Raw genomic sequence first — 54,041 nt, 5'->3', positions numbered from 1 at the left:
AAAAAAAAAGAGTGTTCTACACTGAAGATCCCGAGAGAATAGACATATATATGTTAACTATCCTAATACCACTGATCAAATTGTTTATCCATAAACACGTATATGAGAATAATGTCCATCCATAAACACGTATATGAGAATACTGTCCATCCATAAACTCGTATCTGAGAATAATGTTCATCCATAAACACGTATCTGAGTATAATGTCCATCCATAAACACGTATCTGAGAATAGAATAATGTCCATCCATAAACACGTATCTGAGAATAATGTCCATCCATAAACACGTATCTGAGAATAGAATAATGTCCATCCATAAACACGTATCTGAGAATAATGTTCATCCATAAACACGTATCTGAGAATAATGTTCATCCATAAACACGTATCTGAGAATAGAATAATGTCCATCCATAAACACCTATCTGAGAAATAATGTCCATCCATAAACACGTATCTGAGAATAATGTTCATCCATAAACACGTATCTGAGAATACAATAATGTCCATCCATAAACACGTATCTGAGAATAATGTCCATCCATAAACACGTATCTGAGAATAGAATAATGTCCATCCATAAACACCTATCTGAGAAATAATGTCCATCCATAAACACGTATCTGAGAATAATGTTCATCCATAAACACGTATCTGAGAATAGAATAATGTCCATCCATAAACACGTATCTGAGAATAATGTCCATCCATAAACACGTATCTGAGAAATAATGTTCATCCATAAACACGTATCTGAGAAATAATGTTCATCCATAAACACGTATCTGAGAATAGAATAATGTCCATCCATAAACACGTATCTGAGAATAGAATAATGTTCATCCATAAACACGTATCTGAGAAATAATGTTCATCCATAAACACGTATCTGAGAAATAATGTTCATCCATAAACACGTATCTGAGAAGAATGTCTATTCAGAAAAACGTAATTTAGATCATTGTTTATCATACAAAAATAACATATATGAGAAAAATGTCTGCCAAACAAAACGCATCTGAGAACATTTTATATACTGCAAGAACGCCTTTGAGAACAAACCAAAATTCTAAAATTTTATAAAAATGTTCATCTTGAAAAAAATGGTATCCGGGAAAATGTTTATTCTTAAAAATATTTGAGAACCATTTTAATTCTGTGAAATATAACTGAGAAAATTAATCATCATATAAACATATCTGAGAACAAAGTCTATCCTGAAAACGTATATGAGAACAAAGTCTTTCCTGAGATTGCATACATGTGAGAACAAAGTCTATCCTGAAAACGAAAGTCTATTCTGAAAACGGTATCGGAGAACAAAGTCTATCATCAAAACCGTATCGGAGAACAACAGGCTTTCTTTTACTTTAGGGGTCCCATCCCATATAGATCCAGACTAAACTATCCATTATCCTAAACCTTACCATAACTCATAACCAAATAACCAATCCTAACACTAGCCCTCACCTTAAAACCTAACCCTAGCCCTAATTTTAAAATCTAACCCTAGCCTAGAACATCCCTTAACCTAACCGTAACCATAAATGAATCCTAACCCTATAAAGGAATAGGGACCCCTAAAGTAAAAGAAATCCGAACAACGTGAACGTATATCATGCGAAACATTTCTGAGAACAGTCTATCCTGAAAAACGTATCTGAGAACAATGTCTATCCTGAAAATACTGACATATTTGAGAACGATGTTTATCCTAATAAACGTACCAGCGGAATGCAATCTAGAAACTTTGTCATTATCGCTACACCTACATGAGAACGACCGATACGAAGGCGTAGCGAGAATGGCCGAGTAGTTATGACGTAGGGTAAATGTTTCAATAGAGTAATTTCCAAGTGCTCACACATAGGAGGGATTTACAAGAGAGGAAAACAGTACAAAATGAAATATGATAATATTGATAAATAGCGTGCAATATTTAGGCATGTAAAAATAAAAAGAGATTTATAAAACCATATTTATATGTCTGCAAATACAAAGGCAAGCATTTATTTGAATAAACTTTCTATTGTTTTATCGCAACACAAGTTTCACCTATTTACCTATTAAAATATGTGCGGATGGACAGACAAACGAACCAACGGTCACTATACACTTTACTGTAGCAGGGAATAAACAGCGTTGGAGAAAGACAGCCAGACAGAAGGATCACTAAACATTTATCATGTTTATGTAACAAGAAATCAACAGTGTTGGTTGACGGATGGACGGACGAACAAACATGCGGACGGACGGAAACAACGATCACATTACACTTTGCTGTGCAGGGAAATTACCTATATTATGATGTTTATTGTTATCATCATATTTCAAAACCTTTCAAAAACAAAAACTGTGTATTTCTAAATTGTGTACAGTAATATTATTTTAAAACATTTTGATATGCATTTAATAAATTTACATTTTCAAAAATATGTATTGAAAACGTTCGTATTTTAATACAAGTTACGGTTCAGTTGTTAGCATCTATAACAGTATTGTCAATTCGATATTGAAAAAATAAAGTGGTTTAAATTTAAATTCATATTAACTTCATGTTTGGAAATATGCCAAAGAGGAATAAGTAAAATACACGAATAACGATGAACAATTTATGGACAATTTCAATTGTATATGTGAAGTTCGGTAAGTTTGTAATTTAAGTTAATTTGGAAAGAAATATAACTGAAAAAATAAAATTCATCATAAAACGTTACGTGACGGTGTGTATTGATTTGAGTGTCAAATCATGTCTTGATCCATTTATCATTTCTTTTGTACACATGGATAAAAAAGAGGGAGAAGACACCACAGGGGCATTAAAAAACAGTAGGTCAATATAACGACTAAAAGACAGACAACAGCAAAAACACTATATCAAAAACTAAAGATAGAACACAGAGCGGTGACTCAGGTATTCAGAGAAAGTCATCAACACCTGCTCCTTAAGTGACCCCGTTTGGCGTTTCCAGAGCGCAAAAGGGGATAGGGGGTTTGCTTCCTTCGTCGATGTATGATTGTTAACTGCTCCATTCCTCGACGTATGATTGTTTACTGTTCCCTTTGTCAACGTTTGATTGTTTACTGTTCCCTTTGTCAACGAATGATTGTTTACTGTTCCTTTCGTCAACGTATGCTTGTTTACTGTTCCCTTCGTCAACGTTTGATTGTTTACTCTCACTTTATCGATGTTTGATTGTTTACTGCTTCCTTCGTTGACGTATGATTGTTTACTGCTCCCTTCATCGACGTTTGATTTTTTATGGCTCCAGTCATCGACGTATGATGTTTACTGCCCCATTCATCGCCGGTTGATTGTTTACTGCTCCATTCATCGATGTTTGATTGTTTACTGCTCTCTTCATTGACGTAATTTCGTTTACTGCTCCCTTCATCGACGTTCGATTGTTTACTGCTCAATTCATCAATGTATTTTATTTTCTGCTCTCTTCATCGACATTTTATTGTTTACTGCTCCATTTATCGACGTTCGATTGTTTACTGCTTCATTTATCGACGTATGATTGTTTACTGCTCCATTCATTGACGTATGATTGCTTACTGCTTCCTTCATGATCGTAACTATGATTATTTAATAGTGATCAATTCATCGACTTTTGATTGTTATTGCTCCATTTATCGTCGTTTGATTGTTTATGGCTTCCTTCAATGTCTTCATTGACGTGTGATTGTTAACTGCTCCATTCGTCGGCGTTTGATTGTTTATGGCCTTCTTCATCAACATGTGATTGTTAACTGCTCCATTCGTCGACGTTTGATTGTTTATGAAACATAACATCTTCAGGAACGACGGATTCTTTTCAGAATATGTCATGTATCATGAATAAGATATGTTAATGAGTTTACATCAGGTGTACTTGTTTTATTAAAGAAAACGAACAAAATCGAAGTTTAGCTGAGAAATTGATTGCGCTTTTCGCGACTTAGATATCAATCAGTCTACTTTAGTACGGATTTATGGTGAAACATTCATTAACCATCCAAAGCATCACCTCGCGCAATCGACTGCGAAAACTGAGGACAGAATGAACTCTTTCAGAACTCTTTTAGACTCGGGTCGATTTAGCGCATGACATATTGTATATACACACCATAGGTGTGTGTATACATAGGTGTATACATAGGTGTTTATATTGTATATACACACCTATTTTTTGTTTATTAACTACCGCAATGTTAACGTACTATATATTTTATTCTTTCTATGTCGATGGGTTGTTTCTTCATTGATGTATACATACCTAACATCTACTTTCATATTTACCTTCTTGATAACTAGGGCATAGGTCGAAGATCAAAGTTATCTTATAATGATAGCGTTGAAGAAAAGGCCAAATGAGACTCACATTCCGAATGGTTAATGCACTTTAGTATCGACGCCTTTATTTTTTTCATCTTAAACATATTGGTAGTATATACGAAATAACCCATTTACAACCACTATTGTAGGGTTGACAATCGGTGAATGTAGTGACGGCCTTGAAGGATGCATGAGGTAAGACTTTCTTTACTATGCTCATATTGACTTCGTCGTTGGTCTGGGGTTTATCAGTCTAAGCGCGTTCGAATATTGGAAGTATATGAGAAAGAAGTTAAGACATGGTATTTTCCATATCGGTCCGGTTATCTAAAAGATAAAAAACTTACGACTAGGATTGATCGCAAGTATACTGAATTGTTCATAACTTACAATCAAATTAGTCGTAAGTTTTTTTGTGAAACCGACTTCTGGCTTATTGACAATGTTAAATCCATTAAATGTCCACAAACTGATATTACCGCAATATTTGAGAATGAAAAACTAGAGATTCCTGCAATGTAAAAATAAAGAGGTGGAAGATACCATAGGGACAATTCAAAATCATTTATTAAAACCGACAATTATACTATGACGAAAAAAAACTGAAAAACAACGAACAGATTACAGTCCTACTATAGAAAACACAACTCTACGTAGAAAACTAAAGAAAGAACAACATGAACCTTACCAAAAACAGGGGCTGAGTTACGCGAACCCTACCAAAACAGGTGCTGAGTTACACGAACCCTACCAAAAACAGGGGCTGAGTTACACGAACAAGGGCTGAGTTATACGAACCCTACCCAAATCAGGGGCTGAGTTACACGAACCCTACCAAAAACAGGGGGTGAGTTACACGAACCCTTCCAAAAACAGGGATTGAGTTACATGAACCCTACCAAAAACAGGGACTGAGTAAAACGAACCCTACCAAAGCAGGGGCTGAGTTACACGAACAAGGGATGGGTTACACGAACCCTACCAAAACAAGGGCTGAGTTACACGAACCCTTCCAAAACAGGGGCTGAGTTACACGAACCTGGGCTGAGTTACACGAACCCTACCAAAAACAGGGACTGAGTTACACAAACCCTACATAAAACAGGGATTGAGTTACATGAACTCTACCAAAAAACAGGGACTGAGTTACACGAATCCTACCAAAAACAGGGACTGAGTTACACGAACTCTACAAAAACAGGGACTGAGTTACACGAACCCTACCACAGACAAGGATTAAGTTACACGAATCCTACCAAAAACAGGGATTGAGTTACATGAACCCTACAAAAAACAGGGACTGAGTAAAACGAACCCTTCCAAAACAGGGGCTGAGTTACACGAACAAGGGCTTGGATACACGAACCCTTCCAAAACAAGGGCTGAGTTACACGAACAAGGGCTGGGTTACACGAACCCTATCAAAACAAGGGACTGAGTTACACAAACCCTACCAAAACGGGATGAGTTACAGGAACCTGGGCTGTGTTACACGAACCCTTCCAAAAACAGGGACTGAGGTACACAAACCCTACCAAAACAGGGGTTGAGTTACACGAACCTGGGCTGAGTTACATGAACCCTACCAAAAACAGGGACTGAGTTACACGAACCCTACCAAAAACAGGGATTGAGTTACATGATCCCTACCAAAAACAGGGATTGAGTACAACGAACCCTACCAAAACAGGGGCTGAGTTACACGAACAAGGGCTGGGTTACATGAACCCTACCAAAACAAGGGATGACTTACACGAACCCTTCAAAAAACAGGGGCTGAGTTACACAAACCCTAACAAAATACAGGGCTGAGTTACACGAACCTGGGATGAATTACACGAACCCTACCAAAAACAGGGATTGAGTTACATAAACACTACCAAAAACAGGGACTGAGTTACACGAACCCTACCAAAAACAGGGATTGAGTTACACGAACCCTACCAAAAACAGGGACTGAGTTACACGAACTCTACAAAAACAGGGATTGAGTTACACGAACCCTTCCATAAAAACAGGGACTGAGTAACACGAACTCTACAAAAACAGGGAATGAGTTACACGAACCCTACCAAAACAGGGATTGAGTTACACGAATCCTACTAAAAACAGGGACTCAGTTACACGAACTCTACAAAAACAGGGACTGAGTTACACGAAGCCTAGCAAAAACAGGGATTTAGTTACACGAACCCTACCAAAAACAGGGACTGAGTTACACGAACCCTACCAAAAACAGGGACTGAGTTACACAAACCCTACCAAGAAAAGGGACTGAGTTACACGAACCCTACCAAAAACAGGGACTGAACCCTACCAAAAACAGGGACTGAGTTACACGAACCCTACCAAAACAGGGACTGAGTTACACGAACCCTACCAAAAACAGGGACTGAGTTAAGCAGATTCACATGTGGCAACCGTCGTGTTAGCTTCAATTTAAGTGATTAACAATTTCAAATTTTATAATTAAAGTTCTTTTATACTGGGGGTTCTTATAACAAAATACAAAAAAAAAACGATCACTCAGGAATTCCTTTTTTCGATATATGTAGCTCATGTGGTTTGAAACCAATATCAAATACAAATGAGTATAAATTTGATTCATCAGTGAACTCGTAAAAAAACCTTGAAAATTTAAGTGTAGGGCTGATTTGGGCAGATTTCCGCTTGTACCTAAGGGAACGACCATTTAACTTCAAGGAGGGGGGCTGGGGTTATGGTTTTTTCCTAAAAAAATATTCTGATTCCCACATTGTTGAAAAAAAATATTCTGTTCAAGCAGAGGACAAAAAAAAATATTCTAAATCCAGATTTTCCCCGTACCTTATAGTGTTAAATTTTGAACAAAATAATTTGATTGATAGCTTTGAAAAACTAAAAAAAAAATTTCTGAATCAAACAAAAAACCATAACCCCCCCTCCCCCCCTTGAAGTTAAATGGTTGCTCCCTTCCCTATCTAATTATATTATACTCTCAATAAGTCAACGCCCTCCTTAAATTCTTTGTATTGGCCCAAAACCTTCACTTTATGGGATTTTACTCTTGGTTTTCATATGCAAAAAATAAATATCTCAGAACAAAAGTATCTGTCTTGCCCAAAGTTTGAACTTAGAAAGTTGATAAAAAAAATTAAGAATGATTAAGTGACCACAGTTTATTAATAGAAAGGGGAGATATCATATCTTGAAATATTAAGAGAGAAGAAATTATGCAAACACAGTTATAAAATGAAAGACGAAATTCATTTCCTTTTATATTTTGAAATTACACTATTATTAAAAAAGTTCTTTTTAATGTTCTGTGTTTTATGTATTGTCACATTGTTTTGTTTAAGGATGTTCGCTACTCTTGTTTTTGATTTTTTTGCCAGATATTCGGAATCCTCTAGTTTAATCCATTAAAAATTTTGCCCACTAATCCCCACTTTTCTTTTCATAATTTTATTGCATATAGTTTAAAAAGCCATTTTTCAAATCACAAAAAAACCTTGTTATTTTTTCATAGTTTTTGAAAGAAAAAAAAATGCCAATGTTAAATGTATGAAAAGCCTATAGAGAATCATTTCCCGCCAAATTTTCAATTGCTTATAACTCAAAAAAAAGAACACGCACCTTTCATTTTATTCTGCTTTCTAAATTCCTTAATATATATACAATCAATTGATATCAGTATTTTGAAATAAACAGAGGCACGACAATTCTTTAGTTAGGTAATGCCAAATATGTAAACTTTAAAACAGGTGACAATGACTTATATTTCAGCACTATTTACAGTGTTGGTGGATTAGTCATTGGAATTTTAATTTTCCTCGCAATATTAGCAGCAATATGTTTTGGAGTCTGCGCAGTGTGTGGATGGTCATGTGGATGTTTGAAAACAACTGAAGCCCCTCGACAATTCCGGTCAGGAACAAATCGTGTCGCTGTCACTGACTCTTCTGACAGTAAGGAAATTAGTCGATGAAAATACTAACTACAAATTTTAGAAGACAGTTTTAACTTTTCAACTTCCTGTGATATCTAAAAAAAGAGGCAGAAGATACAAAATCAACCATAAAAATCATATGTCAAAGAAAAACCGATAATCCCATGACAAAAATAAAAACAAACGAAAACGACGAAAAAAACAATCGTCAGTTTACAAATTACCATATAGAAAAATAAAGATCGAGCAACAAAAACCATAAACAAAACTGTAGTCTGAAAATTTCCACTGGTATCGAAGGTTTTTCTTATAAATTATATGATAATATTTCCACAGCATGATACGGTAGTCTCTTTCTCATGATATCTCTCTCAAGCTTGAGAGCTTTCGGGATGGTCCTATTTCTCCTGAGATCGCTCTCAAGCTTGGGAGCTTTATGTATTGGTTCCTCTTTCTCCTAATATTGCTCTTAAGCTTGAGAGCTTTAGGTATTGGTTCCTCTTTCTCCTGATATCTCTCTCAAGCTTTAGGTATTGGTTCCTCTTTCTCCTGATATCTCTCTCAAGCTTTAGGTATTGGTTCCTCTTTCTCCTGATATCTCTCTCAAGCTTTAGGTATTGGTTCCTCTTTCTCCTGATATCTCTCTCAAGCTTTAGGTATTGGTTCCTCTTTCTCCTGATATCTCTCTCAAGCTTTAGAGCTTTAGGTATTGGTTCCTCTTCTCCTGATATCTCTCTCAAGCTTGAGAGCTTTAGGTATTGTTTCCTCTTTCTCCTGATATCTCTCTCAAGCTTTAGTTATTGGTTCTTCTTTCTCCTGATATCTCTCTCAAGCTTTAGGTATTGGTTCCTCTTTCTCCTGATATCTCTCTCAAGCTTGGGAGCTTTAGGTATTGGTTCCTCTTTCTCCTCCTATCTCTCTCAAGCTTTAGGTATTGATGTTGAAACAATATTTTACACTTTGACTTGGCACCTTTCTTTAAATCAGTTTTTGTCGCCAAGTCAAAGTGTAAAATATTGTTTCAACATCAATTTTTGGCAAAATCTTAAAAACTATACCTCTTTTGTCAGTTTTTTAATGTTGAAAACCTTTATAAGACCTCTGATGATGCAAAATTGTACAAAATTTAACAATTTCAAGCATGAAAATGTTAATCTTTATGTTTAATGTATACCAAAGACTTGATTAAAAAACTTGGTAATGGGGAATCAATTTCTTACAGCTGAATCAACTATACATTTAATATATGTCAAAATGTAACATGAAATCTTGATAAAAATAATGAATTGATATATTCGCAAGAAAAAATACAAAACATTCAATACTTAGGCTACTACATACTGTGCAATCCTTCAGAAGCAAGGGTTTAGCAAATAGAGTACAATTATAAGCCTTGTGTCAAAATGTCTAATTTTGGTTGCTAAGGACTGTAAACAATAAAATTGACATGTATTGTCATTCTTAAACACTTAATCCCCTCAGAAGTTGATTTAGAATCTAAATATCAATATATTTGTGGTATGAAAAGTCTTAAATTATACAATTCTGAGCTTGGTAAATATGCCATAAGGTAGCAATAAACAGTTAGGAAAAAATATTAAAATTTCCCCTCATAAATTTTACCATCCCCTTTTCATTGCCTTCTTGCAATATTAAGCTTACTGTTTGTGTCATATATGTGCATATGTATGTAATCAGAATCTTCCATAGATTTCATATCCAGTATATAAAATGGTAAAATATAATTTCTTTTTGGTGTATCCATGGCAACAATCTGCAATTTTTTGTTATAAAATATAGCAAAAAGGGGGGAAAAGATATCACATATTTCCCCAAAATTTGGCCAAAAGTAGAATTTCAATCACTTCAAGTAATACCTTTTCTGAAACTGTTTACATATATCTTTCAATTAATCCAATGAAAATCATATGTCTTTCGTCTCATTTTTTTGTAAAATTGCGTCAAAAACTTCGTGTAGAAAAAAAGTGTTTGTAAACATTACATTAATTTCTGGACCGATGACCGGTCTAGCTATGAAAATACGGAGAGTCAAACAGAAAATAGCCCATAAAACATGTAAAAAATAATCTTGATGTTATATAGATACAATGGATAAGCGTGGATTCTTGAAAAAGAAACCATGAGCCCGGAGGGCGAATGGTTTGTTTTTCATGAATCTACGCTTATCCATTGTATCTATAACTTAAACTATTGTGTTAATTTCTTTTCAAAATCAAAGCCTTTTCTTAATTAGAAGGTATTGTAAGTGAGTTTAAATAACCATGTTGTCGTGTCCAACGATGCATTGATAAATCTAAGATCACAATTAATTGGTTAACAAAATACAAATATAACACTTCTACCTTTAAAGATCTTTATATTACTAGGCATATGAATATTATCTGTCTATACAAAATAAGACATATTCGAAATTATTTCTAATAAAATTGAAAATGGAAATGGGGAACGTGTCAAAGAGACAACAACCCGATTAAAAAGCATATATAAAGTATATATAATAAGTATGTTATCGAAATTTTTTTTCTAGCAATCTAGGCACATCACGATTTTCTCGCATAGGAATTTGCGAAAAAACCTTGGTAAAATTATGTAGTAAAACAGATGAAATCATACTATATTTATAAAACAAAAATTGACAAATAGAATGTAATCATTTTTGTTTCAAACCTGTGAAATAGCCAATAATAATAAAATAAAAACCGGTAAAACTCGCTATTATTACAAAAATATCCGCTATAACTTGCAAAATTAGAAAAAAAACCAGGATAACTTAAGAATTGGAACAACAGAGGGAATACAGGGATTCGAACCTAAAACGACAAATCCCGATCTTTAACTCATTGATTTTAACCATGCTAACCTCGCGGCTACCAACTCCTACTATACGACTGCATATTCTGTCTATATAAAGGTACAAGCCCTGTGTGTCCGATTAACCGATGTTTATCAGATGTTCATTTAAATATATAAAATAAACATCTATAGTGTAACCCATTGGTAGCCGAGAGGTTTCGTCGGTGTGTTGATGTCAGTCAAACATAACAGATTTCAAGGAAGGGTTCGATTCCCAGTGAAGGCATATAAAAATTACAAAAATTAAAGGTAATTTTTAAATTAATTCCATTAGTGAATAGAAATCAGTAAATTAGCTAATTCAAACTTAATGAAATTAGGCACACAAAGGAAACAATTGAATATAATTTGGTGAGTCAATTTCAGCGGTAGATTTAGGATGCGTTGATTCTAGAAAAAGAATCCACTGTAAATGAATAGGCTGACGTCACCACAATGGTTTAAGTTCTTATAAACCACCTTTGAAGGCTAAATTAGTACTCAGCTGTCTAAAAATGAATTTTATTACACAATAACTTTCATATTTGAAAAATCCACCGGGGCCAAAATGCGAAACAAAACTCCTAACTGTGTATTGCTACCTTAATAGTAAATATTTTTTTCAAATTCTCCCTTTTAACTAATTTTCTGTGTTCTGCTAGCTAAAACAAGTAAAATGGCCTTTTATTTTTGAAAATTGGTTGAGTAATGAATATTTTATGAAGGTTAGCAGTTGACACTGAAACGCGACAAAAACTGATTTAAAGAAAGGTGCCAAGTCAAAGTGTAAAATATTGTTTCGACATCAATTTTTGGCAAAATCTTAAAAACTATACCTCTTTTGTCAGTTTTTTAATGTTGAAAATCTTTATAAGACCTCTGATGATGCAAAATTGTACAAAATTTAACAATTTCAAGCATGAAAATGTTAATCTTTATGTTTAATGTATACCAAAGACTTGATTAAAAAACTTGGTAATGGGGAATCAATTTCTTACAGCTGAATCAACTATACATTTAATATATGTCAAAATGTAACATGAAATCTTGATAAAAATAATGAATTGATATATTCGCAAGAAAAAATACAAAACATTCAATACTTAGGCTACTACATACTGTGCAATCCTTCAGAAGCAAGGGTTTAGCAAATAGAGTACAATTATAAGCCTTGTGTCAAAATGTCTAATTTTGGTTGCTAAGGACTGTAAACAATAAAATTGACATGTATTGTCATTCTTAAACACTTAATCCCCTCAGAAGTTGATTTAGAATCTAAATATCAATATATTTGTGGTATGAAAAGTCTTAAATTATACAATTCTGAGCTTGGTAAATATGCCATAAGGTAGCAATAAACAGTTAGGAAAAAATATTAAAATTTCCCCTCATAAATTTTACCATCCCCTTTTCATTGCCTTCTTGCAATATTAAGCTTACTGTTTGTGTCCTATATGTGCATATGTATGTAATCAGAATCTTCCATAGATTTCATATCCAGTATATAAAATGGTAAAATATAATTTCTTTTTGGTGTATCCATGGCAACAATCTGCAATTTTTTGTTATAAAATATAGCAAAAAGGGGGGAAAAGATATCACATATTTCCCCAAAATTTGGCCAAAAGTAGAATTTCAATCACTTCAAGTAATACCTTTTCTGAAACTGTTTACATATATCTTTCAATTAATCCAATGAAAATCATATGTCTTTCGTCTCATTTTTTTGTAAAATTGCGTCAAAAACTTCGTGTAGAAAAAAAGTGTTTGTAAACATTACATTAATTTCTGGACCGATGACCGGTCTAGCTATGAAAATACGGAGAGTCAAACAGAAAATAGCCCATAAAACATGTAAAAAATAATCTTGATGTTCTTATAAACCACCTTTGAAGGCTAAATTAGTACTCAGCTGTCTAAAAATGAATTTTATTACACAATAACTTTCATATTTGAAAAATCCACCGGGGCCAAAATGCGAACCAAAACTCCTAACTGTGTATTGCTACCTTAATAGTAAATATTTTTTTCAAATTCTCCCTTTTAACTAATTTTCTGTGTTCTGCTAGCTAAAACAAGTAAAATGGCCTTTTATTTTTGAAAATTGGTTGAGTAATGAATATTTTATGAAGGTTAGCAGTTGACACTGAAACGCGACAAAAACTGATTTAAAGAAAGGTGCCAAGTCAAAGTGTAAAATATTGTTTCAACATCAATTTTTGGCAAAATCTTAAAAACTATACCTCTTTTGTCAGTTTTTTAATGTTGAAAATCTTTATAAGACCTCTGATGATGCAAAATTGTACAAAATTTAACAATTTCAAGCATGAAAATGTTAATCTTTATGTTTAATGTATACCAAAGACTTGATTAAAAAACTTGGTAATGGGGAATCAATTTCTTACAGCTGAATCAACTATACATTTAATATATGTCAAAATGTAACATGAAATCTTGATAAAAATAATGAATTGATATATTCGCAAGAAAAAATACAAAACATTCAATACTTAGGCTACTACATACTGTGCAATCCTTCAGAAGCAAGGGTTTAGCAAATAGAGTACAATTATAAGCCTTGTGTCAAAATGTCTAATTTTGGTTGCTAAGGACTGTAAACAATAAAATTGACATGTATTGTCATTCTTAAACACTTAATCCCCTCAGAAGTTGATTTAGAATCTAAATATCAATATATTTGTGGTATGAAAAGTCTTAAATTATACAATTCTGAGCTTGGTAAATATGCCATAAGGTAGCAATAAACAGTTAGGAAAAAATATTAAAATTTCCCCTCATAAATTTTACCATCCCCTTTTCATTGCCTTCTTGCAATATTAAGCTTACTGTTTGTGTCCTATATGTGCATATGTATGTAATCAGAATCTTCCATAGATTTCATATCCAGTATATAAAATGGTAAAATATAATTTCTTTTTGGTGTATCCATGGCAACAATCTGCAATTTTTTGTTATAAAATATAGCAAAAAGGGGGGGAAAAGATATCACATATTTCCCCAAAATTTGGCCAAAAGTAGAATTTCAATCACTTCAAGTAATACCTTTTCTGAAACTGTTTACATATATCTTTCAATTAATCCAATGAAAATCATATGTCTTTCGTCTCATTTTTTTGTAAAATTGCGTCAAAAACTTCGTGTAGAAAAAAAGTGTTTGTAAACATTACATTAATTTCTCGACCGATGACCGGTCTAGCTATGAAAATACGGAGAGTCAAACAGAAAATAGCCCATAAAACATGTAAAAAATAATCTTGATGTTCTTATAAACCACCTTTGAAGGCTAAATTAGTACTCAGCTGTCTAAAAATGAATTTTATTACACAATAACTTTCATATTTGAAAAATCCACCGGGGCCAAAATGCGAACCAAAACTCCTAACTGTGTATTGCTACCTTAATAGTAAATATTTTTTTCAAATTCTCCCTTTTAACTAATTTTCTGTGTTCTGCTAGCTAAAACAAGTAAAATGGCCTTTTATTTTTGAAAATTGGTTGAGTAATGAATATTTTATGAAGGTTAGCAGTTGACACTGAAACGCGACAAAAACTGATTTAAAGAAAGGTGCCAAGTCAAAGTGTAAAATATTGTTTCAACATCAATTTTTGGCAAAATCTTAAAAACTATACCTCTTTTGTCAGTTTTTTAATGTTGAAAATCTTTATAAGACCTCTGATGATGCAAAATTGTACAAAATTTAACAATTTCAAGCATGAAAATGTTAATCTTTATGTTTAATGTATACCAAAGACTTGATTAAAAAACTTGGTAATGGGGAATCAATTTCTTACAGCTGAATCAACTATACATTTAATATATGTCAAAATGTAACATGAAATCTTGATAAAAATAATGAATTGATATATTCGCAAGAAAAAATACAAAACATTCAATACTTAGGCTACTACATACTGTGCAATCCTTCAGAAGCAAGGGTTTAGCAAATAGAGTACATTTATAAGCCTTGTGTCAAAATGTCTAATTTTGGTTGCTAAGGACTGTAAACAATAAAATTGACATGTATTGTCATTCTTAAACACTTAATCCCCTCAGAAGTTGATTTAGAATCTAAATATCAATATATTTGTGGTATGAAAAGTCTTAAATTATACAATTCTGAGCTTGGTAAATATGCCATAAGGTAGCAATAAACAGTTAGGAAAAAATATTAAAATTTCCCCTCATAAATTTTACCATCCCCTTTTCATTGCCTTCTTGCAATATTAAGCTTACTGTTTGTGTCATATATGTGCATATGTATGTAATCAGAATCTTCCATAGATTTCATATCCAGTATATAAAATGGTAAAATATAATTTCTTTTTGGTGTATCCATGGCAACAATCTGCAATTTTTTGTTATAAAATATAGCAAAAAGGGGGGAAAAGATATCACATATTTCCCCAAAATTTGGCCAAAAGTAGAATTTCAATCACTTCAAGTAATACCTTTTCTGAAACTGTTTACATATATCTTTCAATTAATCCAATGAAAATCATATGTCTTTCGTCTCATTTTTTTGTAAAATTGCGTCAAAAACTTCGTGTAGAAAAAAAGTGTTTGTAAACATTACATTAATTTCTGGACCGATGACCGGTCTAGCTATGAAAATACGGAGAGTCAAACAGAAAATAGCCCATAAAACATGTAAAAAATAATCTTGATGTTCTTATAAACCACCTTTGAAGGCTAAATTAGTACTCAGCTGTCTAAAAATGAATTTTATTACACAATAACTTTCATATTTGAAAAATCCACCGGGGCCAAAATGCGAAACAAAACTCCTAACTGTGTATTGCTACCTTAATAGTAAATATTTTTTTCAAATTCTCCCTTTTAACTAATTTTCTGTGTTCTGCTAGCTAAAACAAGTAAAATGGCCTTTTATTTTTGAAAATTGGTTGAGTAATGAATATTTTATGAAGGTTAGCAGTTGACACTGAAACGCGACAAAAACTGATTTAAAGAAAGGTGCCAAGTCAAAGTGTAAAATATTGTTTCGACATCAATTTTTGGCAAAATCTTAAAAACTATACCTCTTTTGTCAGTTTTTTAATGTTGAAAATCTTTATAAGACCTCTGATGATGCAAAATTGTACAAAATTTAACAATTTCAAGCATGAAAATGTTAATCTTTATGTTTAATGTATACCAAAGACTTGATTAAAAAACTTGGTAATGGGGAATCAATTTCTTACAGCTGAATCAACTATACATTTAATATATGTCAAAATGTAACATGAAATCTTGATAAAAATAATGAATTGATATATTCGCAAGAAAAAATACAAAACATTCAATACTTAGGCTACTACATACTGTGCAATCCTTCAGAAGCAAGGGTTTAGCAAATAGAGTACAATTATAAGCCTTGTGTCAAAATGTCTAATTTTGGTTGCTAAGGACTGTAAACAATAAAATTGACATGTATTGTCATTCTTAAACACTTAATCCCCTCAGAAGTTGATTTAGAATCTAAATATCAATATATTTGTGGTATGAAAAGTCTTAAATTATACAATTCTGAGCTTGGTAAATATGCCATAAGGTAGCAATAAACAGTTAGGAAAAAATATTAAAATTTCCCCTCATAAATTTTACCATCCCCTTTTCATTGCCTTCTTGCAATATTAAGCTTACTGTTTGTGTCATATATGTGCATATGTATGTAATCAGAATCTTCCATAGATTTCATATCCAGTATATAAAATGGTAAAATATAATTTCTTTTTGGTGTATCCATGGCAACAATCTGCAATTTTTTGTTATAAAATGTAGCAAAAAGGGGGGAAAAGATATCACATATTTCCCCAAAATTTGGCCAAAAGTAGAATTTCAATCACTTCAAGTAATACCTTTTCTGAAACTGTTTACATATATCTTTCAATTAATCCAATGAAAATCATATGTCTTTCGTCTCATTTTTTTGTAAAATTGCGTCAAAAACTTCGTGTAGAAAAAAAGTGTTTGTAAACATTACATTAATTTCTGGACCGATGACCGGTCTAGCTATGAAAATACGGAGAGTCAAACAGAAAATAGCCCATAAAACATGTAAAAAATAATCTTGATGTTCTTATAAACCACCTTTGAAGGCTAAATTAGTACTCAGCTGTCTAAAAATGAATTTTATTACACAATAACTTTCATATTTGAAAAATCCACCGGGGCCAAAATGCGAAACAAAACTCCTAACTGTGTATTGCTACCTTAATAGTAAATATTTTTTTCAAATTCTCCCTTTTAACTAATTTTCTGTGTTCTGCTAGCTAAAACAAGTAAAATGGCCTTTTATTTTTGAAAATTGGTTGAGTAATGAATATTTTATGAAGGTTAGCAGTTGACACTGAAACGCGACAAAAACTGATTTAAAGAAAGGTGCCAAGTCAAAGTGTAAAATATTGTTTCGACATCAATTTTTGGCAAAATCTTAAAAACTATACCTCTTTTGTCAGTTTTTTAATGTTGAAAATCTTTATAAGACCTCTGATGATGCAAAATTGTACAAAATTTAACAATTTCAAGCATGAAAATGTTAATCTTTATGTTTAATGTATACCAAAGACTTGATTAAAAAACTTGGTAATGGGGAATCAATTTCTTACAGCTGAATCAACTATACATTTAATATATGTCAAAATGTAACATGAAATCTTGATAAAAATAATGAATTGATATATTCGCAAGAAAAAATACAAAACATTCAATACTTAGGCTACTACATACTGTGCAATCCTTCAGAAGCAAGGGTTTAGCAAATAGAGTACAATTATAAGCCTTGTGTCAAAATGTCTAATTTTGGTTGCTAAGGACTGTAAACAATAAAATTGACATGTATTGTCATTCTTAAACACTTAATCCCCTCAGAAGTTGATTTAGAATCTAAATATCAATATATTTGTGGTATGAAAAGTCTTAAATTATACAATTCTGAGCTTGGTAAATATGCCATAAGGTAGCAATAAACAGTTAGGAAAAAATATTAAAATTTCCCCTCATAAATTTTACCATCCCCTTTTCATTGCCTTCTTGCAATATTAAGCTTACTGTTTGTGTCATATATGTGCATATGTATGTAATCAGAATCTTCCATAGATTTCATATCCAGTATATAAAATGGTAAAATATAATTTCTTTTTGGTGTATCCATGGCAACAATCTGCAATTTTTTGTTATAAAATGTAGCAAAAAGGGGGGAAAAGATATCACATATTTCCCCAAAATTTGGCCAAAAGTAGAATTTCAATCACTTCAAATAATACCTTTTCTGAAACTGTTTAAATATATCTTTCAATTAATCCAATGAAAATCATATGTCTTTCGTCTCATTTTTTTGTAAAATTGCGTCAAAAACTTCGTGTAGAAAAAAAGTGTTTGTAAGCATTACATTAATTTCTGGACCGATGACCGGTCTAGCTATGAAAATACGGAGAGTCAAACAGAAAATAGCCCATAAAACATGTAAAAAATAATCTTGATGTTCTTATAAACCACCTTTGAAGGCTAAATTAGTACTCAGCTGTCTAAAAATGAATTTTATTACACAATAACTTTCATATTTGAAAAATCCACCGGGGCCAAAATGCGAAACAAAACTCCTAACTGTGTATTGCTACCTTAATAGTAAATATTTTTTTCAAATTCTCCCTTTTAACTAATTTTCTGTGTTCTGCTAGCTAAAACAAGTAAAATGGCCTTTTATTTTTGAAAATTGGTTGAGTAATGAATATTTTATGAAGGTTAGCAGTTGACACTGAAACGCGACAAAAACTGATTTAAAGAAAGGTGCCAAGTCAAAGTGTAAAATATTGTTTCGACATCAATTTTTGGCAAAATCTTAAAAACTATACCTCTTTTGTCAGTTTTTTAATGTTGAAAATCTTTATAAGACCTCTGATGATGCAAAATTGTACAAAATTTAACAATTTCAAGCATGAAAATGTTAATCTTTATGTTTAATGTATACCAAAGACTTGATTGAAAAACTTGGTAATGGGGAATCAATTTCTTACAGCTGAATCAACTATACATTTAATATATGTCAAAATGTAACATGAAATCTTGATAAAAATAATGAATTGATATATTCGCAAGAAAAAATACAAAACATTCAATACTTAGGCTACTACATACTGTGCAATCCTTCAGAAGCAAGGGTTTAGCAAATAGAGTACAATTATAAGCCTTGTGTCAAAATGTCTAATTTTGGTTGCTAAGGACTGTAAACAATAAAATTGACATGTATTGTCATTCTTAAACACTTAATCCCCTCAGAAGTTGATTTAGAATCTAAATATCAATATATTTGTGGTATGAAAAGTCTTAAATTATACAATTCTGAGCTTGGTAAATATGCCATAAGGTAGCAATAAACAGTTAGGAAAAAATATTAAAATTTCCCCTCATAAATTTTACCATCCCCTTTTCATTGCCTTCTTGCAATATTAAGCTTACTGTTTGTGTCATATATGTGCATATGTATGTAATCAGAATCTTCCATAGATTTCATATCCAGTATATAAAATGGTAAAATATAATTTCTTTTTGGTGTATCCATGGCAACAATCTGCAATTTTTTGTTATAAAATGTAGCAAAAAGGGGGGAAAAGATATCACATATTTCCCCAAAATTTGGCCAAAAGTAGAATTTCAATCACTTCAAATAATACCTTTTCTGAAACTGTTTGAATATATCTTTCAATTAATCCAATGAAAATCATATGTCTTTCGTCTCATTTTTTTGTAAAATTGCGTCAAAAACTTCGTGTAGAAAAAAAGTGTTTGTAAGCATTACATTAATTTCTGGACCGATGACCGGTCTAGCTATGAAAATACGGAGAGTCAAACAGAAAATAGCCCATAAAACATGTAAAAAATAATCTTGATGTTCTTATAAACCACCTTTGAAGGCTAAATTAGTACTCAGCTGTCTAAAAATGAATTTTATTACACAATAACTTTCATATTTGAAAAATCCACCGGGGCCAAAATGCGAAACAAAACTCCTAACTGTGTATTGCTACCTTAATAGTAAATATTTTTTTCAAATTCTCCCTTTTAACTAATTTTCTGTGTTCTGCTAGCTAAAACAAGTAAAATGGCCTTTTATTTTTGAAAATTGGTTGAGTAATGAATATTTTATGAAGGTTGAGTAATGAATATTTTATGAAGGTTAGCAGTTGACACTGAAACGCGACAAAAACTGATTTAAAGAAAGGTGCCAAGTCAAAGTGTAAAATATTGTTTCGACATCAATTTTTGGCAAAATCTTAAAAACTATACCTCTTTTGTCAGTTTTTTAATGTTGAAAATCTTTATAAGACCTCTGATGATGCAAAATTGTACAAAATTTAACAATTTCAAGCATGAAAATGTTAATCTTTATGTTTAATGTATACCAAAGACTTGATTAAAAAACTTGGTAATGGGGAATCAATTTCTTACAGCTGAATCAACTATACATTTAATATATGTCAAAATGTAACATGAAATCTTGATAAAAATAATGAATTGATATATTCGCAAGAAAAAATACAAAACATTCAATACTTAGGCTACTACATACTGTGCAATCCTTCAGAAGCAAGGGTTTAGCAAATAGAGTACAATTATAAGCCTTGTGTCAAAATGTCTAATTTTGGTTGCTAAGGACTGTAAACAATAAAATTGACATGTATTGTCATTCTTAAACACTTAATCCCCTCAGAAGTTGATTTAGAATCTAAATATCAATATATTTGTGGTATGAAAAGTCTTAAATTATACAATTCTGAGCTTGGTAAATATGCCATAAGGTAGCAATAAACAGTTAGGAAAAAATATTAAAATTTCCCCTCATAAATTTTACCATCCCCTTTTCATTGCCTTCTTGCAATATTAAGCTTACTGTTTGTGTCATATATGTGCATATGTATGTAATCAGAATCTTCCATAGATTTCATATCCAGTATATAAAATGGTAAAATATAATTTCTTTTTGGTGTATCCATGGCAACAATCTGCAATTTTTTGTTATAAAATATAGCAAAAAGGGGGGAAAAGATATCACATATTTCCCCAAAATTTGGCCAAAAGTAGAATTTCAATCACTTCAAATAATACCTTTTCTGAAACTGTTTACATATATCTTTCAATTAATCCAATGAAAATCATATGTCTTTCGTCTCATTTTTTTGTAAAATTGCGTCAAAAACTTCGTGTAGAAAAAAAGTGTTTGTAAACATTACATTAATTTCTGGACCGATGACCGGTCTAGCTATGAAAATACGGAGAGTCAAACAGAAAATAGCCCATAAAACATGTAAAAAATAATCTTGATGTTCTTATAAACCACCTTTGAAGGCTAAATTAGTACTCAGCTGTCTAAAAATGAATTTTATTACACAATAACTTTCATATTTGAAAAATCCACCGGGGCCAAAATGCGAAACCAAACTCCTAACTGTGTATTGCTACCTCAAGCGTGAGAGCTTTCGGTATTGGTTACCTCTTTCTCCTAATATCGCTCACATGCCTGAGAGCTTGATGTTATTGGTTCCTCTATCTCCTGAAATCTCTCTCAAGTGTGAGAGCTTTATATTATTGGTTCCTCTTTCTCCTGATATCGCTCTCAAGCTTGAGAGCTTTATGTATTGGTTCCTCTTTCTCCTGATCTCGCTCTCAAGCTTGAGAGAGAGCTTAAGGTATTGGTTCCACTTTCTCCTGATATCGCTCTCAAACTTCAGAGAGAGCTTTATGTATTGGTTCCTCTTTCTCCTGATCTCGCTCTCAAGCTTGAGAGAGAGCTTAAGGTATTGGTTCCACTTTCTCCTGATATCGCTCTCAAGCTTCAGAGAGAGCTTTATGTATTGGTTCCTCTTTCTCCTGATATTGCTCTCAAGCTTTATGTATTGATTCCTTTTTTTCATGATATCGCTCTCAAGCTTGAGAGAGAGCTTTATGTATTGGTTCCTCTTTCTCCTGATATCGCTCTCAAGCTTGAGAGAGAGATTTATGTATTGGTTCCTCTTTCTCCTGATATCGCTCTCAAGCTTGAGAGAGAGCTTTATGTATTGGTTCCTCTTTCTCCTGATATCGCTCTCAAGCTTGAGAGAGAGCTTTAGGTATTGGTTCCTCTGTCTTCTGATATCGCTCTCAAGCTTGAGAGAGAGATTTAGGTATTGGTTCCTCTGTCTCCTGATATCGCTCTCAAGCTTGAAAGAGAGCTTTAGGTATAGGTTCTTCTTTCTCCTGATATCGCTCTCAAGCTTGAGAGAGAGCTTTAGGTATTGGTTCCTCTTTCTCCTGATAACGCTCATAAGCTTGAGAGCTTAATGTTTTGGTTGAGGAGCTTATATATATATTAATATTAAAAGTTATAAATTGGGTATGGCACATGAAAAAATGGAAATATGATATATTTAAGAGCACATTTCATTAAATTAAACTTACGAACGGAACAAACCACCTGCGTTTACTACATGTATGTTCTGGTTCTAGCTCATTAAAAAAAACAGGTTTATTTTTTTTTCTATTTTCTTTCGATGATCTTTTCTATGTAATAAGGTTATCTGTTCATAACTCATTTGAAAAAAAATAAAATGTTGTATTCTCTTCTGTTGAACTTCTTCTGCGTAATAAGATGACAATTTTCTGCGTTATAATGTTTATAGTCAATGTTTCACTGAGCATGCATCCACAGGACTTGCAATCTTAGATATGTTGTCTGATGTTTATAGTCAATGTTTCACTGAGCATGCGTGAACATAACTCGCAATCTTAGATATGTAGTATGATGTTTATAGTCAATGCTTCACTGAGCATGCGTCCACATGACTCGCCATCTTAGATATGTTGTCTGATGTTTATAGTCAATGTTTCACTGAGTATGCGTCCACAGGACTCGCCATCTAAGATATGTTGTCTGATGTTTATAGTCAATGTTTCACTGAGTATGCGTCCACATAACTCGCAATCTTAGATGTGTTGTCTGTTAATGTTGTCTGCTGTTTATAAGTAGGTGATATGTATGTTTTATAAAATTTGCAAAAAATACAAAAGTGGGAACTAATTAAATTATCCAAATTATCTTGAAAATATTCATATACAGCGACATCATACGCTGAGCAAACAGTTCAGTCAGTCCGTCAATCCATTAAAACTTCTACAAAGCATTGATTCAATCACGAAGAAGTCAGTGGCATCAGTCGAGATTCCATAGAATCAAAAAATTTACATATGTTCAATTTAATCTCGACGATTTCTTTATGTCCACTCATTGCAAATGACTATTTTTTTAAAGTCAGGTCAACATTTTAAAGATTTGAAAAGAAGACAAATCTTTGATTATTTAGCAGAAAAAAAAATTCTAAAAGCAAATATTTAGACTTTATCGTTGAAATTTTGAGTTAAAAATGGTTGAAAATTTCATGACTTAAAAGTCCAAGACTAAAGGTTGAAAGTTCCAGTTAAATTAAACATTTCATAATTTCAAATGTCGAAATCTCGACTTCAAAGTTCCGAATTTTTGTTGTATCCCTAATACGCTTCTGTATTACAGAAATTTTAGTAAGCACTTTTCAGTATGGGAAGCGGTTATTATGTTGGGGCGGCTAGGTGGTTCCACTCTAGTGTCAGACTTTATATCATTACTTCTATTTTGATTTCTATAATTATTAATTGTTACTATTATTTATATTAATGTTTTATTATTATTATTATTATTATTATTATTATTATTATTATTATTATTATTATTCTTTTTTTATTTTTTTCATTTTCATTATTATTATTATTTATTTTTTATTTTCAGTATTATTTATTATCATTATTATTATTTATTTTTTATTTTCATTATTATTTATCGTTATTTATTATTATTATTACCATATATTTTTATTCTATTTTTAGCAACAAGACTGAATTACCCGCCTCCTCCTTATGCAGATGCATGCAGGGACTATGGTACAACTAATCAACATTCGGTTAAACAATCTACACCACCACCAAGTTATTCAGCTCTACACCGGTTCCAACCGGAAAATCTTTGAAACATCATAGTCAAATTTATAAAAACGTAATACTTCCAGTTGGCAGTTAGAGAGTTGATTGTATGATGTTTGAAGGGAGAGAACATAAATGTGTGTGTGCCTAGTAGTCCATAGTCATTATTGAACAACTTGTATTTCTTTGTATCGCAAGTGTTAATTGAGTATTTCTCCTCTGTATAATATCCTGCATATGCATGAAATAATGCTCTGTATATGGTAATGAATATGCATGAAATATATGTATGGCTGTTAAGAAGTTCTCCTCTGTTTATTGTGATGAATATGCATGAAATATATGCATGGCTGTTAAGTAGTTATCCCCTGTATATTGTTATGAATATGCATGAAATATATGTATTGCTTGCTGTTCGGTGTGAGCCAAGGCTCTGTGATGAAGGCCGCACTTCGACCTATAATTGTCAACTTTTTATCGATTGTGACTTGATAGAGAGTTGTCTCATTGGCACTCATACCACATCTTCTTATTTATAATGGCTGTTATGTAGTTCTTCTCTGTATATGGTCTTGAATATGCATGAAATATATGTATGGCTGTTAAGTAGTTCTCCTTTGTTTATTGTTATGCTTATGCATGAAATATATGTATGGCTGTTAAGTAGTTCTCTGTTTATTGTTATGAATATGCATGAAATATATGTATGGCTGTTAATTTGTTTTATTTGTATGTATTTTTCTTCTATGAGAAATACAAGGGTATGCACCCATATAGTTGAGCAAGTCCTGTAAAACCAAATGAAGAACCCAAGTTCAAGGTTTTTGATGATGTTTGTGTTTTGGAATCTTTAGTTTTCTATGGAGGGTATTCAGGACCGTTGTTGGTCTTATTATCTTTGGTCGGAACCACAGTGGTCGGAAAGCAGAAATATAATCAAACAAAAGGATTTTTCTGTCAAAACTATCTATATTTCGTTAATAGATACTACGTACAAGACCAAGATAATAATCTTATTCAGTTTAAACTGAGACTGAATTTATTCTTATAATAGAATATAATTAAAATGGTCATATATACGTGCATTTTGTCTCACAGGTTTGAACAGTCATTACATTTATGAAAATTATATGCAAAGTATGAGCACCAATGAGCAGGGATGCGTACCCAAAGTTAGCTAAATATCTAAATTTTAAACGGTCGATCGTGAATGAAAAAATACTTGCATGGTTTCAGTTATATAGATACAATGGATAAGCGTGGATTCTTGAAAAAGAAACCACGAGCCCGGAGGGCAAATGGTTTGTTTTTCATGAATCTACGCTTATCCATTGTATCTATAACTTAAACTATTGTGTTAATTTCTTTTCAAAATTAAAGCCTTTTCTTAATTAGAAGGTATTGTAAGTGAGTTTAAATAACCATGTTATCGTGTCCAACGATGCATTGATAAATCTCAGATCACAATTAATTGGTTAACAAAATACAAATATAACACTTCTACCTTTAAAGATCTTTATATTACCAGGCATATGAATATTATCTGTTTATACAAAATAAGACATATTCGAAATTATTTCTAATAAAATTGAAAATGGAAATGGGGAACGTGTCAAAGAGACAACAACCCGACCAAAAAGCGTATATAAAGTATATATAATAAGTATGTTATCGAAATTTTTCTAGCACTCTAGGCACATCACGATTTTCTCGCATAGGAATTTGCGAACAAACCTTTGCAAAATTATGTAGTAAAACAGATGAAATCATACTATATTTATAAAACAAAAATTGACAAATAAAATGTAATAATTTTTGTTTCAAACATGTGAAATAGCCAATAATAATTAAAAAAAACGGTAAAACTCGCTATTATTACAAAAATATCCACTGTAACATGCAAACTTAGAAAAAAAACCAGGGTAACTTAAGAATTGGAACAACAGAGAGAATACAGGGATTCGAACCTAAACCGACAAATCCCTATCTTTAACTCATTGATTTTAACCATGCTAACCTCGCGGCTACCAACTCATACTATACGACTGCCTATTGTGTCTATACAAAGGTACAAGCCCTGTGTGTCCGATGAACCGATGTATATCAGATGTTCATTTAAATATATAAAATAGACATCTATAGTGTAGCCCATTGGTAGCCGAGAGGTTTCGTGGATGTGTTGATGTCAGTCACACATAACAGATTTCAAGGAAGGGTTCGATTCCCAGTGAAGGCATATAAAAATTACAAAAATTAAAGGTAAGTTTTTAAATTAATTCCATTAGTGAACAGAAATCAGTAAATTAGCCAATTCAAACTTAATGAAATTAGGCACACAAAGGAAACAATTGAATATAATTTGGTGAGTCAATTTCAGCGGCAGATTTAGGAAGCGTTGATTCTAGAAAAAGAATCCACGGTAAATGAATAGGCTGACGTCACCACAATGGTTTAAATTCACAAGGACTTCAAGTAAATCCTTGCATCTCACAAAAATCGTAATTAATATTTTACAATAATCATAACAAAATTTAATTACTATCAAAATGTAAATATTTTATACTGTTTTAGTATGGATTTATAAGTCTCTGTTTATGTTTTGTACAGCAATAATTATATTCATATAGTGGAGTGTTAGACTTTACAAAGATATTGATTTCATAAATAAAATGTCCATCCGTAAATACTTGACGTTTGTGTTTATTGATATAATATTCTAAATTTTCAAAAATAATTCACTAACAGGAATGTATGTTAATTATAGAATTTTATTTTTGTTTGTTTGTTTGTTTTAATAGTTCAACCTGATAGCATCTAAATATTTGTATACTATGGTACGATTTTGAAAATTGTATTCATTGTGTTGACCAGCTATCCTACACGTCTTGATTCATTCACATTATACATCACCCTGTTCACACGCACACTATCGGTTTGCGTTCACAAAAATTCCGGATAAAAGTAGATGAATCCGGAGTTAAAACACTTGAGATAGGTAGTTGACATCCGAATTCAACTATTAGATTAATATATGTGATGACACAAATGCGTATTCTTATCCAGAGTATCTGTGCGATTGCTTTCTATTTACTACTTCTTGCGCAAAAAATACCACGTGCATGCATAAACATTAATTTCACTCGTGAATGCGAATTTTCGCTTTTCTTATCTAAATTCAGGACTCGGCAGTAAGAGCTTGACATGTTACTTTCAAGCACGGTCATCATTACTTACGGTATTCTGACCTCTAGCTGTTTCTCTTTTGTTTTCTTTTTTGAGTCACTGTCCTATTATAAACTTTGACATTTTCGAAATGCTAAGGATTTTCTACCCAAGGAATAGATTACTTAGCTTTGTATTTTATTTGGCCTTTTTAACTTTTTTTATTCGAGCGTCACTGATGATTCTTTGTAGACTTAACTCGCGTCTGTTCGGGTATTCATAAAACTTCTGAAAATAAGATATTCTTCAAAACCAAGTATTCCTGTAGAATATTTGGATTGATTTAAGTAAAATCCTGGAAATCCTTAAAATTTGAGATGTTTTATGAGACCAAAATAAACTACATACTGTGCAATCCTTCAGAAGCAAGGGTTTAGCAAATAGAGTACAATTATAAGCCTTGTGTCAAAATGTCTAATTTTGGTTGCTAAGGACTGTAAACAATAAAATTGACATGTATTGTCATTCTTAAACACTTAATCCCCTCAGAAGTTGATTTAGAATCTAAATATCAATATATTTGTGGTATGAAAAGTCTTAAATTATACAATTCTGAGCTTGGTAAATATGCCATAAGGTAGCAATAAACAGTTAGGAAAAAATATTAAAATTTCCCCTCATAAATTTTACCATCCCCTTTTCATTGCCTTCTTGCAAAATTAAGCTTACTGTTTGTGTCATATATGTGCATATGTATGTAATCAGAATCTTCCATAGATTTCATATCCAGTATATAAAATGGTAAAATATAATTTCTTTTTGGTGTATCCATGGCAACAATCTGCAATTTTTTGTTATAAAATATAGCAAAAAGGGGGGAAAAGATATCACATATTTCCCCAAAATTTGGCCAAAAGTAGAATTTCAATCACTTCAAATAATACCTTTTCTGAAACTGTTTACATATATCTTTCAATTAATCCAATGAAAATCATATGTCTTTCGTCTCATTTTTTTGTAAAATTGCGTCAAAAACTTCGTGTAGAAAAAAAGTGTTTGTAAACATTACATTAATTTCTGGACCGATGACCGGTCTAGCTATGAAAATACGGAGAGTCAAACAGAAAATAGCCCATAAAACATGTAAAAAATAATCTTGATGTTCTTATAAACCACCTTTGAAGGCTAAATTAGTACTCAGCTGTCTAAAAATGAATTTTATTACACAATAACTTTCATATTTGAAAAATCCACCGGGGCCAAAATGCGAAACCAAACTCCTAACTGTGTATTGCTACCTTAAGTTAATAGTAAATATTTTTTTCAAATTCTCCCTTTTAACTAATTTTCTGTGTTCTGCTAGCTAAAACAAGTAAAATGGCCTTTTATTTTTGAAAATTGGTTGAGTAATGAATATTTTATGAAGGTTAGCAGTTGACACTGAAACGCGACAAAAACTGATTTAAAGAAAGGTGCCAAGTCAAAGTGTAAAATATTGTTTCGACATCAATTTTTGGCAAAATCTTAAAAACTATACCTCTTTTGTCAGTTTTTTAATGTTGAAAATCTTTATAAGACCTCTGATGATGCAAAATTGTACAAAATTTAACAATTTCAAGCATGAAAATGTTAATCTTTATGTTTAATGTATACCAAAGACTTGATTAAAAAACTTGGTAATGGGGAATCAATTTCTTACAGCTGAATCAACTATACATTTAATATATGTCAAAATGTAACATGAAATCTTGATAAAAATAATGAATTGATATATTCGCAAGAAAAAATACAAAACATTCAATACTTAGGCTACTACATACTGTGCAATCCTTCAGAAGCAAGGGTTTAGCAAATAGAGTACAATTATAAGCCTTGTGTCAAAATGTCTAATTTTGGTTGCTAAGGACTGTAAACAATAAAATTGACATGTATTGTCATTCTTAAACACTTAATCCCCTCAGAAGTTGATTTAGAATCTAAATATCAATATATTTGTGGTATGAAAAGTCTTAAATTATACAATTCTGAGCTTGGTAAATATGCCATAAGGTAGCAATAAACAGTTAGGAAAAAATATTAAAATTTCCCCTCATAAATTTTACCATCCCCTTTTCATTGCCTTCTTGCAATATTAAGCTTACTGTTTGTGTCATATATGTGCATATGTATGTAATCAGAATCTTCCATAGATTTCATATCCAGTATATAAAATGGTAAAATATAATTTCTTTTTGGTGTATCCATGGCAACAATCTGCAATTTTTTGTTATAAAATATAGCAAAAAGGGGGGAAAAGATATCACATATTTCCCCAAAATTTGGCCAAAAGTAGAATTTCAATCACTTCAAATAATACCTTTTCTGAAACTGTTTACATATATCTTTCAATTAATCCAATGAAAATCATATGTCTTTCGTCTCATTTTTTTGTAAAATTGCGTCAAAAACTTCGTGTAGAAAAAAAGTGTTTGTAAACATTACATTAATTTCTGGACCGATGACCGGTCTAGCTATGAAAATACGGAGAGTCAAACAGAAAATAGCCCATAAAACATGTAAAAAATAATCTTGATGTTCTTATAAACCACCTTTGAAGGCTAAATTAGTACTCAGCTGTCTAAAAATGAATTTTATTACACAATAACTTTCATATTTGAAAAATCCACCGGGGCCAAAATGCGAAACCAAACTCCTAACTGTGTATTGCTACCTTAAGTCAATAGTAAATATTTTTTTCAAATTCTCCCTTTTAACTAATTTTCTGTGTTCTGCTAGCTAAAACAAGTAAAATGGCCTTTTATTTTTGAAAATTGGTTGAGTAATGAATATTTTATGAAGGTTAGCAGTTGACACTGAAACGCGACAAAAACTGATTTAAAGAAAGGTGCCAAGTCAAAGTGTAAAATATTGTTTCGACATCAATTTTTGGCAAAATCTTAAAAACTATACCTCTTTTGTCAGTTTTTTAATGTTGAAAATCTTTATAAGACCTCTGATGATGCAAAATTGTACAAAATTTAACAATTTCAAGCATGAAAATGTTAATCTTTATGTTTAATGTATACCAAAGACTTGATTAAAAAACTTGGTAATGGGGAATCAATTTCTTACAGCTGAATCAACTATACATTTAATATATGTCAAAATGTAACATGAAATCTTGATAAAAATAATGAATTGATATATTCGCAAGAAAAAATACAAAACATTCAATACTTAGGCTACTACATACTGTGCAATCCTTCAGAAGCAAGGGTTTAGCAAATAGAGTACAATTATAAGCCTTGTGTCAAAATGTCTAATTTTGGTTGCTAAGGACTGTAAACAATAAAATTGACATGTATTGTCATTCTTAAACACTTAATCCCCTCAGAAGTTGATTTAGAATCTAAATATCAATATATTTGTGGTATGAAAAGTCTTAAATTATACAATTCTGAGCTTGGTAAATATGCCATAAGGTAGCAATAAACAGTTAGGAAAAAATATTAAAATTTCCCCTCATAAATTTTACCATCCCCTTTTCATTGCCTTCTTGCAATATTAAGCTTACTGTTTGTGTCATATATGTGCATATGTATGTAATCAGAATCTTCCATAGATTTCATATCCAGTATATAAAATGGTAAAATATAATTTCTTTTTGGTGTATCCATGGCAACAATCTGCAATTTGTTGTTATAAAATATAGCAAAAAGGGGGGAAAAGATATCACATATTTCCCCAAAATTTGGCCAAAAGTAGAATTTCAATCACTTCAAATAATACCTTTTCTGAAACTGTTTACATATATCTTTCAATTAATCCAATGAAAATCATATGTCTTTCGTCTCATTTTTTTGTAAAATTGCGTCAAAAACTTCGTGTAGAAAAAAAGTGTTTGTAAACATTACATTAATTTCTGGACCGATGACCGGTCTAGCTATGAAAATACGGAGAGTCAAACAGAAAATAGCCCATAAAACATGTAAAAAATAATCTTGATGTTCTTATAAACCACCTTTGAAGGCTAAATTAGTACTCAGCTGTCTAAAAATGAATTTTATTACACAATAACTTTCATATTTGAAAAATCCACCGGGGCCAAAATGCGAAACCAAACTCCTAACTGTGTATTGCTACCTCAAGCGTGAGAGCTTTCGGTATTGGTTACCTCTTTCTCCTAATATCGCTCACATGCCTGAGAGCTTGATGTTATTGGTTCCTCTATCTCCTGAAATCTCTCTCAAGTGTGAGAGCTTTATATTATTGGTTCCTCTTTCTCCTGATATCGCTCTCAAGCTTGAGAGCTTTATGTATTGGTTCCTCTTTCTCCTGATCTCGCTCTCAAGCTTGAGAGAGAGCTTAAGGTATTGGTTCCACTTTCTCCTGATATCGCTCTCAAGCTTCAGAGAGAGCTTTATGTATTGGTTCCTCTTTCTCCTGATCTCGCTCTCAAGCTTGAGAGAGAGCTTAAGGTATTGGTTCCACTTTCTCCTGATATCGCTCTCAAGCTTCAGAGAGAGCTTTATGTATTGGTTCCTCTTTCTCCTGATATTGCTCTCAAGCTTTATGTATTGATTCCTTTTTTTCATGATATCGCTCTCAAGCTTGAGAGAGAGCTTTATGTATTGGTTCCTCTTTCTCCTGATATCGCTCTCAAGCTTGAGAGAGAGATTTATGTATTGGTTCCTCTTTCTCCTGATATCGCTCTCAAGCTTGAGAGAGAGCTTTATGTATTGGTTCCTCTTTCTCCTGATATCGCTCTCAAGCTTGAGAGAGAGCTTTAGGTATTGGTTCCTCTGTCTTCTGATATCGCTCTCAAGCTTGAGAGAGAGATTTAGGTATTGGTTCCTCTGTCTCCTGATATCGCTCTCAAGCTTGAAAGAGAGCTTTAGGTATAGGTTCTTCTTTCTCCTGATATCGCTCTCAAGCTTGAGAGAGAGCTTTAGGTATTGGTTCCTCTTTCTCCTGATAACGCTCATAAGCTTGAGAGCTTAATGTTTTGGTTGAGGAGCTTATATATATATTAATATTAAAAGTTATAAATTGGGTATGGCACATGAAAAAATGGAAATATGATATATTTAAGAGCACATTTCATTAAATTAAACTTAAGAACGGAACAAACCACCTGCGTTTACTACATGTATGTTCTGGTTCTAGCTCATTAAAAAAAACAGGTTTATTTTTTTTTCTATTTTCTTTCGATGATCTTTTCTATGTAATAAGGTTATCTGTTCATAACTCATTTGAAAAAAAATAAAATGTTGTATTCTCTTCTGTTGAACTTCTTCTGCGTAATAAGATGACAATTTTCTGCGTTATAATGTTTATAGTCAATGTTTCACTGAGCATGCATCCACAGGACTTGCAATCTTAGATATGTTGTCTGATGTTTATAGTCAATGTTTCACTGAGCATGCGTGAACATAACTCGCAATCTTAGATATGTAGTATGATGTTTATAGTCAATGCTTCACTGAGCATGCGTCCACATGACTCGCCATCTTAGATATGTTGTCTGATGTTTATAGTCAATGTTTCACTGAGTATGCGTCCACAGGACTCGCCATCTAAGATATGTTGTCTGATGTTTATAGTCAATGTTTCACTGAGTATGCGTCCACATAACTCGCAATCTTAGATGTGTTGTCTGTTAATGTTGTCTGCTGTTTATAAGTAGGTGATATGTATGTTTTATAAAATTTGCAAAAAATACAAAAGTGGGAACTAATTAAATTATCCAAATTATCTTGAAAATATTCATATACAGCGACATCATACGCTGAGCAAACAGTTCAGTCAGTCCGTCAATCCATTAAAACTTCTACAAAGCATTGATTCAATCACGAAGAAGTCAGTGGCATCAGTCGAGATTCCATAGAATCAAAAAATTTACATATGTTCAATTTAATCTCGACGATTTCTTTATGTCCACTCATTGCAAATGACTATTTTTTTAAAGTCAGGTCAACATTTTAAAGATTTGAAAAGAAGACAAATCTTTGATTATTTAGCAGAAAAAAAAATTCTAAAAGCAAATATTTAGACTTTATCGTTGAAATTTTGAGTTAAAAATGGTTGAAAATTTCATGACTTAAAAGTCCAAGACTAAAGGTTGAAAGTTCCAGTTAAATTAAACATTTCATAATTTCAAATGTCGAAATCTCGACTTCAAAGTTCCGATTTTTTGTTGTATCCCTAATACGCTTCTGTATTACAGAAATTTTAGTAAGCACTTTTCAGTATGGGAAGCGGTTATTATGTTGGGGCGGCTAGGTGGTTCCACTCTAGTGTCAGACTTTATATCATTACTTCTATTTTGATTTCTATAATTATTAATTGTTACTATTATTTATATTAATGTTTTATTATTATTATTATTATTATTATTATTATTATTATTATTATTATTATTATTATTATTATTATTATTTTTTATTTTTTTCATTTTCATTATTATTTATCATTATTATTATTATTTATTTTTTATTTCCAGTATTATTTATTATCATTATTATTATTTATTTTTTATTTTCATTATTATTTATCGTTATTTATTATTATTATTATTACCATATATTTTTATTCTATTTTTAGCAACAAGACTGAATTACCCGCCTCCTCCTTATGCAGATGCATGCAGGGACTATGGTACAACTAATCAACATTCGGTTAAACAATCTACACCACCACCAAGTTATTCAGCTCTACACCGGTTCCAACCGGAAAATCTTTGAAACATCATAGTCAAATTTATAAAAACGTAATACTTCCAGTTGGCAGTTAGAGAGTTGATTGTATGATGTTTGAAGGGAGAGAACATAAATGTGTGTGTGCCTAGTAGTCCATAGTCATTATTGAACAACTTGTATTTCTTTGTATCGCAAGTGTTAATTGAGTAGTTCTCCTCTGTATAATATCCTGCATATGCATGAAATAATGCTCTGTATATGGTTATGAATATGCATGAAATATATGTATGGCTGTTAAGAAGTTCTCCTCTGTTTATTGTGATGAATATGCATGAAATATATGCATGGCTGTTAAGTAGTTATCCCCTGTATATTGTTATGAATATGCATGAAATATATGTATTGCTTGCTGTTCGGTGTGAGCCAAGGCTCTGTGATGAAGGCCGCACTTCGACCTATAATTGTCAACTTTTTATCGATTGTGACTTGATAGAGAGTTGTCTCATTGGCACTCATACCACATCTTCTTATTTATAATGGCTGTTATGTAGTTCTTCTCTGTATATGGTCTTGAATATGCATGAAATATATGTATGGCTGTTAAGTAGTTCTCCTTTGTTTATTGTTATGCTTATGCATGAAATATATGTATGGCTGTTAAGTAGTTCTCTGTTAGTGTTATGAATATGCATGAAATATATGTATGGCTGTTAATTTGTTTTATTTGTATGTATTTTTCTTCTATGAGAAATACAAGGGTATGCACCCATATAGTTGAGCAAGTACTGTAAAACCAAATGAAGAACCCAAGTTCAAGGTTTTTGATGATGTTTGTGTTTTGGAATCTTTAGTTTTCTATGGAGGGTATTCAGGACCGTTGTTGGTCTTATTATCTTAGGTCGGAACCACAGTGGTCGGAAAGCAGAAATATAATCAAACAAAAGGATTTTTCTGTCAAAACTATCTATATTTCGTTAATAGATACTACGTACAAGACCAAGATAATAATCTTATTCAGTTTAAACTGAGACTGAATTTATTCTTATAATAGAATATAATTAAAATGGTCATATATACGTGCATTTTGTCTCACAGGTTTGAACAGTCATTACATTTATGAAAATTATATGCAAAGTATGAGCACCAATGAGCAGGGATGCGTACCCAAAGTTAGCTAAATATCTAAATTTTAAACGGTCGATCGTGAATGAAAAAATACATGCATGGTTTCAGTTATATAGATACAATGGATGAGCGTGGATTCTTGAAAAAGAAACCATGAGCCCGGAGGGCGAATGGTTTGTTTTTCATGAATCTACGCTTATCCATTGTATCTATAACTTAAACTATTGTGTTAATTTCTTTTCAAAATTAAAGCCTTTTCTTAATTAGAAGGTATTGTAAGTGAGTTTAAATAACCATGTTATCGTGTCCAACGATGCATTGATAAATCTCAGATCACAATTAATTGGTTAACAAAATACAAATATAACACTTCTACCTTTAAAGATCTTTATATTACCAGGCATATGAATATTATCTGTTTATACAAAATAAGACATATTCGAAATTATTTCTAATAAAATTGAAAATGGAAATGGGGAACGTGTCAAAGAGACAACAACCCGACCAAAAAGCGTATATAAAGTATATATAATAAGTATGTTATCGAAATTTTTCTAGCACTCTAGGCACATCACGATTTTCTCGCATAGGAATTTGCGAACAAACCTTTGCAAAATTATGTAGTAAAACAGATGAAATCATACTATATTTATAAAACAAAAATTGACAAATAAAATGTAATAATTTTTGTTTCAAACATGTGAAATAGCCAATAATAATTAAAAAAAAAAAACGGTAAAACTCGCTATTATTTCAAAAATATCCACTGTAACATGCAAAATTAGAAAAAAAACCAGGGTAACTTAAGAATTGGAACAACAGAGAGAATACAGGGATTCGAACCTAAACCGACAAATCCCTATCTTTAACTCATTGATTTTAACCATGCTAACCTCGCGGCTACCAACTCATACTATACGACTGCCTATTGTGTCTATACAAAGGTACAAGCCCTGTGTGTCCGATGAACCGATGTATATCAGATGTTCATTTAAATATATAAAATAGACATCTATAGTGTAGCCCATTGGTAGCCGAGAGGTTTCGTGGATGTGTTGATGTCAGTCACACATAACAGATTTCAAGGAAGGGTTCGATTCCCAGTGAAGGCATATAAAAATTACAAAAATTAAAGGTAAGTTTTTAAATTAATTCCATTAGTGAACAGAAATCAGTAAATTAGCCAATTCAAACTTAATGAAATTAGGCACACAAAGGAAACAATTGAATATAATTTGGTGAGTCAATTTCAGCGGCAGATTTAGGAAGCGTTGATTCTAGAAAAAGAATCCACGGTAAATGAATAGGCTGACGTCACCACAATGGTTTAAATTCACAAGGACTGCAAGTAAATCCTTGCATCTCACAAAAATCGTAATTAATATTTTACAATAATCATAACAAAATTTAATTACTATCAAAATGTAAATATTTTATACTGTTTTAGTATGGATTTATAAGTCTCTGTTTATGTTTTGTACAGCAATAATTATATTCATATAGTGGAGTGTTAGACTTTAAAAAGATATTGATTTGATAAATAAAATGTCCATCCGTAAATACTTGACGTTTGTGTTTATTGATATAATATTCTAAATTTTCAAAAATAATTCACTAACAGGAATGTATGTTAATTATAGAATTTTATTTTTGTTTGTTTGTTTGTTTTAATAGTTCAACCTGATAGCATCTAAATATTTGTATACTATGGTACGATTTTGAAAATTGTATTCATTGTGTTGACCAGCTATCCTACACGTCTTGATTCATTCACATTATACATCACCCTGTTCACACGCACACTATCGGTTTGCGTTCACAAAAATTCCGGATAAAAGTAGATGAATCCGGAGTTAAAACACTTGAGATAGGTAGTTGACATCCGAATTCAACTATTAGATTAATATATGTGATGACACAAATGCGTATTCTTATCCAGAGTATCTGTGCGATTGCTTTCTATTTACTACTTCTTGCGCAAAAAATACCACGTGCATGCATAAACATTAATTTCACTCGTGAATGCGAATTTTCGCTTTTCTTATCTAAATTCAGGACTCGGCAGTAATAGCTTGACATGTTACTTTCAAGCACGGTCATCATTACTTACGGTATTCTGACCTCTAGCTGTTTCTCTTTTGTTTTCTTTTTTGAGTCACTGTCCTATTATAAACTTTGACATTTTCGAAATGCTAAGGATTTTCTACCCAAGGAATAGATTACTTAGCTTTGTATTTTAACTTTTTTTATTCGAGCGTCACTGATGATTCTTTGTAGACTTAACTCGCGTCTGTTCGGGTATTCATAAAACTTCTGAAAATAAGATATTCTTCAAAACCAAGTATTCCTGTAGAATATTTGGATTGATTTAAGTAAAATCCTGGAAATCCTTAAAATTTGAGATGTTTTATGAGACCAAAATAAGTCTCTATATAAGAGGTTCTAATGAAGCTGATGTTTTACTCTCAAGAAAAATATACGAAACCTTCTTATAAGTTGAATGCCACAGGGTTTCACTTCACATGGAAATTGGACTTTAAATTTATTTATACAACATCTACCATGAGTACAGACAGCTTCAATAACGAGTTGAGAATAACTGAAGGCATCCAGGAAACAAAATATGAAGATATGATAGATAAAATAAATGCATCCAGATTATAAAGCAAACTGAGTGCTTGTATTGATATTGCGATTGGTTTGTGCAATTTGCATTAGACATCCGGTTTGTAGAAACTGGAATGATGTATACCCCCAAGTAATAAATAAAATAGTCGAGGCTGGGAGCCTTAAAATGTATATTCAAATAGTAGCTGTATATATACACTTTTCTATTCACAACTATCCAACATTGCTTTCAACTGACTTGTGCAAGAATCTACACACAATTACATATTTTTTACATTATCTTATTCTATTCACAGTCAACTATTTCAATTCAAAAGCAAACAAAAATTCAGCAACAATTTGTCGGTGACCAGTCAGCGGTCTAGGGTTCACGTATTGCTTTTCTTTTTTTTTTAAAGAAAGCAACTTGTTTCTTTTGTACATCATTTTGTCTGTCCTTTTTGACACAATTTGATTTTCCTTTTTTTTTGTTATTTGATTGTTAGTCATGTATATCGCCCGGGCGTCAGTAAATCAACATTTCGGTTTCTGGACAATATCTTTGGAACCATAAGCAATATATTTACCAAACGTGCCACATGGGGTGAATACTGATTGATTGATTGATTGTTGGTTGCTTAAAGTCCAGTGGTAAATATTTCATTTAGTGCCGTCCTATTGATCTTCGGGACAATAGGTTATAGATCAAAATCACAGAGTATATAAGAAGGTCTGGATTGGGGTCCTTCTTTTCTTTTTTCCGTTAATTGTGTGTAGCCTTTTTCTCAGTCTTTTAATTGCCGCTGTGACATTGACCTTTGAACCACAATAAGGGTCTCTTCCACTGAAAGATGCACTATCGATCTAAAATTGTGAAAGATGCTTATCTATATGAGGGTCTGGACGGGGTTTACAGAATAATGAATAATGCCAAAAAATAAGCAATCGAGAAAAATGAGCAAAAAAAAATTAAAATGAAGAATGATGGGGTGCAAAAGAATAAAGAAAAACTGTAAAAAAGAATTATAGGTAATAAAACACTGATTACAGAAATGATCTATGTACAGAATAAAAAAATCATGTGATAACAAATAAATCTAATCTTAAAATGATTTTCGAAGTTTCCTGAAGAAGCATTATTTTTAAAGATAACGTAGATTTTATTTTTTCCAGTGATTACACCATATGTTGATATATTCTGTTAACGTTTTGTGTATTTTTAAATAAATCTACCTATGTTCAGGGCGTTTCTAGGATATTTGAAAGAGGGGGCGTTCAATGAAATATTTGTACCTTTTTTTGCTAAAAAACATAAAATAATTGTGGAATGCACCTATGTAACGATTTTTTTTAAAGGGGGGGGGGGGGGGGGGGGGGGGGGGGGACGTACGCCCAGTATGCCCTCACCTGGACCCGCCCCGGATGTTAAAAGATGTGTATAATGTCAAATTATAAAAATACAAAGCGTTAGTCTCAAAGACAACTTGTAAGATTTCCGCTGCTATTTTTGTTAAATAGGTGAAATTTGGGAACTCGACGGTGCAATCTGGGTACTGTGACGTTACTTATATATTAATAATTTACTTGACTTGTTTAGAACTTTTTTCATGTATTGTTTGTTTCTTGTTTATATGTCTATTATGTTTGGATTTTAACCAGTCAGGGTATTACTTTTTGCAATACAGTTATATTGAAGGCCATACCTTCTAGCAAACGAAAAGGTCAACTGTACCGTAGCAAACATGCATCCCACGGGACGTATTCTTTTTTACTTTTTGTATATCCTAGTCCTCTGTAAATATAGTCCTGTAAATATAATCTGAGTCTTGAACTTGAACTTGAGCTTTTAACCGATTCTGAAAAAAGTGCTCCTTTGAAGGAGGGAATTCCTTATACAGATAAGCCTTCCATTATAAAGACGTCACAAGGTGTTTTACCATAAGTATATGTGACGTCATAGAAAATGGAAAGTACGGTGCTTTGACGACACAGAAGAAAAATTGGGACGGTATTCAATAAAGTCGGTAAGACATCTCTGTTTTATGACATTTGTTCAAATGCACAGGCGGCTGTCTTTTTTTCAGGCTAGCGATTTACAAAAGTCATACGGTAATCTTTCACTTTTGTACACAACGTCACAAGACGATATTATTTTTTGGGGGTGGGTTTGGGAAGGGTGGGGGAGGGGGGAAGACTTTGAAAATAGAATCATGTCCAGGTAACACAATGTAGCATTAAATCAATGAATAATTTTGCCCTTGTCCAAATAATTATGACGTTTTGAAAGGCTATTTTAATCACGTGATTTTAATGTTTTGCTGTGAGGTATAGTCCAAATAATATTATGACGTCCAGGAAGGCTATTTTAAGTTTTTGCTTAGGGCGTCAAAGCGTCAATGTGGGATAAAAAAAGTCAAAATCGAAAAATACCCACAGCAGACGGCATGATTATCTGGACTAGCTGTGAGTGTGACGCCTTCCTAAGTACTACAGTGTATTCATGAGGATATTATATTTATTCGTCAAATAATCAAGATAAGATATTTAGAAAAGTTCGGAGTGGAACCGGTAAAAAGTCTGGATTAACAATACACCTTATCGCTATTCCCGCTTGACCCGAGAATCTGTCCCGCTTGAACTTTAGTCTTTTGACGTCATACAACAATCACTTTTCCATTGTGGCGTCAGATATTTTCTATTATGACGTCAAAATTTTACGGGAACTTTTGTGATGTCCAGTATTGGCAGAAATGGCGGACAAATAGCGATAAGGTGTATAAATATAGCTTAACAATAAGGGGGGCCGGGCACTCATTCCCCCTAAATCCACCTCTGAATACAGTAAAATCACTGGTAAAAAAATTTAAGAAAATTTTAAAGAATGACCAATATTTTAAAAATATATATATATAAGAAAATATGCCAAAAAATTTTATAATTTTTAAGAATACAGAAATATCCCCGAGGAACCAGTAATGACGTTCCTAAGGTTGTTTTTTTCTCTGCATTTAATCCACCATTTAAAAGAATTAGAAAAACGGAATTGAATAAAAGATTGATAACTTATTATTATATTTCAGTCATTAAGCAGTTGATATTTGAAACGGTAACAGCAATAAAAATCATGTTTGCTAATGATGGGTACCAGTAATGACGCACTGTAAACAAACCAGTAAAAACCACTTACACGTACCTGATAATCGAAAAATTGCTTCAGTCTGGATTCTTTAAAGTTAACACTGTTCACCAAAATTCAATTTTATTAACAACTTTTGAGATTTTCATTCACTTTAATAATAGTAACACAAAAGCAATGTGAATTTAATATTAATTGTTTATATTGTTCCCTTGATTGATAAAAATAGAATGTTATAGCTATGGGTTCTCTTATTCCTCTATTGAGGTACTGTGACAAGGACATAAAAAAGTGTCATGCCTCCTAAGCACGGTTTTGTCACAACAATATTTCAGATGTACCCAATGACCACAATTTTCGAGTGTACACTGTCCCCAATTGGCAGACACTATAAAATTACAGTTCCTTAGTTCTTGAGTTAGGCCAGTAAGTTTGCATACGCAGCAAGGTTCTTCATCTTCTATTACATCAGAGTCCATTGAATCATCAATACTTATGGGCCCTCCTCGCAAATTAAGTCCAGAAGTACCAGCACACGGCTCATCAACAACTGTTATTGTCTTTTTTGGAACTCTTTTTGACTTCACTTGTTTTGATGATTTTGAAGGTTAGCTAACTGTTTTCCTTTCTCATTTGATTTACTTTTCTGACTTTTCTGACTTGGTTTTCTGCTTACATTCTCCTTATGTTCTTTAATTTTTTCAATTGTATCTCCCACCTCCCGCCCCTATCTCCCAACTCCCACTTTTAGAATCTTTTTTTCTCTCCCACCTCCCGTTCCCCCCCCCTTTCTTCCGACTCCCGCCCCCACCTCCCACCTCCCTCAAAAGCTGTCCACCACCTCAACATGTGAGTCACTTGAAACCGACAGGAAAAGGTTGATGGACGATAATAATTGGTATAGGTAGTTAACTTTTAGCAAAATCTTGCTTTGTAGAGGAAGTAGACTTAGTTCAGGTAATCCTTTCTACAATACTGTGGATAAACGTAACAAAATATTGCTGGACAACTAGAGAGTGTGTGTAGACAGCTTATTAACAACCTGCATATGAAGCGGTATGAACTGCTAACAAAATAACAAAAATGTGAAAAGAAAAATAATCTATCATGATGAGTAAATATAAAGTATATTTTGACATTATACTGATGATCAGGGTGGGAATCTCCACAGGTATCATAAGTTGTAATCGAATTAAATAGACAGTTATCAACCAATAATAAATTTTGGTTATTATATGGGTGCATACGGATTAAATTAAAGATAAATTTTATCTTTTTATTGTCAAATTATATATTAATTGTACATAACGGTGGCGGAACAGAAGAAGTCATTTTTATTGATATATTATTGTGTATTGGATTAGACATTCATTGCGTATAATATTGTGTGGTGAAGGATACTATTATATTCGACTCCATTGGAGGTCACATGTGACTACATTGGCAGAAACTATATTGAATCAGATACAGGTAGCGCTACAGTCGTCGGTGGCGTCAAAAAGTCCGCCAAATCAATCGGCTAAAAAATCGACGTTTAAACCATTTTTCCAACTTGTCATGCTTTTATTATAATTGATTTTTAAAGTTTGTAGGTTTTGTGATCAATATAATAGTTTCAATACAACATAGAAACATTGTCGAAAATAACTTTTATTTGCTATAACTTTATCCTGTCCATTCTAAAAAATATCAGCCATCTTTTTTGTCCGCCAAAAACATCGAATTTAAGGGCATACGATACAGTTACAGGGGAGGTAATGACGTTGCTAACGTAAAATGTTATTTTGGCGACGTCAAACTGTGACATATCGGGAAAAGATGTATTTTTAGACTGATTTTTATCATTCAAACTGATTTAACTTGAAAACGAGTTCATGGACCCCTCTATTTTAAAATGACATTCGATTTGATTACGTATGAAGATTATTTGTACCAATTTTCATGAAAAAGTCAATAATGCCATTTTTTTAAATTTGATAAATATACAGCAAAAAATGACGTTTTTTTCTACATTCATGAACATTTGATGAATTTGAGTTATTTCTAAAGAAAAGATTTCATAAATTAATAGGATACTTATATAAAACAGAAATTACAAATAATTTAACAAAAAACAGCTTGTGTTTATCTTTTAAAACAAAAAAGTTATTCATTTCTGTCGGAAGGAAAAATACGTCCACAAATCCGAATTTTGAACAAATATCTGAAATTTCGAACTCATTTTACCCAAAAAGTAGCACATGAAGGTATATTTTTTATTACATATTTGATTTAATCAAGTAAAAAATAGCCTATTTGCAAATTTTCATGAAATTTTCATTATGGGATCAAAACTGTATCGTATGCCCTTAACCCTTTCACTGCCACACCAATTCAATACTTTGCCAAGGCAGGTTTGGGTATTCAAAAAACAACTGTACCGCTTATGACGTCCACAATGAGAGAACGTCACGGAGAGGGGCACAGATGGAGGTGTGCATGCATGTGCAGAACAACAACTATCTCGGGTTTTTTAACGTTTTGATCCGAAGTGCAGCAGAAGAAATGCAAGTCCTACGTATTTGAGGGGTTCCGTAGTAATTTTAAGCGATACATTGTAAACTGAATATTGAAAATCGAACATTTAGGCCTACATTGATTGAGTATGTCTTATTGAAATCCAAACTATTTTAAAATGAATAAGTTTTATTTACATGTACATGTATATACTGAACATTTGTGGAATTTGATTTTGAACATGCATGTGATATCATAAAAGACATTTTTTTATAAGTATATTGGGGATTCCGGAAATGACATGAACAGTTTCTATTGTGTTGTAATTGGTTTTGAACTAGCTTTCAGTGTGCGAATACTGTTAGATCTGTACTTTGTGTTTTTGTTGGTTGTTTTTGTTTCGATCTGACGAGTTGAGCTCTTTTCAAGTAATACGGGAGACGGATTTATAAAAGTTTTTCCAAACTTGTTTCCGAATCCCGTATTTGAATTTCATGTAAAATTGTATGACTAGATTGTTATAATTATAATAATAGATATTGTTCAAACAATGTGTTTTTTATAATTTGTTCTTATTGTGTGCCGTTACACCACTGTCCTATTTTGGAGGAGGGGCACCCACACACATGTTTATATTCATTCTATATGTGTCTGTCACAATTCAAGAGCCTATAATTGAGTGGTTGCATGGCGTCTGTTGATGTTTATAATATTTGTTTTCGTTTATTGTTTTGTAAATAAATCAGGCCGCAAATTTCTCGTTTGAATTGTTTGCATTTGTTATTTCAGGGCCTTTTTAGCTTGCTTTGCTGTATGAGTTTTGCTCATTGTTGAATGCCATACGGTGATTTATAGTTGCTTACTTACTATTTGGTTTCTGGTGGAGAGTTGTCTTATTAGCAATCATACCACATCTTCTAATTTTTATATGATGTGTACACTCAGAATGAACGATTATTTCATGCAAATCTACGATCTCTTAAAAGTTCGATAGAGTTTCAACAGTAGGTCATCGTATTCATAGTATGCACTTTTTGCAAGTTATATTGACCCGGCAGAAAATAAAATAAATTATTTCGAATACACGATATGTACCACATTTAGTTAAACCATGGAAGAATAGTTCTATTGAACATAGATAATACAGTTAACATGCATGTATCACCATGATTAAACCATGATTAAACAGGACTTTCAGGATTTTCTCCTCCTGTCCGTGAATAAATAACTCACCAAATATTTAAAGAGCCATTTAAAAATTCGTTGAATGAAAAATACGGGTATTAATGTGTTTGGAGGTGTTCATTTTGAAAATATAAAATTTAAGGTAGATCGGATTTCTTCTGCCAGCTCTGATTTGTAAAATACTAGAAAACAATCGATCTACATCTTTAATGAAATATGCATTTTAAATGAGGAATGCAATTCATTTGTAAGACTTTTCATTTGAATGAAGATGATTATATGCTTTATTGTATTATTCCGATAGTTTTAAAAACAATTGCAAAAGCTGCAGCTTGAAAAAAATCTCCGTGACTTCATTTTTATCATAGTTTTGAAAACAACATGAGTCTTCATTTAAGAATGTACTTAGGTGAGGTTTAGGAATTAGTGTCAGATGTTCGTACTCCTTTTTTCCCCTCTAATACAGGGTAAAATATTTTGCCCCATAACACCCATTTTTCTTTTCATATAAGACTTCAATAGCTCATGAAAGTTCATTTTATACCAAAATTTAAGCAGATTCTAGATTTCCTTTATTTTGATTTGAGACCCATGTAATACCAATGCAAATACAAGGTAAAAGTCCGATTCAGCCTTTTCCTGCAATTTCACCTAAGTACATCCTTAAAGCGTGAACAAATTCTAAATTTTTTCTTTTAACTTAAAACCTCCTCTACTTTACTTGAATAATTATATGTGTTTTAAAAGACTGTATAGTTGTCCTGCTGGCATCTTTTACATTTTTCTTGAAACGGCCATTATTTTACGATGCTGTTCTACAGTTATGACGTCATATTTTAGCATTACGTCAAAGTCATATGACGGCAGCAATGGCAAGTTTGACCCGGGGCCTGCAATAAACCGAAATCTTCCTGCATTAAATCCCGTGTCGAGCCTCAATGTATTGTCTCTTTCCATCTGTGACGTGACGTGCATTGTCACAGAACAGACGAAATTGGCAACCGTTGCCAAGCCTAAAAAAAGCCCGTTGGCATTTGAAAAGAGTGCATAAAGCCTAAATATAGGCTCTGCGGCATAGTAAGGGTTAAATAACTTGACGTTTGCGTATCCAAATACGGAAAAAAACGGTAAAAATCTTAAACGAAACCGGGTAACTATAATTTCAAATTTCTACACAATTATGAAGCCATCATTTTTTACTCTAATACTTTTCAGGGGAGACCGTTGAACAGAGCACAATCATGTGTATTGATCGGACAAACACGATCACTATTGGTTTGATTATTTACAGGTCCTTGATGTCGGATCATGCATGCATTTTACGCACTGTAAATATACCTGACGCCTGACGCGTCCGGACGCGTTCAAAATTTGTACACCGAATGTTCAATATTTTAACTTATTACATTGGTTGCAATGAATTACATTGATTTCCCAGTGAAATAAAAACCATTTGCCAATGTAATAAAAAGAGTAACTAATCAAAGAATTCAAATATCGAAAAATATTCAACTCGTGACCGTGCTTAGAGACGTGTTCAAAGTTTTAACGTTTGTGTTAAAAATATTAACATGTGTGTTCAGACGCAGTGAACACCGGTGTTCAAATTCTGATCTAAAAAAGAAGATAGTCGTTTGTCCGATTTTCTGTCCTTTCAATTGGCAAATTCAAAAAGAAATTCTTTAAAAAATATGAATGTATACGCAGGATGATGATCTTGTGAATTTTTGGCTAATATTTTAGTAATTGTGAAATATTAAACTTCCAAGCTGGCATATATGTATAGTTTATGAATTTATTTTATCATTTATTTATATATACTAGTTTTACTTATAAGTGTCATAATTATACATATCAATGAGGCCTGTTATGATAATATCGTAATAAAAATATGTCGATGTTTATCTTATTTCATGATCCGTTCATTTTATTAACATTACATGTTCAATCAGTGTTCAAATCGCTCGAAATTTTGAACACCTCGTGTTAAAAAAAATATACCAGGATACCAAATACCGGAAACAGATATCGGCTGGCGATTTAGGCGGTTAAACGAAGAATGGATACACATAAGAAAGAGAACTGGAGAAGGGACTTCTATCCCATATGAACACGAAAGAAGTAAGTAACAAGTTAGAATAATCTCCATAGGTAGTTCGATGGCTTCCTTGTTATTTTCTCATGCCAGATATATATTTGTCAAATATTCATAACTGTTATATCCAAATTTTCAATATTCAACATAAAAGACGAATTAAAGAACGGGCTTTAGATATAAACGTAAATAACTGTCAGCTTTGTTCTGATGATTTCCTAAACTGATGAATAAACAGTCTGTCTGTTATACAGAATAAATGATGATTTTCGACATCCACATACATTAGCTGAACACTAAGTGTTAAGAACTCTAACATCAAGTGTTAAAAAATGAAACACAAATGCATTAAAAACTGAACACCACACATTCAATTGATGAACACTAAGTGTTAAGAACTCTAACATCAAGTGTTCAAAAATGAAACACAAAGGCATTAAAAACTGAACACCACACATTCAATTGATGAACACTAGTGCAAACATTTGGAACACCATTTTTGACTTAGAAAATGCATTTGTTTTTTTTATTTCCAGGAATCGTTAGATTAAAATGTTTGAATTAGGAACCGGTAGCCAATAATCCCAAAAAGGTCATTTCTGCATGCTATAAAGTGGTGGAAAAAAGAAAGATGTCGAAAAAAGGTATGACAATATATGTATATTAATAGCTTATGTAGGTGTATCATTTCTATCTGTTCACCTTAGGTCAAGAAATCGACTTTTGTAATTTAAAATGTCAAAACTTGCATTTCATTGCTATAGAATATCAATTTGTACACTAGTATATATCGACATTAAAGCATAACAAGCATTGCATAATTTGATGCTTTATGAAAAACTCTCTTCTATTAATTTTTAATTTTATTTTGCAGGATATGTAGGCTCATAGACATTCTTTGTTGTGGAGGATTTTGACATTGGAAGTTGATAACAACACACAAAATGCCACCCAGTTGATAGCTTTAAGTGAAGATGCACTGAAAAGTGGAGCGTACATTGTATGTGATCGTACAAGAACTGTTGGAATTTGCAAACTTTTAAACTTTCATTGTGACAAATACCTATATCATAAACTATCTAATTATCACATTGACATGCTTTTTTGGTTAGGATACAAATGATGTTGCAACTATCTAGTCATGTAGGGGAAAATCATTATTTGTGATATATATTAAGTCAGTTTAAAAACATTATGTATTTGATTTCACTGACTGTTACTTGTGATATCATAAGGTATCTGGTGTACTTTTCTTACATATAATATGCTCATTTGATTACATAAAGAATTACTTGTTAAAATATGTTTTATTGTTATATTTTGCCTGATTGAATATAGTTTTTATAACAGTTTATTTAAGTTGAGTACTTATGGAAAATTATGTACGCTTGAAAATAGAACATGTTCCACATTTGAACACCATCACTTTGAACACTTATGTCAACTTTTCTGAAAGTTAACGTCTGGTGTTCTGAATCTTAACACTTTGGCTTTAAACATGTTCTAAATGTTCAAAAAGTGTTACATGGCTGTTGAACGCGTCGACGTATTAAGATTTTGAACATTCGGACACGTTAAATTGTTGAACTCTAACATCAAGTGTTCAAAAATGAAACACAAAGGCATTAAAAACTGAACACCACACATTCAATTGATGAAAACACTAGTGTAAACATTTGGAACACCATTACACGTTCAAAAAGTGTTACAAAAAAGCGTTCAAGCAGTGTTCTATTTATTAACACTTAGATTTACAGTGCGTACACATGTTATTTTTAATGTTTAACCCCGCCATATTCTCTAAGTCCAAGTCATGAGCCTGTAGTTCAGTGGTTGTCGCTGGTTCATGTCTGCCATATTTTATTTCGTAAATTGTTTTGTTATAAATTAAGCAGTTAGTTTTCTCAGTTACGTTGTTTCATTTTTCATGGCGGGGGCTATTATAGCCGCCTATACCACTGTATATAAAGTACGAATCCAGTTAGTTCATTTTCACTGTCGTATGCGAGTATTACTATAGTAGAATAAAGGATGATGGGAAAAACTGCGTTTGTTTACTTTTTGGAAATACAAAATAATTGATTTGAATAATAATACTGGAGCAAGAGAAGCCAACTTATCGGGAGCACCTGATTGCAATCATGTTGTTGACTTGTTGAATGTCCTATAGTCATAGATGGTATTCGATGAATGTCCTTTAGTCGTAGCAGATACTTGTTGAATGTCCTGTAGTCATATCAGATACTTGTTGAATGTCCTAGAGTTAAAGTAGTTACTTAATGAACGTCCTTTACATATAGCAGGTACTTGTTGAATATCATATTGGTATAGTAGGTACTTGTCAAAAATCCTATAGATAAAGCAGGTACGTGTTGAATTTCCTGTTGTTATAGTAAGAACTTGTTGAATGTCCTATAGTCATAGATTGTACTCGATGAATGTCCTATAATTATAGCACACGTGTAGTTGTTGAATCAATGTCCTGTAGTCATATCAGTTACTTGTTGAAAATGTCCTATAGTATTACTAGGAACTTAATGAATGTCCTTACATATAGCAGGTACTTGTTGAATATCCTAAATCTTTAGCAGGTACCTGTTGAATATCCTATTCGTATAGTCGGTACTCGTTTAAATGTCCTATAGATATAGCAGGTACGTGTTGAATTTCCTATTGTTATAATAGGAATTAGTTGAATGTTTTATAGTTATAGCAGGTACTTGTTGAATGTCCTATTATAAGTTATATGGTTCGCTACTGACCCCCTACGGATCCATAGAGGGTTAGTAAAATCCATAGGGGGTGAGGCCGAAGGCCGAATCTCCTATGGATTTTATTCACCCTCTATGGTCCGTAGGGGGTCAGTAGTTAACGTTATAACGAATTTATCGCCCGCGAGACTTTTTTCCGCTGTGTTTTGTAGAGAAATAAACAATAAAACACAACAACATTAATAGATGACGTCACTATTAACAGTAGACGTGACGTCATGAACCCCTCCCTATGAAATTTACTACCCCCCTACGGATCCATAGGAGGTCACCACGTGACGGCGTTAAACCAATGGCACAACGTGATAATTTACCGGCGGTGCGATAAAGTTGTATCAGGTACTTGTTGAATGTCCTATAGATATAGCAGGTTATTGTTGAATATCCTATTGGTATAGTAGGTTCTTGTTATAGCAGGTAGTTGATGAATGTCCTTTACATATAGCAGGTACTTGTTGAATGTCCTATAGCTATAGCAGGTAATTGTTGAATGTCCTATAGTCATAGCAGATACTGGTTGAATGTCCTATAGTTACATGTATACTAGGTACTTAATGAATGTCCTTTACATATAGCAGGTACTTGTTAAATGTCCTATTGTTAAATATACCTGCTGCAGTCTAGATAACCTCGATACGTAATTGTAATAAAAGTGTATCGTCATGCCGTGAAATGTATGGCTTTGAAAAATGAGAATGTATTCATGAAAAAAACTCTCTTATTTTATACCTTCTAATCAAATTTTGGATAAAATGGTTTATATTTCTCCCCTTTTTACATCAATAAACGATGAACGATGTCTTCGGTCGCCGCTTGTGTGGTCTAGACTTTTGCATACATGTACATCTGAAGTTTTCTTCTTTTTTAAAATATTCATTAAATATTTATTATTGTATTTGATAAAGTTTTCTTATTTATATAGACTACATTTTTAACACCGAAAATTTGAAAATGTCATTTTTTAAAAACAACCCAACAGACGGTTATTAACGTCCTTAATTTACCATTTTCCTGTCAATTGTCCACTGTCTGGATAGATTAACAATTAAAACTTGAAGAATGAATATTTTTTTATATAAAATGTCATTAATTTACCACAAAAAGAGAAATAACAATGAAATATGATCAAACATTTGTACAAACATGGAGATTATTTCTTATCAAATTTGTGACTTTTATTCCTACATTTATCAAACATGTGACTTTTTTACTACCTAATTAGGGGCGGTATCTTTTTGCGCCAAAAATAAACTCAGTTGCGCCATAACTTATTTGAGCCAATGCTACTTTTGTGCCACTCCAATTTAAAAATTATAGGTATCATTTGCGCCAAAAAACAACAACATCTAACTGCACCAATTTTATGAATTTATTTATTTTTACTTATATATATATATCAACTAAATGATTGACTTCCCTCCTCCTTTATCCATGCTTAGGAACAGCAATTTACCACCTTGACTTACTTAATCCACTTCGTCCCATGGGGGACATAGGGCGACCACAGTAGCTTTCCATCTTTTCCTGTCCTTGGCTAGTTTCTTTGCTTCACCCCATGTTTTCCCAATTTTCTGTAGATCAGATGCAAGATCTCTGCGCCAGGTGGATTTTGGTCGCCCTCTTTTACGATGACCCTGAGGATTCCAATCTAACGCCTGTCTAGTTACATTTGTGTTGTTTTTACGTAAAGTGTGTCCAATCCATTTCCATCTGCGTGTTGTTATCGTTCTTTCTATTGGTTCTTGTCTTGTCCTTTTCCACAATTCTTTGTTGCTAATGGTGTTTGGCCACTTGATTCCAATGATGTTTCTTAGACACCTGTTCATGAAAACTTGTAATGTTTTTGTAGATGCAGCTGTTAGTCTCCAAGTTTCTAACCCATAGAGAAGTATAGATTTTACATTTGAGTTGAAGATCCTGATTTTGGTGTTTGTTCTAAGTGCTCTGCTCCTCCAGACTAGTTTAAGGATAGCAAAGGCTTGTTGAGCTTTTCTTTTTCTTGATTGGATGTCTTCATCTGTCCCTCCTGATGTACTGATGACACTTCCAAGATATGTAAACTCTCGGACATCTTCAATTTCAGCATCTCTCACTTTGGTTTTGTTAAGTTGGTTTGCGTTTACCCTCATAGATTTTGTCTTTTTCGAATTGATGTATAGTCCTACTTGTTTTGCCGTTGTTTCAAGGTTGGTTGCTTGGTTTTGTGAGTCTTCAAGGCGATGGGAAAGCTGGCAGATATCGTCTGCAAAGTCAAGGTCTTCGAGGCATGACTGTAATGTCCATTTAATACCTAGAGGAGTGTTGTATGATTTCCGACTCACCCAATCTATAACTATCAGAAAAAGGAGAGGGGAAAGTAAACATCCTTGTCTGACACCGGTTGATACAGGAAATGGATCTGTCAGAGTCTCTGCATGGCTCACTTGACATGTAAAACCGTCATAGAGCTGTTGGATGACGGATATGATTTTTTCAGGTATTCCATAATATCTAAGGATGTTCCACAGTACTTGATGGTCTATACTATCAAAGGCCCTCTCGAAATCTACAAATGTTAGGTATAGGGATGTCTGCCACTCAATGGTTTGCTCAATGATGATTCTTAATGTGGCAATTTGGTCAATACATGATCTCTCTTGTCTGAAACCGGCCTGTTCATCTCTCAGTAACTTATCAACTTCTTTCTTTAACCTCTGTAGGATGATGTGACATAGGACTTTGCTAGGAATGGAAAGCAAATTAATACCTCTCCAGTTGCTACAGATTGATTTGTCGCCTTTCTTTGGTAGTTTAATAAGGATTCCTTTACGCCAGTCATCAGGTATATGTTCGTCATTCCATATTTTGTTTAGTAGTTGATGAAGTTTATCAATACAGATGTTATCCATTGCCTTTATAGCTTCAGGGGGTATGTTGTCAATTCCTCCTGCTTTTCCATTCTTTAGTTGTTTTATTGCAGCATTTACCTCTGCTTTAGTTATATCTCCTGTCTTGATATTCAGGACCTGTCTCTCTTCGATGTTAGGTGGGTCTGTTGGAGGGGGTCTGTTTAGCACTTCTTCAAAATGATATTTCCATCGTTTTAATTGTTCTTCAATTTTGGTAATAGCATTGCCATTTTTATCTTTGACTGTAGCGTTTGAGTTGGATCTTCTGCCACTTAGTTGTTTAGTTGTGTTGTAGAGAGATTTTATGTCTCCTTTGCTACACGCAATTTCTGCTTCTTGTGCTAGTTGTTCAACATAGTCTCTTTTATCATGTTTACAGTTCTTCTTCACTTCTTTGTCTTTCTCTCTATAAAGGTCTTGTGTTTGCCTTTTCTGTTGTCTTGTGGTGGCATTTAAGACTTTTTCTTTGGCTTTTCTCCTTTCTTCAACCTTAACCCATGTATTATCTGACATCCAGTTTTTGCGTTTATACTGCATGTATCCTAATGTTTCCTCGCATGTTTCTAGAATTACATTTTTTGTCTGCTCCCATGTGTTGTTAATATCATTGTTCTCTATATCAAGGTCACTTATAGCTGAGAATCTGTTTTGAAGAGATAGTTGGAATTCTTTTCTTATGTTTGGTATTTTAAGCTTCCCAACGTTAAACTTTCTTCTTTTGACAACTGTTTTTTTTTGGGCTAAAAGTTTCATCTTTATTGACCCTATAACTAGATGATGGTCTGATGCTGCATCTGCTCCTCTTTTTACTCTTACATCTTGCAGTGATGACCTCCATCTCTGAGAAATAGTTATGTGGTCTATTTGGTTTTCTGCATTTCCTGCTGGTGACACCCAGGTTACCTTATGGCAATTCTTGTGTTTGAAGAGTGTTCCTCCTATGACAAGGTTGTTGGTAGCACAGAGGTCTGCAAATAGTTCACCATTTTCGTTCATTTTTCCTATCCCATGAGGACCGATTTCTCTCTCCCATCCCTTTCTTTCTGATCCAACCTTAGCATTTAGGTCACCCATAAGTACCAATAGGTCCCTTTTTTAAAAAAAAAAAAATTTACCACCTGGCAGAGTTATTTTAATACAAAAAAAATATGCTGAATCATCTTTGTTTGTTACAACACCAATATCATCAAGAATTTTGTGAAATTCAGATTGATTTTTTGGTTGAACTGGACGAATATTCATTCTTTCTCTGTTCATGGATTGACGAACATATTTCAAATCTCTTTTCTTTCTTTTCTTTCTTTTCTTAATGTTCTTCGTCAATTTTGAAGAGCTCTGAATTAATCATTGTAAAAGGCTTATTTCCTGTGACCTTATTTCGTTTACCATTTTTTGTATTAAATGGACAGCTTTTATTAATATGTTCATGTTAAGAAATATTTTTAACAGTAATTTCAAAAAATATTATAAAAAAAATGTTTTATACATGTAGATTTCAGTATAAAAAACCCAAATGATTGTCTAAAAAGATAAGTCCTTTCTTAAATCTAATCAAAGAAACAGTTTTCTTATCACTGGATTGTAATTTTATGTCTTGTGTTAAAATATGCAAGTTTTCAAGTCAAAAGTGATTATTAGAATAAAAGATTAGAGAAAAAGAGAAAACAGCAACCGTAAGAATATAAATCTTTCAAAATTTCTTTTTTGTGCATGAATTGATTTATTGTTTTGTCTTAAAAATAACCTTTATTACTTTTTTCCTGTGTCAACGTTTATTGGGGGCAGATGTTAT

At 32.5% G+C, this 54,041-nt stretch overlaps 1 protein-coding gene across 2 annotated transcripts; it reads left to right on the top strand.

Annotated features, from left to right (window-relative positions):
• The first annotated feature begins 2,497 nt into the window (after positions 1-2,497).
• LOC127704342 (uncharacterized) lies at positions 2,498-34,607 on the top strand. 2 transcript variants are annotated; one of them, XM_052208363.1, is made up of 4 exons: positions 2,498-2,648; positions 4,473-4,518; positions 8,089-8,270; positions 33,852-34,607. In XM_052208363.1, exons 1-4 carry the CDS (start codon positions 2,606-2,608, stop codon positions 33,989-33,991), a joined length of 411 nt encoding a protein of 136 aa, XP_052064323.1. In that variant the 5' UTR covers positions 2,498-2,605; the 3' UTR covers positions 33,992-34,607. The 2 variants fall into 2 exon arrangements, with proteins under 2 accessions (XP_052064323.1, XP_052064322.1); XM_052208362.1 differs by lacking the exon at positions 33,852-34,607 and adding an exon at positions 24,015-24,824.
• The last annotated feature ends 19,434 nt before the right edge of the window (positions 34,608-54,041 follow it).

This window comes from Mytilus californianus, unplaced genomic scaffold, assembly GCF_021869535.1.
Source record: "Mytilus californianus isolate M0D057914Y unplaced genomic scaffold, xbMytCali1.0.p SCAF_6, whole genome shotgun sequence".
In the NCBI taxonomy this organism is placed as follows: Eukaryota; Metazoa; Mollusca; class Bivalvia; order Mytilida; family Mytilidae; genus Mytilus; species Mytilus californianus.
This window is presented reverse-complemented; position numbering and strand designations above follow the sequence as displayed.

What these genes read in the sequence shown, in the direction of transcription:
- LOC127704342 (XM_052208363.1), top strand. Translation starts at nt 2,606, where the DNA reads ATGAACAATTTATGGACAATTTCAATTGTATATGTGAAGTTCG. An exon ending in AATTGTATATGTGAAGTTCG is followed by an intron (nt 2,649 to 4,472) that starts GTAAGTTTGTAA and finishes CCACTATTGTAG; the next exon opens with GGTTGACAATCGGTGAATGT. An exon ending in GGCCTTGAAGGATGCATGAG is followed by an intron (nt 4,519 to 8,088) that starts GTAAGACTTTCT and finishes CTTATATTTCAG; the next exon opens with CACTATTTACAGTGTTGGTG.